The following is a 72,089-nucleotide window of genomic DNA, read 5'->3' on the forward strand; positions in this document are numbered from 1 at the left end:
CACCATCAGTGTTCACATTTGGGAATATTGAGTATTGCGTCCACAGTGCTCTCTGGATGTAGGTGAAGTACAACTCCCAAACTCAAGGTCAATGCCCACCAAACCCTTCCAGGATTTTTTGTTGGTCATGGGAGTTCTGTGTGCCAAGTTTGGTTCAATTCCATTGTTGGTGGAGTTCAGAGTGCTCTTTGATTGTAGGTGAACTATAAATCCCAGTAACTATAAATCCCAAATGATGGAATCAACCCCACCAGCAGTCAAATTTGGGCATGTCAGGTATTTGTGCCAAATTTGGTCCAGTGAATGAAAATACATTCTGCATATCAGATATTTACATTACAATTCATAACAGTAACAAAGTTAAAGTTATGAAGTAGCAACAAAAATAATTCTATGGTTGAGGGTCACCACAACATGAGGAACTGTATTAAGGGGTCGCAGCATTGGGAAGGTTGAGAACCATTGCACTAGTGGAAAGGACAACAATGGAAGCAACTAATATTCTGTTGCTAGTAATTTTTATGCTAGTAATTTTTATAAACAGAACATTTATTGGGTATTTTCAACTGCATTAAGCATTACTCACTGCTTTCCACCATCCTTCAAATAAAGTGACTGCCAGGAAGTTTTCTCCCCATAAAGTACCTAAAAATGCCACTTTGTCACAAAGATCCAGACGTTAAGCAATGTCACAAACTAATTTTTAAGTTTTATAATGCAGTAAATTCAGTGATATTTTTTCCTTTGGGTAAACCAATGTCAGCAGAAAAAAGAAGACGTAAGTCTGCTTCAACAAATAAGCTTTATTTTATGCAGTTGTTGCCTGTGTTCCAGTGATTTGTGTTACATTTACCGGATCATATTTCACAAATAAAAATGAAGTTAATGGTGGCAATTTTAATACATATACAATAAAAGATATTACAGAGCCACACATTATTACAATAGTCCTTGTTTAATTCAAGCTGCTGTCTTCATTTACCAATGAACTCCCGAGATGGCCACCTGACTTCTGAAGTTGATGCAAGTGCTTTATTTTACCCTGAGTATATGGGTTGTTAAGCAGGTATAATATGTGACGCAGCCTGACGTTGTGCAGTATGCAGGTTGGTAGGGAAGCAATTCATGCACGAAGTTGCATTCATACATTGCACTTAACATACGGACACTTCTATCAATATGGCATTCACTTGAGGGGATCCCAAGGCTGAGAAGTGACCCCACAGGAGAAAATCCTGCAAGCTGCAGCTGCAAATACACACTCTACTTCTTGAATGAGTAGATCCACAAACAAGGCAACTCTGTTTAATGCTCTAATACTGAGTGCAGGTGTACACATTTATGCAAAACAATTATTTCAACAAGTTGTGAACCCAGTTTTACATACCGACCACTGTTATCACAGGAGAGAGCTGTCTTTAGCAGTTTGTGAGGAAGTTTTCCTATACTTAAAAAAACTGGATGCAAAAACAAATACCACACAAGTCAGGGTCTGTGCACAGAAAGCTAGCTTTCATAATTTATCAACAATGTAAGTGCTGAAGTTTCAACCACCCTTCTCTAAGACTGGCACCAAACCTAACTCAAGAATGTTATAATAAATAACTCAAGCCATTGTAAATGAGTAATGATCCAGCTGGTAAGACACTTGTGCAAATAATGGTTTAGATCAGTGCATCTCCAGTTATCTGATATGGCAGACTGGCAATCTCATGCCACCACATGGTGCCAGGGATCAGTACCACATTTGTGCCCGTTAGCAACAAATGTCGTCCCCCCCCCCCCCCCAGACATCCACCAGGTAGCAAATGTTGCGTGGACTGGCACTTCTCCACAGACTACCACTTAAAGTACTGCTGTTTTAAAGACATTGGACACACAATAACCGGGTTGTTGTGTTTTCCGGACTTTGTGGCCATATTCCAGAAGCATTCTCTCCTGCATCTATGGCAGGTATCCTCAGAGGCCCAGCTAATCATCTCCAAACAAAGGATTCCTCCAGTTAGTAAGAAGCCAGACCTTGAAACTGCTAGGCCATTAAATGCTAATCAAAGTGGCGAATTGAAACATTCACACCTACCTCTAACACAGCATTACTCAACCTGGGGGTCAGGACCCCGGGGGGGGGGTCATGAGGGGGTGTCACAGGGGTCGCCAAAGACCATCAGAAAACACAGTATTGTCTGTTGGTATTGGGGATCATGTGTGTGAAGTTTGGCCCAATTCTATTGTTGGTGGGACACAGACCGTTCTTTGATTGTAGGAGAACTATAAATCCCAGCAACTAGGACTCCCAAATGTCAAGTTCTATTTCCCCTAAACTCTACCAGTGTTCACATTTGGGCATATTGAGTATTCATGCCAAGCTTGGTCCAGATCCATCATTGTTTGAGTCCACAGTGCTGTCTGGATGTAGGTGAACTACAACTCCCAAACTCAAGGTCAATGCCCACCAAACCCTTCCAGTATTTTCTGTTGGTCATGGGAAAATACATCCTGCATATCAGATATTTACATTACAATTCATAATAGTAGCAAAATTATAGTTATGAAGTAGCAGTGAAAATAATTTTATGGTTGGGGGTCACCTCAACATGAGGAACTGAATTAAGGGGTCGCGGCATTAGGAGGGTTGAGAAACACTGTTCTAACAGATAAGACTACTTTCTCCCATCCTGGCCATTCCACAAATATATAAACTCAATTTTCCTAGTTTCCAACAGACCTTACAACCTCTAAGGATGCCTGCCATAGATGCAGGCGAAATGTCGGGAGAGAATGCTTCTGGAACATGGCCATACAGCACGGAAAACTCACAACAACCTAGTGATTCTGGCCATGAAAGCCTTTGACAATACACAATAAACCTCTAATTATCATGAACATTTAGTTCTTATAGGATCCTCAAAATAATTTAGAAACTGGGGGAAAGGCCTCATTCAGGCAGAGAAGAAAAGGCTTGGTCACATTATTAACAGCATGATATGTAATGTTACACAAAACATTATAGTAGTACTTCTGATGCAGGAAGAACAAATTCCTCTCTTCAGTGCACGAGAACAAATTAAATGTATACAGTATGTGTTCTGAACATGGTACCAGTACATCAAACAATAAATAAAGTAAATTAGATAAAAATGCAAGAGAACAGGCGTAACTTTTCAATATACATAATTCATAATCACTGCCGATATCCTCAGCATAAATAAAAATGGATTCAGTTAGCGGCAAAATAAAAGTCTTGGTGCCACCTAAAGATATTGAGCCCCGGTGGCGTAATGGCGTAATGGGTTAAACCCTTGTGCCAGCAGGATTGCTGACTGAAAGGGCGGTGGTTCAAAACTGGGGAGTGGGTGAGCTCCTGTCTGTCAGCTCCAGCTTCCCATGCAGGGACATGAGAGAAGCTTCCCACAGGATGGTAAAAACATCCAGGCATCCCCTGGGCAACGTCTTTGCAGACGACCAATTCTCTCGCACCAGAAGCAATTTGCAGTTTCTCAAGTTACTCCTGACACAAACCCTATATGCCTGTCCATTACTGCGCATTCAGAAGTAATCCTTGTGTTCTTAACGGAACTTTTTCTCTCGTCAGTTCATTTTGCATGGGTAATAAAAACATCTACTAGATGTATATACTGGCATCAGTGTGCTCCATGGTGCAAAAGTGGGCAGCACAAATGTCAAACATATCCCCAAATTTGTGAAGTTTTTACCAGGATGCATAAGGATTACAGACCAATGCACTTTGCCACTTCTTCAAGTAAATAAAAATACAAAACAAAGCATCTACTCATACATTTTTAAAACCAAAAGCATATCCGACAAGAGAGTATTTTTTTTTATAAAAAAACATTGTTGAGTGTTAACACCAGTAACACAATATGCATACCATGTGTCATTTTTTATCACGTCACATACTGAGGTGCCAAGATAAGGATTTTCATTTTGGGGGAAAAAGAAATAAGAAACCAAAGTAAATGAAACTTGGGTGTGATAATAGATGGAGAAGGAATGGTACTGAAAAACCACCAGTGATTAAGAGGGAGGAGCACACAAAGGTCTCTGGATCTGTCATACATGACAGGGATGGTATTCTATAATCTCTTTCCTTCCAAGTCTCCCAAATCATGAGAGAAAGGGCTGATATTGCAGGAAGATAAGTCCTCGTAAATAGGGACATATTCTGCATTCACATATGAGGTCATTTCACGCAAAAAGAGCCAGTTGGATTATGTATACTGTATATGTTCTACATATACACTTGGGCACTTTGGTTTTTATTTAATATATTTAATCTGTTGAAACCATTATTTTTAAATGTGTTTAATGAATGTTTTTACTGTTTATTGTTTAATTGTTATTTCGTTTTATTAATTTGTCATTTACTCAGTAAATATTGTTTACTGTGTTTTACTCATGTTGTGAGTTGCTCGGAGTCCTTTCGAGGAGATGGGGCAGGATAGAAATAAAGAATCAGATGTGTAGATTTTTTTTGCTCTCAAATCCAAAGTGTTTTTCTCTTATATGTTTATTTAAAATGTTTTCAGGCAGCTAACATCACACAAACGGTAAGTAATCAGCGTGGGGGGAAAATTGGTTTCCTTTTTCCAAACAAATCAAATTATATAAGTTTTTTCCAAAATAGTCGTGTGGTTTACACTCTTCCCAACCTCAATAAATTTGCTAAATCCTCCTGGTAAATGGCCATAGAGCTTGGTGGTATCATTATGAAAGAAAATGGATTGTATATGTTTAATTGAATTAAAGGTTGTATTTTTATCTCTAGCTTCTGAAGAAGGCCAACTTCGAAACGTGAAAATAAACCAGGCTTTTTGAACAAATAAAAACAATAAACAAATGGCCATTCATCAACATATGGATCTATATCTGTTTCGGTTTTGCTTCTTATACATGCTCATCAGTTCACTCTTTTGGATAACTTTGAATGAACCTGATCTTATTGATGTACTGCTGGAACCCTAAGACGTGCCACAGGCCTAGTATTAACTCATAGTCTCAAAAAAAAAAAAAAGAAAGAAAAAAAGAAAGAAAGAAAAGAAAAGAAAAGAAAAAGGCAGCCCTGAGGACAATCTTCTCTAACATGTGCCTAGGAATGATGGCCACTCTATTCTAATTCAGCTTTAGGTCATCAGATGGAGAAAAGTCTATCTTAAGAAATATGGGGTTAATTCCATGCCAGACTTCAATGCTTAAAAATTAACTTCCTGATTTCAGTCTATAGGACTCCAGCTGCTCTGATACAAAGCCAAGTGTGGGACTGCATCTCCTGCCCATTCCACATGTATTCTGTTACCCAGTAATGACTTCAGTCGTCTTGGCATCTCTAGCAACTCATAATTTACCTGGGATATAAAGGATCTGAAATGTGTCAAACACTGTTCCACACATGGGATGACTGGACAAAATAATAATAATAATAATAATAATAATAATAATAATAATAATAATAATAATAATATCCTGCCACCATCTCCCCGAAGCCTGGAAAACATAGTTTAAAATATAACACAGTAAAATTATAAAACAACATCATAGGTCATTCAGTAAAGGCTCTTTGACTTTACACATGAATTATGTGGTCTCTGGTCTTTCAGAAGTTTTGAATTTCAACTCTCCAAAATCCCTGTCAGCATTGCTAGTGGTCAAGGAATTTGGGAGACAGAAATTCAAGTCATCATAAAGGTGAAAGTTTGGGAACCACTGCTGTAAAATGTCCACAATTCCTTCTTTTCCTCTCTATGTTCCATCTTCCTGGGAGACCTCTGCTAAAGTGAATCCCAGAAAAGAAAGTGAGGCTTTAATGATATTTTTATGTTGACAAGAAGAAAATAAAATGTGTGCTTTTTAAAGCACAACTGCTTCTGTGCTGTGAAACAGTCCACTGCTGGTCCAATACCAATGCATTTTAAATCAGAGCTAGCATTCTTGCAAAATCAATGGTAGGAGAGAAAAAAGGATAACCAGAATAAAAAAAAAGTCTACCTCATGCATATTATGTTTTCACATGACAATATGAAAAGGAGAGCTGTAAAGATATGTCAAGTGCCTCCTAGAACAGAACCAGAACTGGTTTTGCATTTTATTTGCTTTCAACACACTATCATGTATGTGAGGTACAAATCAAAAGCTTCCTCCTTCAGTGCTACCTCAGAGTCCTTCAAAGAGGGCACAGTAGCAATTTTCTTAATGGGGGGAGATGCCTTCAACAAGGGTGGCCCTGTGTCAGCTCCTGGGGCTCCATAATGTGTCCCCTCCAAACCCTCCACTCTCCACAGGGGACCCCCTTCAGCTGCCAGAATTTAAAAAGTTAACTTTTCTATAGCATAATATTATAGAGTTGGAAGAGACCTCGTGGGCCATCTAGTCCAACCCCCTGCCAAAAAGCAGGAAAACTGCATTCAAAGCAACCCCGGCAGATGGGCATCCAGCCTCTGTTTCAAAGCTTCCAAAGACGGATCCTCTACCACACTCCGGAGAAGAGAGTTTCACTGCTGAACAGCTCCGACAGTTAGAAAGTTCTTCCTAATCTTCAGGTGGAATCTCCTTTTCTGTAGTTTGAAGCCATTGTTTTGTGTCCTAGTTTCCAGTGAGTAGAAAACAAGCTTGCTCCTTCCTCCTTATGACTTCCCCTCTCATATTTATACATGGCTATCATGTCTCATCTCAGCCTTCTCTTCTGCAGGTTAAACATGCCTGAAGAAGAGAAGGCTGAGAGGAGACATGATGGCCATGTATAAATATGTGAGGGGAAGTTGCTCCCTAATCTTCAATGGACATGTATACTTGCAAATAAATAAATAAATGGCTGAAAAACGATGTGATGTAACTTCCGTCAAACTGGGAGGACTGATACTGGAATGGGTTAGGGACCCCACCACCTACAAAGTTCTCTAGAAGGCAGGTATATGAAACTATGTGCTTTAAGAGGATTTCAAAATAGCAATGGGGAGAAAGAGAAGTACATACAGATACTAATCTTGTCCTACCCTTAATATTGGCTTTCTTCACCCAATGTCCACCCCAAGAAGCTATGCAGATAAACATTTCACCCCACATCTGCACCTTGTTTCTAGTAAAATCCTCTTATAATTTAGCAAGTAAAATCAAGGAATGCCAGAGTGGACATGTTTTCATTATTTCATTTGGCATTAGGTTTAGATGATTCACGAGGAATGGTCCATTATTTTGTTTTTTGTATAGTGTATTTCCTGCTTCCCACAAATTCTTCTTATAGAATCATAGAATCAAAGAGTTGGAAGAGGCCTCGTGGGCCATCCAGTCCAACCCCCTGCCCAGAGGAATATGTGAATCACTTGAAAACCAGCCTTCATGAATTTCTGTGCTCCCCATTTGGACTGTCAAATTTGGGTGGCAAACCAGCAATTACACACTAAGCTTAAAATGAATGCCCATATATAAAAAGCAGGTTTTGGTTATTATTATTTTTACCACAGTTCAAATCTTTGAAACAAGCATTCCTCGTTTGTTAAAACAAAGCAGTTCTTCTAGTTTGGTATCAGCAGTGTAACACATGGCAGGTTCAAGGAGGCAGAACTCACGTATTGAGCTTGTCATATTTGTCTACCTATCTATGCGGGAGGAAATCATACTTTTTCTAGAGAAGAGCTAAACAACTTATGAGGCAACAAAATTGTCTGGATCTGGTTCGCAAATCCTAGTATGCTTTCATGTTTTTACCTTCTTGCTATTCTCTGTGTACTGGGAGACAATGTAAGAATTTTAGAGAAGGTTTGGGGGAAGAATGAAAAGAAAGATGAATTCTCCCCTTTGGCACACAGCCTCTTCAAACTGCACCAGTGAATCTAGGAAGAAAGGTCAACTTCGAAATATTGCTTCTTTCTGAATCATTAAGAGTTGCAACCATCAATGTTGGTCTCTTCAATGTTTAACCTTTTCCTGCCTTTAATAACTCGTAAGCAAATTTATCTCTTCCTACCAATAGTGGTCCTAAATACAAAAATAGGCATGGGGACATGCTCTCTCCTGATTTCTTTAGATCAGTGGTTCTCAACCTTTTTTTACCAGGACCCACTTGACAGGGACCACTTTGACCAGGACCGACTTTGACCAGGACCCACTTGATCGGGGCTCACTTGACCGGGGACCACTTTGACCAGGGACCACTCTCCAACATTAATACCAAAAGGGGCAGGGCTGGTTAGCTCTGTAGAATGGAGCAGAAATAAAATAAAGAGGAAGGAGGTTCGCGGACTGGATCCTCATTCTCATGGGCCACTGCTGGGCCATGGCCAACAGGTTGAGAACCACTGCTTTAGATGTATCATACTGGCAATGAAGATCCACATAGTTAAAGCAATGGTATTAACCTATGGATGCATGAGCTGTACTATAAGGAAGGACAAACGAAGGAAGATAGACACTTTTGAACTGTGGTGTTAGTGGAAAATTCTGAGAGTACCTTGGACCGCGAGAAGATCCAACCAGCCCATACTCCAGGAAATAAAGCCTGACTGCTCACTGGAGGGAAGGATATTAGAGGAAAAGTTGAAGTACTTTGGCCACATAATGAGAAGACAGGAAAGCTTGGAAAAGATAATGATGCTCGGGAAAATTGAAGAAAAAAGGAAGAGTGGCCGAACAAGGGCAAGATGGATGGATGTTACCCTTGAAGTGACTGGTTTGACCTTGAAGGAGCTGGGGGTGGCAACCAAATGCCAAATGCAAGAAAAGAAAAAAATGGATAGGAAAAGAGTTGAAACAACAAAGGGAGGGTAGATAAAACATGGGAAGCTGAATGCAATGTGGCCCACCACATTATCCACAATGTGGCACTGAAGCAATTCAACAATGGAAAAGGAAGTGGCAAAGTGTGTGATCATGTTGGCATGACGGATGCTGGTGTATGAATCTTACTACTAGTCGATTCTAAAGCACTTTTAAAATGCAGACAGTGGTTTTCTATCACTGTTATATTTTACTCTCACACTAACTCTGGGAAGTAGATCATTAGTGTCATTTCCAAGTGGAGAACTGGGACCAAGCAAAGGTACCCCACTCTTCCATGTGGCTCAAGGCCTAAAGACCAGACATGGGCAAACTTGGGCCCTCCAGGTGTTTTGGACATCAACTCCCACAATTCCTAACAACATAAGCGGCTGAGGGGGGAAAGGAAGGGCCTGAGGCTGTTAGGAATTGTGGGAGTTGACATCCAAAACATCTGGAGGGCCCAAGTTTGCCCATGCCTGCTCTATACCCATATGAAGATGAAATCCAAACCTAGATCGTTTTGATTTTTAAGCAATAGAAGATATTGAAAAAATTAGCATGCTGACCATATTTTTACTGGAGAGACATTTTGACCCTGGTTCCTTAGAAATCTAGCTGGCATAAAACATTTCCACTTTTCTAAAAAGTAAGAAATATGAAACAAAGAGAGAGAGAATAATCAATATTAAGCGTTTTCATAGAGAGGTCTTAACAAATGAATTCTGCCAGGCTTGAATGTTATGCAGTTATTTCTTTAAGCTTAATACACAGCTCTGAAAAGTGCAAACAGTAAATCAAGTCAAACAAAGGAGACATAACCCCTCAAGAGACTAAGCTGATGGATTCAATAGTGGATCCAGTATTGAGATAGCTCATTTTGTTTTTGTACAAGTGAGGGTGACACCATTTTGTCATGTTCAGAAGAAGATTTAAGCAACTGGGTCATTCGAGCTATGTTTGAGAGTCGTCTTTGTTTTTCGTGCTTAATTCCACTGGGTTCGCATCCTTACCTACATTGTCCTGTAGACACACTGATGTATTTGTTGAACTGTTTTGACTGTCACTGGAGTCATTTTCTACTGCTTCAGGATGTTTACAGTCCTGAATAAGATTGTCGTCATTTTTGCCTTTAAGTTTTTTGGAATGGGACGTGTTCTCCTTTGAGTTCAAAGGACTACCAGATTCTTCTGATTTGGGGTTGTGGCACTCAACATCATTGTTCTTTTCACCATTGCTCTGTTTCACCCTTTCGGGGCTGCTGCTGGTACACTTGCCACTCGGATCACAGTCTTCGTCGTTTTTAGTGCGCTCTGCCCTTTTCTCATCTGATGTTTTACTGCCTGAGTTGCAAAGTGCTGAGGCATTCTTGCAGTCTTTTGCCTTTTTATGCTTAGGAGCACAGCTGGTGCGAAGAGAAACTGGCGACGACAGCTTTTTACTTGATTTGCTTCCTTCCAGCTTCTCTTTCCTTGGCGGCCCCCATATGAAATGGTCAGCAGGTGTGTAGTGCTGCTGAGCAAAGCGTAGGAGTTTCCTCCTTTCTCTCCGGTCCCTGATGGTATACACAAAATATTCCAAAGCACTCTGCTTAATGTTGGGGATGGTGTCTTCCACAAGGGCTTCGTGAAGAATAAACTTCACCAGGTGGGGTTTGAAACTCTCATAGCCAAGTTCTCCGAGGCTCTTCAGGATACGGGTGATCCGTAAGTAGTTATGTTGGGACCTGCAAAGAAAGATCGACTGAACTCAAAATGATAGGAAGCAAAAGAAAAAGAATCATTCCTGTCAGAGTAGGGGAAAAGGCACAGGAAAAAATTAAATCACCCCTACCTGTCACCTTGACATAATGATGGTCATCATCTCTCAGAGACAAATGAGATGGGATGGGAACCATTACATGAACTATTAAGTTTCTTTGTAAGCTGTAATAACCCTTTCACACTACTAATGCACCACCAGGCAGATACAGTTACAGATTAATGCTCCATTATTTCTCTTAAAAGGTAACTTGAAAGAGACAATACTGAATCCCAGGGAAAGTGCTTGAAATATACACAGCGTTGTGAGGACTACATATTTATATTTTATCACCAACACCTAGTAATGACCTACGAAACCTGATAAAGCTTAGGTCCAAGCTATCTGATAGAGCAGGAGCTTACAATGGCGCAATGGGTTGGACCAGTGGTTCTCAACTTGTGGGTCCCCAGTGTTTTGGCTTACAACTCCCAGCCAGTTTACCCAGCTGTTACGATTTCTGGGAACTGAAGGCCAAAACATCTGGGGATCCACAGGTTGAGAACCACTGGGTTAGACGCTTGTGCTGTGGACAGAAAGGTCAGCAGTTCGAATCTGGAGAGCGGGGTGAGCTCCCATCTGTCAGCTTCCCATGCAGGGGCATGAGAGAAGCCTCCCGCAGGATGGTAAAACTTCAGTGTGTCCCCTGGGCAATGTCCTTGCAGACAGCCAGTTGTCTCACACCAGAAGTGATTTGCAGTTTCTCAAGTTGCTCCTGACACAAAAAAAAATCTGATAGAGCAGGCCTGCACAACCTGTACCCCTCCAGGTGTTTTGGGCCTCGGCTCAAAGAATTTATGACCATTGGACAAGCTTCTGGAAGTTGGAGGACCAAACATCTGGGGGGCTACAAGTTGTACTGGCCTGTGATTGAGTGTATCTCCCATGAGAGCCTGCTCAAGCCCCAAAATTCTCAGAAGGACCATTTCTTATAGTTCCTCCATCTTCACAGTAATATCTGATGGAAGTCCAATGATAGAATCATAGTTGGAAGAGGCCTCATGGGCCATCCAGTCCAACCCGCTGCCAAGAAGCAGGAAAGGTCTTCTTGGTGACCATTCTTAGACTTCTTGGTGAGTGCAGAATAGTAAAGTTAAAGCTTTCCCTTTGACATTGAGTCTAGTCGTGTCCAGTTCATCTCCATGTCTAAGCTGAAGAGCTGGCATTGTCCGTAGACACATCCAAGATCATTTCGCCAGCATGACTGCATGGAGCACCATTACTTTCCCACAGAAGCGGTACCTATTGATCTACTCACATTTGCATGTTTTTGAAATGGCAGGTTGGCAGAAGCTGGGGCCAACAGCGGGAGATCACCCTGCTCTTCGGATTCAAACTGCTGACCTTTCAGTCAGCAAGTCCAATAGTTCAGCAGTTTAACCCACTGCGCCACCAAGGGACCCAAGTAGTGATGGTCTTTTGTTGATAGGCAAAAACTTTTGTATTTTGGCAGACGTTTGAGTGCTGGGTGTTTTTAAAGAAGCAATTTTTAATAGAGCACTGAACTGTTTTCAAACAGATTTTTTATTATTTTTAATTGCATGTTTTAAATTGGATTTAATGTTATTGATTGTTTAATTAAACATTTTTATGCTAACCATTTGCATGTTTTAGCCATATTTGTTTTAATTTGTAAGACATCTTGAATGTTGGCTGTGGGGAAAAGGTGGCTGTAAACAAGTTGATAATAATATGTAAGGAGACTGGCTTCATTCTCCCCTCCTAATCTGATATGTAGTTTCAGTTGAAACATAAGCACATCTCAAATATGCACCAGCACTTATCTTGTGCTGTCACATTTAATGTTTCTCAGCTGCTTCCAAGGACGCAAAGAGGGAATAAGAATTACATGGTTACTCAGGGTAGATGCACAAGCTATGTGCAAACATATATACCCTCCTATATTGTAGAGATGAAAACCAAGGCTCCAAGGTGGCCAGGAAACATTAAAACAAGGTCAAAACAGCAAACGTTATTCATAAGGAAGGACACAAGCTAGAAGAGGCTGAAGCAGTTTGCTTTTGCCTGAGTCCACAGGGAAGGGCATAATTCTTCCTCCTCCTCTTTTTTCTCCCTGCCAAATTAATTAAGTGCAAACAACCTTTTCATTTTGAAGTCAATTTGCATCAAATGAAGTAAGCTGAGGACAAAGAAAGTGAAAAGAGGAGAGAGGAACTGAAACATTTCAAAAACAAATGAAACACCACAATGCCCAAGGATTAAATGAAATAGTTGGACAGTATTAACAGAGTATGTAGAACTTCATGAGTATCTTATTTTTGGCATAAATCCCATGGGTCCAATAATGGATAATCCCATTATCCAACTCATATACGATAAGTAGCACAGTTATATAACATGGTTAGGTTCTATATCCAGTGCCTTTTAAAAACTTGACAAGGTAAATAAAATATAAAGTACTCAGACAAAAGGGTGAAAAGGAAAAACATATTTGAATTGATAATTGGCAGAATTCTATCTGCATGTTTAGTCCCTGACATTCTTCTGGATTCCATTTCTCTCTTGTGTGCAAGTGCACATAAACATTCCCAAAGATTTTCAAACTTGGATCAGAATAATACCAAATACAAGTATCATCCTACCATAGATTATAGGAAAAAATATTGTCTTATTAACAAGCACTGTCATCTTGTCTTTGAAATAATAAGATATCCATATATGTACATAACTTCTGAACCAGTCTAAAACCTCTAATGGTACCAGATCCTGTGTGATCATGGAAGCTAAGCAGAGTTAGCCCTGCTTGGTTCTTCTATGGGAGACTGCCGATTAACACAAAATCACCTTTCAATTAGCAAACCACCTCTGAGTTTTCCTTGCCTGAGAAAACCCTACGAAATTCATGGAGTTGCTGTAAGACAGCTGAAGACTTAGGAGCCCCGAGTGGCACAATAGGTTAAACCTTTGTGCCGGCAGGACTGCTGACCAAGAGGTTGGCGGTTCAAATCCAGGGGGTGGGGTGAGCTCCTGTCTGTCAGCTCCAGCTTCCCATGCAGGGACATGAGAGAAACATCCCACAAGAATGGTAAAATATCCAGGCATCCCCTGGGCAACATCCTTGCAGACAGCCAATTCTCTCACAACAGAAGTGACTTGCAGTTTCTCAAGTTACTCCTGACATGAAAAAAAAGTAGAAGACTCAAATGTGTATGCATACACACACACACACAACATATAAGTGTAAGAGACATCCATAAAATTTTAATGATGGATGCAAAGTGATATTGTGGCTACAGAATGGGCTTGACCATGCAATTTGAGCATACATGTGCTGGATTTTGTGCAATTACAGCCTATATACATCCATGGGAATTGGAGATGAAATAATCATGATAACCAATGAAGGGAGGAACTGAACTGAGAATTGCCTTATACAGTCTTCAGACAGTTCCAAAGTATTTGTTGCTGGAAATTACTTACTCATTCAAGTGCTGGAATCTTTCTTGCCAGTTAGAAGCACGTGCTACGTTTCCATTTTTATCTGTAAGTTTTATCCCAAAAAACTCCAGCATCATTTTGTAAGCCAAAAGGAATCTTCGGATTGCTTCCTTCGTTTTTTTGAACTCCTATAAATATATTTTTAGAAGGAGACAAAAAATTTATATATACCTCTCCCACACAGCAAACCTATCAAATCAACCCTACCATTCAAGTGTTCTACCACTCCCTTCATCATTATGTTCAACATAACCAACATAACCATTATGTTCAACATGACCACTGAACATCATTATGTTCAATGGTCATGTTTGCTCAGTCAGGACTAGCACAGTTCAGCTCGGAAGCCCTTTCATCCTATCAAAACCTGGGATTTGCAGTTTAGTGTATATAGAATACTCTGTCAAAGAGCTGTAGTAACTCCTCAAGCTACAAATCCTAGGATTCCATCGAGTATTGCCATGGCAGCTAACTTGGAATCATAGTGCCCTCATTTAATAGTGTAAAAGGGTTGTGAGGCAGAGATCAATCACACTGTAAGGTTATCTTGGGAACTTAAAGCTTTACCTCGATTTCATATGTTGTTAATTCCTTTGCATAGAAATTCAACCCTTGTTCTCTGAGTGGGAAAAGCCTGAATGAAAAACAAACAAACATAGGTTTGCAATACATGAAGCCAGTTTAGTCAGATTTATTTGAAAAAGAATAGGAAAAGTTAAACATTACCAACCACTGAATATATGTGTGATTATGTTCCAGTTTTTCATAGTCTCCCTTCCACTTATTCAAGACTTCTTCAATGTAAACACCTATAAAATAGTTGCGCAAATGCACGGTGTCAAAGTTTTTAGAGATCCATAACAAGCATTTGTTGGTAAATAAAATACAGTAACACGAAAACTAAGCTATCTTTGCAGATAAGTATACTAAATTATTTGACGGTACTAAATTACCTTCCTCTCAAGACATCCACGAGGGAATATATGAGATGAGCCAGGGTCAAATATAATTGACTAGTGACAAGAACATGTTTTGTTTTGGTGAAAGTACAGAAACAAGAGTGGCCTAATATCCCAAAAGCACCAGACTCCACCTGATCTTGGAAGCTAAGCAGGACCAGACCCGATTAGGACTTGGCTGGAAGACCATCAACAAATACCAGGTGCTGTAGGCTAAACATTCAGAGAAAGGAATTGTCAAACCCATTTCTAAATATTTCTTGCCTTAAAAGGTAAAGGTAAAGGTTTTCCCCTGACATTAAGTCCAGTCGTGTCTGACTCTGGGGGTTGGTACTCATCTCCATTTCTAATCTGAAGAGCTGGCATTGTCCGTAGACACCTCCAAGATCATGTGGCTGGCATGACTGTATGGAGCACCCTTACCTTCCCGCCATAGAGATACTTACTGATCTACTCACATTTGCATACTTTCGAACTGCTAGGTTGGCAGAAACTGGGGCTGAAAGCGGTTTGAGCTGAAAGCTCACGCCACTCCCCGCATTCGAACCTTTTAAAACCTTGCGGAATTCATTGAGTAGCCATAAACTGACAAGCAACTTGAAAGCACACCTACACACATATACAATGTTAACAACAACATCATGAATAACTTACCATCAGGTTTAAAGGGAATTTTGTTCTTGTAAAAGCGGAGGTTGCACAAATCATTCTGATATCTCAGATCTTTAAAGTTCTGCTGAGCAAAGATGAAGAGAAATACAAAGCAGGATCAGCCAATCATGTCATAAGAATCAAGTCTTATGCTAGAGAAGGAAGATCAGCATGTTTTTAGTATTGCCAAAATGAACTCTAGCCAATCCAAATTTGTGTCTAAAATTGCAGCTTGAAAATATGGCAGATAAATAAAATGTCCTGAAATTTCTCCATGCCCTGCATTCCAAGAAAAACTTCTTTTAGCACATTAAAAATGCAATTAAATACAGTAGTTCTGAACCCTTGTTTTTTAACCAGGGACCACTTTGACGAGGGATCACTCTCCAACATTAGTACCAAAAGGGTTACGAATCAGTTTTTGGTCAACTTTAGATTTAGTTTGGTTATTTGGGGTGCTGGTTCAGAAAATTGCATTGGATAGACCACATCAGCTCTAGTTTCTGATACAGAACATATGCCATCCAGTAGTCGCCATCTTCTCGCTCACAGAAAACTATATTTAATAATCTAGAGCTGATGTGGTAAAGGTAATCTTTTGTGGGTACTCAGCCTCTCTCCTCCCAACATCCCTGCTGCCTCAGCACTATAAGAGGGTTTTGCAAGACCAGTCTCTCTCATTGCTGCGTGGTTTCAAGGCAACAGTGTAGCAATGATAAGGCTGTGGACCATATTTTCATTCTTGCAGACCACTAGTGGTCCACAGACAACAGGTTGGGAACCACTGCATTAAAAGGAAAAATGCTACTTTGGCTTCTTGATAAGAACAGATTTCAAATTCCAGAATTTACATTTGAGGAACTAATGAAAATCGAAAGAAGAATCACTACGTGCACTACCCAAAGTAGGAACACTATTTAACAGTTTGTGAATCTGTCCCAGTATGTCTTGCTAAAGCGCTTGCCATTTCTAATGTATAAGATGTGACATTTGTTTTATGATGCTGTGTCATTCCAAGGTTAGTTCTCTAGACGATACGCAGGTTTTTTTTTTCTATCCAAAATAGCCATGGCTGATTGAAAGTTGGGGCGAGGGAGAAGGACTGGTAGAAGGACAATTTAACCCCAACCTTGCAAGCCATCGGATTTACATAATATTATTTCAGGTACAAGGATCCTGGTCTACTGGGAAAGACCATTAACAAAATTAAAGGGTATAGGCAGTTTAAATAAAAATGACAGATAAATAAAATTTCCTGCAATTTATCCATACATCAAGAGAAGCTTGAACATTATAAAATGTAATTAAAGGAGGGAAAATGCCACTTTGTCTGTTTGATGCTTACTCTCTCATCCATACGTACACATATATGAGAGAGTGTGCTATTTTTATACAGTTCTACTCATTTCCTGGTAAATTTCTAATCATACACTCTTTCCTGAGTAGACTAAGGAAGAAATGTAGCAATGTATTCACAAAATTAGCTACAAGTGTTAAGAGATCCTTAGGAAGTTTTGTGTTGCTAAAGTCAGAAGATTGTGAACACTATCTAGTTGGGATCTCCACACAATTGAATAAATCAGTACAAAAATTATATAATTAACCATACTTGTGCTCTAATGGTAACACCAACCAATATTGGCAGCAGGCTGTTCCTCAAAAATTAACAAGACTACCGTTCAAACAGTAGTTTTATAGATTTGAGGGGAACTCCACTAGAACTATTTTCTAAAACATTTCTACACTTCTATCTTAATGACTGCCGAAAAACTTCAAAACAATCTTACTGGATATTGGTGCCGATATTTGTACAAATCTCTTGCAGCATAAAAACTTCTCTTTGGTTTAGCTGTCACTTCGTTTGCATCATCTCCCTGTAAAAGAAAAAGAAAAAAAGATATTGTATATTCAGTGATGAGAGGCAGAATGGGCATAACTAGTTAAACACATTTATACATAATAATAACAATCATCATCTTTATTTATATTCTGCTCTATCTCCCCAAGGGGACTCAGAGCGGATTTCAACATACACAGATAGGCAAACATTCAATGCCTTTAATATAGTGAAATAACAATGGTACACAAATACACAGAACAAAGATAAAGGCTTCCTCTTTCATTTCTGGCTTCTGGAGGCGGTGCTCAACTCTGGCCATTGGGAGGTACTTTTTCTCAATTTCCAAGCCGCGGAGCCTGTTGTCCGTAGACACCTCCTGGTCATGTTGCCGGCATGGCTGTATAGGTGCCTTTTATTACCTTCCCGCTGAAGCGGTATCTATTGATCTACTCACATTTTTATGTTTTCAAACTGCTAGGTTAGCAGGAGCTAGGGCTAACACTGGGAGCTCACCCCGACCCATGGGTTCAAACTGCCAACTTTTAGCTCAGCAGATTCAACAGTTCAACGGTTTAACCTGTTGCACCACTGCGGCCCACACATTCGGCAGTGTGATGCTCCATTGAGAAAGTACAGACTATCTATAGAAGGGGTCCCCAAACTAAAGTCCATGGGCTGAATGCTGCCTTTCAAGGTCATTTCCCTGCCCCCCACCCGAAGCTTTAGACTTAGGGTCATCCTAAGAGTGAAACAACTTGAAGGCCCACATTCTAATTGACTTCTCTCTCTCATCAGCCAAAAGCAGGCCCACATTTCCCATTGAAATACCGGTCAATTTATGATGGTTAAAATTGTTCTTCATCTTAAATATTGTATTGTTCTTTCATGTTGTTGTTGTTGTTGTTGTTTTTGCACTAAAAATAAGATACGGGCAGAATGCATAGGAATTAGTTCATGTTTTTTTCCCCCCAGTCTGAAAGACCTGTGAACCAAGCTTCGGTTTAAAATGTTTGAAGCCTCTTGATGTACATGCATCTTAGTGACTTTGGATTCCCTTTTCACTGCAATTTCTTGCTTCTCACCCCTTAAAAAATGTGCTCCTAAAGCTTGTAGGATCTGCTACACAACAATGCATCTAGAAGAGATGCCACTGAACGAAAACTGTAGATAGGCAATATGCAAGTTTCATCAATGGCAAAACACACAGCCTTTTCATGATGTCTGTTCATAACTTTAGCTGCATGTCAAGAATTAATTCACAGAGAGACTTCACACAATCCCTCTGCTCAACTGCATCTATGTTGTGGCAGGCTGCTCCCATTTGAAAGCACACTCTGTATAAGCCATGCTGTGCACAAAACTACTATGGTTTCTGTTTTGCTGCTGACAAGTTTTCAAAAAGGCTGTTCTTTCAGAAGATTGAAGCATATAGTTCTATTTTGGGAAAACATTGCACACAACACTTCCATATTAAGTGCATTCCTATCACAGGCCTGTGGCAATTGCATCAGATGGGCTATTATGTAAAGTGAGTGCAAAACTTTTGAATAACCAGAGAAAGAGCGTTGAAAACTAATTTGTTGGGCTACAATCCCAGAATTCCCCAAACAGCATCGTTACTATCATGCTAATTCAGGGATTGTGAAAATTGTAGCCCAACAAATTGCTTATCCTTGCTAGGGTTGTTTCAAGAACAGAGTGTAGGCAGTACTTTGTCTGCAGCGTTTTGGATCCACTGAAGTTTCAAAATAGCTTCCAAAGGCAGCCCCACATGCAGTGAATTACAGTAATCCAAATGAGATGTAACCCAAGCATTTTCCATTCCTGCCAGACATGACTTCTCCAGGAATGGGCTATCTGCTATACAATCTTTTAATAGTGAAAATACAATCCTGACCATCACTAAAAGAAGGACATGCAGACTCAGAGCGTTACCCAAGAGGGAGCACAAACGGAATCCCGATTCCCTGATCTATCTTTCATCTGACCAAGAACACTTCTATCTTGTCTGGATTGAGCTTCAATTTGTTCTTCTTTGTTCATTCCAATAATGACAGCAGACACTAGTTTAGACAAACATGGCTTTCCTTAGAGTTAAAAGGAAAAGAAAGAGTTGTGTATATAATAATAATAATAATAATAATAATAATAATAATAATACAGACTACAAGCAGAGGCATAATACTGTTGCTCAGATGATCCAGTGGAACTTGTGCCACAAATACCATCTACCTGCAACAAAAAACTGGTGGGATCACAAACCTGAAAAAGTTACAGAAAATGAACACATCCAACTACTCTGGGACTTGTGAATTCATACTGACAAGAGTTTGGAGCACAATACTCCTGACTTCACGATTGTGGGGGGAAAACGAAGTGTGGATCATCAATGTTGCAATCCCAGGCGACAGCAGAATTGACAGGAAGCAACTGGAAAGCTTACACGATAGGAGGATTTAAAGACAGAACTGCAAAGACTCTGGCAGAAGCCAGTAAAGGGGATCCCAGTGGTGACTGGCACACTGGGTGCAGTGCCTAAAGACCTTGGCTTGCACTTTAAAACAATCAGAGCTGACAAAATTACCATCTGTCAGCTGCAAAAGGCTACCCTGCTTGGATCTGCACACATTATTTGCCGATATATCACATAGTCCTAGACACTTGGGAAGTGTCCGATGTGTAATCAAATACAAAAGCCAGCATAGTGATCTTGTTTGCTGTGTACCAATCTTGTTGTGTATCAAATAATAATAATAATAATAATAATAATAATAATAATAATAATAATAAATAATGCTTTATTTATTTTCCGCCCTCTCTCCCCGAGGGGACTCAGGCCGGATTACAACAAAAGATTGCAAACATTCAATGCCAGTTCCAATACATAAATAAAAACATAAAACAATCAATTAATCCACATCTAAAAGTAAACATAAATTATTTAAAACAGCACATTAACATTCATTTAAAATCATTATTAAAATATAGTACATCCAATGAAGCCAGGAAGGTCAACGAGTTCAACTAAGCTAAAAGCCGACTGAGTCAAAATGTGTGTATCGACAACATATTAGCAGCATTGAACCTGAAAACATAGTTAACTTCTCTCAACAGTTTCATACAGATATTAAATAGCAACGGAGATAAAACCGGATCCTGGGGAACCCCACAAGCCAACAATCAGGGGCTGAACAGAATTCCCCCAGCACTACCACTGCAAAACAGAGCCCTCTAGTCCCATTGCAGAAGGTTACCATGAGGTTCTTGTAGGTTTTTTCGGGCTATAGGGCCATGTTCTAGAAGCATTTCTCCTGACGTCTCGCCTGCATCTATGGCAAGCATCCTCACTACCTCTGAGGATGCTTGCCATAGATGCAGGCGAAACGTCAGGAGAAATGCCTCTAGAACATGGCCCTATAGCCCGAAAAAACCTACAAGAATCTAGTGATTCCAGCCATGAAAGCCTTCGACAATACAAGGTTACCATGGTTGATGCTATTAGATCAGGGGTCCTCAAACATTTTAAGTCAAAGGCCAGTTCATGGTCCCTCAGACTGGGGGGGGGGGGGCGCAAACTATAGTTTTAAAAAATCATGAACTAATTCCGATGCACACTGCACATATCTTATTTGTAGTGCAATTGTTTTTTGAAAGAATGATACGATATTTAAAATGAACACTTTTAACCAACATAAACCTACCAGTATTTCAATGGGAAATATAAAGCCCTAAACAGCTTGGATCCTGCCTATCTTGGTGACTGCATCCCCCCTTGCCCCCTATGAACTGGCATGGGCTCTAAGATGTGCCGGGAGGCCCTCCTCTCGGTTTCTGCCACCATCACAAGCATGGTTAGTGGGGATGAGAGAGAGGGCTTTCTCTATGGTGGTCCCATGGCTTTGGAACTCTCTTCTCAGGGAGATTGGGCAGGCCCCCACACTGTCCTCCTTATGTAGGGACTTGGAGATGTAGCTCTTCTATCAAGCCTTTGAGAATATTTATTCCCTAGTTGTCCTGCGTAGTAGTGGCACATCCTGCACTTTATCCCATATCCTCTCTCCATTACTGCAGCTGGCATTTATGTTATGCCTAATGTTGACATCTTGCCCATGTTTACAGCAATTTACCACCACAGTTAGAGGACCGCAGTTTGATTGAGTCCAAATTGATGTGTGTTTTATTTTATTGTATTTTATATTGTGCTCACTCTTATGTTTTGTTTTTAAGCACTTTGTGCCATCCGTAAGCTGCCCAAGTCCCTTCAGGGAGATCATGGTTGGATATAAGAATAAAGTGGCTATTATTGTTATAATTGTTATTGTTATTGTTATTATTATTATTTATTAATTAAATATGGGCCTGCTTTTGACTAATGAGTCAAGTTAATTAGGACTGTCATTGTTGTGTGCCTTCATGTGGCTTCAGACTGAGGGTGACCCTAAGTGTAAACCTTAGGATGCGGGCTCGGGAAATGACCTTGGGTGGGTTGCATCCAGCCTGTGGGCCTTAGTTTGAGGACCCCTGTATTAGAAGTTCAACAGAATCAACTGGAATAACTCCACCGGCGCATTTCCCAGTGTAGGGCATTCACCAGTGCAAGCAATGTACTTTCTGTGTTATAACCAGGACTGAAGCCAGAAGGAGTGGATCTAGATAATCTGTCTCATTCAGGTATCCCTGGAGCTGGGAGGCCACCATATGCTCCAATATCTTATAAATTCAGTAAGTAAGCAAGCAAAGAAATAAGGGAACTTGGAGATTGGATGGCAGTTCTCTAATATACTAGGACTTTTTTCAGTAACAGCCTCATCATCTCTTCTTTCAGCCAGGCTGGGAAAGTGCCTTATTGTAGTGAAATATTCACTCCTTCTTTTACTAGTGGTGATACATCTTGATTTTCCTGGTTCCCAACAGATGCTGACATCATTCAATCAATCCTTTTTTTCCCTTGCAACTGTCAGGACACTAAAGATCATCCCCGCCTCCCACAATGATGGAAAATGGTGCAGCTTGCCAGTAAACTGCAGCTTTCCAGAAAGCACGAGGCTTCTCTTGAGACTTGTGCAGCTGTCCCTGAAAACTGCAGCTTTCGGCATGGAAAAGAAAGGTGAAAGAAGATTCCTTTGACTGGGCAAAAAGATGCTCAGCTTCATTTTTTTCTGTCTGATGAACACTGAACAACTGTGAAAGTTGTATATTGGCTGACGGTGTTTACCACTGTGCAGTCTCCCCATGAAGTCCACTTGCTTTTCAGTTTTTAATACACAATACAGTCCTTTCCCTGTTCCCCATTTCACTGTATGATTCACGGCCATTCCTCCCACTTGGACCAAAAGTGGTTCAGTTCCTCCTTTCTTTGCATAATATTTGCATAATATCCTGCTTCAAGTCACCACTGACATGGCCACTGGCTCCCATGAGGCTTGGTCACAATATATCTTTATTCTGTTTTCTGTCCCAAATGTGATTACATTGCAGACTTTCCGACGCAGCCCAGGGATCCACCCTTCACCATTAAACTGCACAATATTCAAACTGGCAAAGGCTTCACCTTCAATGGGCCTGAACTTCTTTTCCAACCAGATAATATTTGGACTGTTCAGCTTCTAAATTGGTAAAGAATGAAGGTTGAGTTTCTTTCCCTACTTTGCAGTATTCCTTTTCTTCTAAGTTGCAGGGACTTTGCAGAAGGGTGGCTTCCTTTGGCTGCATTCATAGAGCAAGCCACCTGTCAATTATAGTTAGAATCCCTGGTCCCACCCCTCTCTGGGTTTTTTGGAGGGAAGGGGCCATTTTTCAGTTAGTCTCAGGAAAGGAAGTCAATGCAGAGGATGTATACAGACGTCCTCCTGTACAAAGGCTTCGTCCCTTAAGACTTTCCGGGGGAGAACAGTCTTAAGAGTCTCTAAAGATTCCTAAAGGTTCCGGGGAAACAGCCTTACAGCCCTGAGGAATTCCGGAGGGAATAACAGCTCTAATCGTCAAGATCTCCAGCTAAGTGACTACAGGCCTGCTGGTACGTCTGCTCGGTTCTGAGACGCAGTTCAGCTGGTAGTGGATTCAAGTCAGTCAGGTTTAGGTTCACAGTAGCATGGGAGGAGCTAGAAAGGGGAATTTTCCTTTGAACAAAGTTATTGAAGATAGTGCCTGTCCCCTGTGGACAAGTTTGAGAGAACTGTTTTTTTTTTGCCAAGAAAGCTTTACAATTCCTGTTTGTTCATCAATAAAAGACTCTTATATTTAAGCTCAAGCCTCCTAAAGACTGTTTAATGAGGGAAATGTCTCTAAAGGCTTTTTTCGGGGGCCCTGGCTTCCCACTGGATTCAAGCCATACATCCTCTCTTAAAGGCACTTCATTTCAGGTCCATTGGCGACAGAACAGAGTCCACACTGCAATATATTCCAGTTCAAAGCAGATAATGTGGGATTTTATTCAGTTGTGTGGAAGCAGCCTCTGTTTCCCTTTGGCTACTTTTATAAGCCAAGAAGGGCACAGGTCCAATATGCATGTTGTGGCTCTCACCTCTCCAAGGATCCTGCCAGGCTGTACAAATCCAAATGTATCCAACAACACAGTACAAGCAGGATCCAAGGTTATGTCTGCTGGATCTGTATTAACTACAGCATCCAAGGCAGTGCAGATCCAAACAATTTTGCCTGCCAAGTGTTATGCCAATTCTTTACAGTGGCCTGTGTTCTCTTCTTTTGGGGCAGGTCACAGATGGCTTCTGACTACTGAAAACAGCTCTGCGGAATGGTAATAAACAATAGTGGCAAAAGTGTGACTTCATTTTCTTTAGAAAACATAGGCTTTCTAAAGAGTTTAGCCTGTGTTTAATTAAACTTGTGTGTGCATGTACCTTTATGTCACCTCTCAACTTATGGCAGTTCGATGCATTTTATAGGTTTTCTTAGGTGGGGAATACTCAGAGGAGGCGTTACTAGTTGCTTCCTCTGAAATATAACCTACAGAAGCTGGGATTCATTAGAACAGTGGTTGTCAACCTATGGGCCCCTAAGATGTTTTGGCCTTCAACTCCCAGAAATCCTAACAGCTGGTAAACTGGCTGGCATTTCTGGGAGTTGTAGGCCATAACACCTGGGGGACCCACAAGTTGGGAACCACTGCATTAGAGTCTCCTATCCAAATACTAATTGGGGCTGATCCTGCTTAGCTGCCAAAATCTGGTGCATTTAAGGTATTTAGACCTAGGTGGATTAACTATAAGTTTACTGTCATGAAGGTTCTTCTCTCTGTGTCACTACTTTCAAAACCACATACTTTATAGTAAGCCAGAGATCTCACTTGGCTCTATTTTTTGAGAAACTCAGGGAAAATTATGTCCATTGCCCTGGCTCTTTTTCCCATTCCAGAGATCAGCCAAGGACATCAACAGCCCAAGCAACAGGAAATTCCTCAAGAGTCATCAGTCTCTCCTGGGATAGACTATTTGACTCAATCTTTTCATCCCTGACCTGTGCTTGAAATGGAAATTATGGGACATTCCTCCATGTCCAGATCACCATGGCATGGAAAATCAGGGCTCCATCTACACTAACCATTTAATGTAGTTCAAAGCGAGCTTCAAACTATGGTGGCAAGACAATGAACATCCACGAAAGTGCATGAAAGAAAGCTCTTAATGCACATCTGCACTCTGGCTTGTGTAAACACCATTCTGGCCTCAAACTGGTTTGAGGATTTTCTATGTAATCACCTGCATAGCAAAAATACTTTCTTCAGTAGCAGTTTGAAACGTTAAGTGGTTAATGTAGATTTGCCTTTGGTCAAATTATTCAATTATTCAAATTATTCACTGAAATCCCCTACACTAGGACTTCTTAAACTTTTCCATTATGGACACTTTTGTATCAGAAGGTGAGAGACTTCTACCTTGGTCCATATATCAAACTGACAATGTATTGGGAATCTCACATCACAATAACATATTTTATGTGTGGCCAAGACCCAAACATAACACATAACAGCTCTGTATTTAAGCAAAGCAATACGTTTGAGAACCACATATGTGGGGCTGATTGGGGTAAATTGTAGGGGTGATAAGGAAATAAGATGTATATACTCAAGTTTTATTTGTTTTATCATATCTTATATTTATTTACTGTATTGTTATAAGTGTCTTATTTTAACTTGCTACATAGAGGGCAATCAAGTCTTATCAAGCCTGTTGTTTACTTTGGTATTGTGATATGGCCTAAGGGCTAATCAGTAAAATGATTATTATTATTACAAACATTACAGACCCTTTTGGCTTGAGAAAAGTTTATGTGACCCCAGGAGTATAGGTATATAAAATAAGTACAACAATCAAACACTTACTGATCACAAATCAGCATTTGCAAAATTTGCTAAACAGGCTGATTTTCCCTTTCATTGAGTATAGTTGATGCATATACTGCAGAGTCCACTACAAACACGGCACAACAGATTGATGTCTAAAACAGCCACGAGGTGACATTCAGAAAACTTCTACTCTTGCCAATTTTGGGACCCCGACATTATGCTGAGGGAATCCTATTTGAGGTCAGAAGCCACAGTTTAAGAAGCAATGCCTTATAGCATGATTTTAACAATTTGTTTTTTCCTCCAAATTTTAGTTCCTCGTGTCATTGTGCACACATGATACACTGGCAGATATGGGCAAACTTCGGCCCTCCAGGTATTTTGGACTTCAACTACCAGCTGTTAGGAATTGTAGGTGTTGGTGCAAAACACCTAGAGGGCTGAAGTTTGCCCATACCTGTTATACACAGTATAGAAACCAGGTGCTGCACAGTAAAAAGAACTAAAGCAAGTGCCCATAGGAAGATAGTTCTACAATTCATGTTTGACCAAGACAAACGTTGAGCAACATGTTCTGCTGGAAAAGACACTCCATCCAACACTCCTCTCAAAGGATGAAGTGCCAACAGGTTTCAAATTGATATGTGGGCTATTGAGAGAAAAGGGCTCTCGTGGGCATACAGACAAAATTAATGCTAACTAGCTAAGCACAATTAAAATATCACACAATAAATTACACAGATGGTATGGGGAGGTGGCAGTAACCCCAACTTAAATGATCAAACAAAGAAAAATATAGGCCCATTTCTGATAATACCATATATACTCATGTATAAGACAAAAGGGTCAAAATTAAGGATTTTGATAGTGAAATTTGTGTTGAAACACAGCAAAAACAATTTGATAGGCAATCATGTTGGTGTCTCTCCCACATAGTGTCAAATGTCCGCATCCCCTTTGTGATGCCATTGTCAGAGGCCTTAAGTTTTAGTGCACTATTAGTGAATACAGGGGCGACTCAACCATTACACAAAGTAAGCATTCGCAGTATAGTTGATTTTGCCCAGGGGCACTCTTGAGGCGCTCTTGGGGGAAAATAGACCTTGACATATGTGAGTTGTAGTTACTGGGATGTATAGTTCACCTAAAATCAAAGAGCATTCTGAACTCCACCAATGATGGAATTGAACCAAATATGGCACACAGAACTCCCACGACTAACATAATATATATATCAGTGATTGGTTGGGGGGGCAGGGGGACCAAAATACTGTTTGCTTACCATTGAAAATCTGGGTGAATATGAACTGATCAAGAATAGTTCTAGTAGCATTAACCATTTCTTAGATAATCTCCATGTAGAGAATCTGGGAGGAGAAAGGGCTTGTTACACATAATGATGACAAAGCCATCTTTTCTCCAGCAAGTGATCTAAATTATTCAGCTTTTCAGATGGCTCTAAGAGACTGCTGAACTAAGATTTGCATGGGTTAGTGCAAGTTTGTCTATTTATCTTGAGCTCTGAATTTGGCACTGCAGTCCATAAAATATTTTTTGGGTGAAAAAGTTTTAAATATTAAATCACCTAGTGCAAATTGCCAAAATAACTATTTGTGAAAACGTGATGCCGAAGGCTTTCATGGTCGGAATCACTGGGTTGCTGTGAGTTTCCAGAAGCATTCTCTCCTGACATTTTGCCCACATCTATGGCAGGCTACTTTCATCAAAGGACAAGAGGGGTCCTCTCACCTCTGCAGGAGTGTACGGTATACCATGCAGCTCTAGACAAGTCTGCATAGGGACCACCAAATGCAGCAATGACCAAACACAAATCAAGGAACATGAAAGGCACTGTAGATGAACTCAACCAGAGAAGTCAGCCATTGCAGAGCACCTAATGAACCAAACTGGACACAGCATATTACTTGAAAACACAGAAATGCTGGACCACTCTAACAACCGGAAAAACCACTGAAATCCACAAGCATGTGGACAATTTCAACAGAAAGGAGGAAACTATAAAAATCAACCAAATCTGGCTACCAGTAGTTAAAAAAACTCTAAAATCAGGACAGTATATAAAGAACAACACTTAGAAAACAAGAGAATTCCAGACAGGAATCAATCAGGGCCAGCTAACACCTCCCAACAAAGGATTCCCCCAGGCAGGAAGTGGCCAGGCTTTGAAGCTACAAGGCCATTCCAAGCTAATCAAGCCAATTGCAACATTTACACTTGCCTCAAATAGACAAGAGTTCTTTCTCCCACCCTGGACATTCCACAGATATATAAACCTCACTTGCCTAGTTTCACAACCTCTGAGGATGCCTGCCATTGATGTGGGCAAAACATCAGGAGAGAATATTTGTGAAAAATTAAAGAAGAAGATGCATATGCACCCCATTTTATACTTTTTTGTCCATTTTTGATTTTAGTGAATAATAAAACACACACTGGCTTAAGCTGGTGTTTGCTTAAGTAAAGCACATTAAAGAAACAATAAACATCTTTCATGGGTTCACATGTTGTAATTCCATGTGTCAGTTTTATTCCCAGCAATATCTTAACATAACATGCTTTACAACCGTCCCTCAAAGAATAAACATTCCCGATTTATAGGAATTACAACCTGCCCTAGAAGAAAAGCTTATTGTTCTAAACACTCTTTATGATTGCATCAGTATTAGTGGTACAGCCATGCTTGGGAATATTTCCCCAGCAGAAAAATCCCCATTCATTTTCATCATCATAATAATCCAGTTCTGTGCTTATCAAATCAGCCAAAGTCCCGGGATGAGTTCTCTTGTATGTACAGAAATTTAAAACAAGAACAATACTTTTTCCCATTGCATTGCTAAAGGATGACCACACACTAAGGCCTTCAATGTTTTTAATTTCCTATTTGAGTTGTTGCTATTCTTAAGCACGTGAATAAAAGGATAGGATTCTCCCTTTTTTTCACCAGAGTGAAAAAAAAACCTCACATACACACACACCTGCTATACTTTTTCTTGATATGAGCCCTCTGAGTAGTGTTTACTCACACTGACTATAATAGATTTCCACCCACATACCACCTTTACTAGTAAGTGTGGGGTAAGCGACAAAACTCTTCAGGGATATAACTATGCTGTTTTCACTATGTGAATGCATCAAAAAGGCTGACTGAAACAGGGATGTGGTGGGATAGTGTGTGCCGGGGACTGAGTCAATGTAGGTTGTGCGAGTCTGGTTGGTTTTGGGGTCATTCAGAAAATGCTAGTTGTGTCACTAGCATTTTAGTTGTGACACAACTAGCATTTTTTGAATGACCCCCCAAAACAATCAGACTCACACAATATTAGGTTGCATCTACACTGTAGAATTAATGCAGTTTGATACCATTTTAACTACCATGGATCAATGCGGCTGAGGGGGAAAAGGAAAGGGCCTGAGGCTGTTAGGAATGGTGGGAGTTGAAGTCCAAAACTCCCAAAGGGCCCAAGCTTGCCCATGCCTGCTATAAACCTTGTAAGACTACAACTCTCATGATCCCTGCAGCATTGCACCATGTCAGTTAAAATGGTGTCAAACTGCATTACTGCTACAGTGTTCTTAAGTGCTTTCTGAACCCTGTGACGTAAAACGTTAAATGTGTCAGCTGCAATTTGTAGGTGTGCCACACAAATGTAATGAGAAATCTCTTGAAATAAATCACATATTTTAAATATATATAAATGAAAAATTTTCATGAGATCTGTTTTGTCACCGTACATTTTAGTACTAAAATTGATGTATGTGTCCATATCACTTCCAAGCGGTTGGTCGCACCTCTGTTTTGCTAGGTAAAGGTAAAGGTTTCCCCTTGACATTAAGTCTAGTCGTGCCCAACTCTGGACTCGGGGGGGAGGGGAGTGCTCATCTCCATTTCTGAACTGAAGAGACAAGTCTAGTTGTGTCGGACTCTGGGGATTGGTGCTCATCTCCATTTCTAAGCCGAAGAGCCAGCGCTGTCCGTAGACGCCTCCAAGGTCATGTGGTTGGCATGACTGCATGGAGTGCCATTACCTTCCCGCCAAAGCGGTACCTATTGATCTACTCACATTTACATGTTTTGAAGTGCTAGGTTTGGCAGAAGCTGGGGCTAACAATGGGAGCTCACCCTGTCCCGCAGATTCAAACTGCTGACTTTCCAGTCAGCAAGTTCTGCACCGTACTGGTTTAACCTGCTGTGCCACTGCAGCCCACTCTCTTTTGCTAGTAACCGTGCACATTCATTCAGTTTTACTTTTTCTGTTTTGCTAGTAAAACTGAATTACTGTGCAAAGAATCATAGAATCATAGAGTTGGAAGAGACCTCGTGGGCCATCCAGTCCAACCCCCTGCCAAAAAGCAAGAAAAATGCATTCGAAGCACCCCTGACAGATGGCCATCCAGCCTCTGTTTGAAAGTCTCCAAAGAAGAAATCTCCACCACACTTCAGGGCAGAGAGTTCCACTGCTGATCAACTCTCACAGTCAGGAAGTTCTTTCTAATGTTCAGATGGAAACTCCTTTCTTGTAGTGTAAAGCCAGTATTCTGCGTCCCAGTCTCCAGGGCAGCAGAAAACAAGAATGTTTATGATGCATGTTTAAAAAGGGTCTCACCAACAGGAAATGTTTGGAAAGCTCTGGTATCAATGTATCCTGAGTTCAACATAGCTTTAGCTACCAATCAGTTTACATTTCCTTGCTATTACAGGTGTTCTAGTATATTAGACTACCTTTAAACTGCTATTTCAGTACTGAAAACAGATATAATCCTTTTGGCAGGATTGCAGTCCAGGATGGGATGCATTTGTAGTTCACGTGGATCGCTAATTCAGTGAAGAATGTCACCTCCAGAGCAATAAAACTCACTAAACACAGAGAAAGAAGGAATTAATTTTTGGAGGGAGTTGGCAACATCTGCAGAAGCAAGTTGAGAATCTACATTAGGTTTTCAAAATTGCATACTGTCACTGCCATTTTCAAATTTTTAAAACCCTGCTCTGTCTAGACTGAGTACAGAATTGGGAACACATGAATATTAAATAAAGCACATGAGATTTATTGCAGAATGATGTAGGACCTTTTCTTCTTCAAAATGTATTGGTTAGGCTTAAAGAGAAAACAATGGCCTTTTAATCTGACCCCACACAAGATTTATTTTAAGTATGCATTTCAATCTTGTTATAAATTCAGTTTTTGTTGTTGTTTTTGTTGTATATATACCCCTGCTGTCCTCTCTAAAACAAGACCTCAAGTGGCTCACAACATTAAAAACAATGCAATTTAAATCCTGTGATATGTAAGTATTAAAATAACATTTTGATTAAAATTGAATTATGTTGCAAATATTTTGGTGTCACTGGGTTGTTGTGAGTTTTCTGGGCTGTATGGCCATGTTCCAGAAGCATTCTCTCCTGACTTTTCACCTGCATCTATGGCAGGCATCCTCAGAGGCTGTGAGCTCTGCTGGAAACTAGGAAAATTGGGTTTATATATCTGTGGAATATCCAGGGTGGGAGAAAGAACTCGTCTGTTTGAGGAAAATGTGAATGTTTAAATTGGTCATCTTAATTAGCATTTAATGGCCTTGCAGCTTCAAAGCCTGGGTGGTTGCAGCCTGGGGGGGGGGAATAAACCTCACTTGCTTAGTTTCCAACAGATCCCTCAACCTCTGAGGATGCCTGCCATAGATGTGGGTGAAATGTCAGGAGAGAATGCTTCTGGAACATGGCCATACAGCCTGGAAAACTGACAGCAGCCCATTTATTCTGGCCATGTAAGCCTTTGACAGTATTTTGGTGTCACTTTCTACTGTATATGGCTCTTTTCCATTTACATACAAATAACTGCAATCCTAGACGTTTAGCAACTAAATTAAGTGAAGTTCATTTTTAAGGAAACCAGCACATGATTGCACTTTAGGACATCTGTCAGGAAGACATCAGAAAATGGACCCAGACTTGTATAAGATTTATATAATTTTAATTTAAAAAGAGAAGTATCTGGCAAAGCCCATAACATTTGCCCACTATTCATATGGTCAAAGCGGCTTAAGGTACTATGAAGACAGGGTTTTTAATATTTTTCTCTATCTATAGTGAAGAGCGTGAGTTAAAAATAATGAGAGAAAAGAACACCCAGTTCTCCTTTTATCTAATATTAGTGGGAGGGGAAAGAACTTTTCAAAATAAAACAGTTTCATTTCTGAAAATCATACAAATAACAATGCATTATAATACAAACCTTGATGTTCTATACATCAATATAGATGACTATTTACAGTTTTTGCAACTAAGTTACATGTTCAATCTGTACTTCAATCTAGATCACTCTAGAAAAGAGTGGGAAAAGAGCTTTAAGAATATTATTTGCATCACATTATGAAGAGATTTAGAAGAAGAAGAAAAAGCTCAAGACATGCAACTAATCTAGTAAGGGGGAGGGGGGGGTAAGATAACCTTTTAAAATTATTGATGCATCTCCATAATACTTGGGATTATCCCTAGGCAGTAAAGTCAAGGAATCCAACACAGGTTGAGTATCCCTTACCCAGAATTCTGCAATCCAAAATAGTCCAAATGTGTGGTTGAGATAGTGACACCTTTGCTTCCTGATGGTTCAAAGAACTCTTGCACAGAATTATTAAAACCATTGTATATGAAATGTCCTTCAAGTAACCTGCATAAGTTGTATATGAAACATAAATTAATTTTGTGTTTACATTTGGGTATGTAAATATACTGCTAAGCTGCTGAACTTGCTAACCGAAAGGTTGGTGGTTCAAATCCAGGGAGCAGGGTGAGCTCCCAGCTTCTGCCAAACTAGCAGTTCGAAAACATGCACATGTGAATAGATCAATAAGCACCGCTTCTGCAGGAAGGTAATAACACTCCATGTAGTCATGCTGGCCACATAACCTTGGAGACATCTATGGACAATGGCGGCTCTTCGGCTTAGAAATGGAGATGAGCACCACCACCCAGAGTTGGATTCGACTTGATTTAATATCAAGGGGAAACCTTTACTTTATATGGAAATTGAAGTATTCCAAAATGGGGGGGACGGGGACCACCAAAATCCAAAACACTTCTAGTTCCAAGCATTTTGGATAAGAGACACTCAAGCCATTCTGGTAAAGCCAGCAATAAGAATAAGGGAAAGAGAAGCAAAATAATATCTTTAAAATGACAGTTACACATCTATAGTACTTAGACTTATGAGTAATATTAGTCCCACACAAGAGAGTCATGTCAAGGAGCCCACTATATGTAAATATAGCAACTGGCTATTCAGTCAAAAGGTCAAATGAACCTGGTTGTGAAGCTGCATTCTGTTGCCCTGTGTGTGACTGTAATTTAGATTTCCTGAATTGGAGCCGGATGACAGGAAGACATGATTAAACCAAGAAAACAGAGTGGATTAGAACGACTTCAACTGTCTACAGTTTAAAACGGGTTTAAAAAATGCAAGCTGATCAACCAGGCAAGAGGGAAATAACTACATCCTCGGGCCCCTTCCTTCTTTCACAACCTGCTGCGCAGCAAAACAGGAAGAGCAACAAACACAGGTCACGGCAGCTGCAAGGAAGGGTGCCTCTCTTCCAACCTTAACTAGACTTTGGGGACATCCACACTGTAGAATTGAAGCAGTTTGAACCCATGTTGACTGCCATGGCTCAATGCCATGGAATCCTGAGAGCTGCAGTACAGCAAGCCATTGACACTTTCTGATGGAGAAGGCGAACGAACATGTCAAACTACAACTTCCGTGATTCCATAGCAATGAGCCATAGGAAGTTATCAAGTGGTATCTTGACTGCATTCCTTCTACAGTCCCTTGCTCACGCCCATATTTACTTTATTTCCTAACAAGTTAAAAAACCCCACAGAGACATGTGTTTGGAAGGGAGTGAAGACATGGGGTGTGCCTGCAATGTAGGCTGAATGCAGTTTGACTCCACTTTCACTGCCATGGCCCAATGTTATGGAGTCTTGGGAGTTGTAGTTTGGCGAGGCACCAACACTCTAAAGATCTTGTAAAACTACCAGCCCCACAATATCATAGCATTGAGTTATGGGGTTCTTTGACACTGAGGGATTAATAATTTAAAATATTATTTTGCTAGCTATATTATGATATGTGTATTCTGTAGGATGTTTTTAGATGATTGTGTGTTTTAGTGATATTGTAACCTGCCACGAGGAGAGGGAGGTAAGAAAATGAACAAAGTCTGGCTGCCAGTATTGAAAAACTCTAAAATCAGAACAGTAAGTAAAGAACAATACTCAAAAACTGGGGAATTCCAGACAAGAATCAATCAGGGCCTGCTAACACCTCCCAACAAAGGACCCCCAGGCAGGAAGCAGCCAGGATTTGAAGCTGCAAGGCCATTAAATGCTAATCAAGGTGGCCAATTGCAACATTCACACCTGCCTCAGGCAGGTAAGAGTTCTTTCTCCCACCCTGGACATTCCACAGATACATAACCTCCCTTCTCTAGTTTCCAGCAGACCTCACAACCACTGGGACCACCTTGACTGGCTTGTGCCAGAGTCTTTGCAGTTCGATCTTTAAATCCTCATAATATTATTATTATTATTATTATTATTATTATTAATAATAATAATATAATAAACCGATCCACACATGTTCTTTAGCTCTCACAACTAATGCCTAGCAACCTGGGATGCATCTACACCAGGCATGGGCAAACTTGGTCCAGCTGGGTGTTTTGGACTCTAATTCCCATCATTCCTAACAGCCTCGGGCCCTTTGTTTTTCCCTCCTTCCCTAGGACACGGAACAATGGCTTCAAACTACAAAAAAGGAGATTCCACCTGAACATGAGGAAGAACTTCCTGACTGTGAGAGCCGTTCAGCAATGGAACTCTCTGCCCCGGGGTGTGGTGGAGGCTCCTTCTTTGGAGGCTTTTAAACAGAGGCTGGATGGCCATCTGTCAGGGGTGATTTGAATGCAATATTCCTGCTTTTTGGCAGGGGGTTGGACTGGATGGCCCATGGGTCTCTTCCAACTCTATGATTCTATGATCCTCAGCTGCGTATGCAGCTAGGTTTTGAAGCTGCAAGGCCATTAAATGCTAATCAAGGTGGCCAATTGCAACATTCAAACAGACAAGAGCTTAAGCAACTGAGGGGAGAAAGGGAAGGGGCCTGAGGCTGTTAGGAATGGTGGGAGTGGAAGTCCAAACTCCTGGAGGGCCCAAGTTTGCCCAGGCCTGACCTATACTGTAGACTGAATGCCCTCTTTGGAAGAGAAGACCGTCTGAAGAGATACCTCCCAGGACCCCACAGCATTTAGCCAAGGCAGTGATGCCATTCATTCAGGATGCAGTCAGAGGCAGGCAGACTTTGTGATCTCACACTCACACCCACAATTCTGCCATGGCATGAAGTGGCATCAAACTGCATCCATTCCCCAGTGCAGACGTGGATCTAGAGGCTGGAAGAAGGTGGAGAGAGGCCCCCTGCAGACCCACCCACCCAACCACCTTTCCAGGCTCACCTGTTCGGGCCCCGTGGCTTCAGCTTCCTCCTCCCCAGGCTGATCTGCATCCTCTTCCTCTTCCTCGGCCCCTTCTCCTTCTCCTTCTCCATCAGCCTTGCTTGCCGCAGGGAGCGGCTCCTTCTCCGGCTCTTGCTCCTCTTCCTGAGCCGGGTGCACCTCTTCTCTTCCTCCTCCTCCTCCTCCTCCTCCAGAGCCTTCCTCTCCCTCCTTCTCTTCCTCCTCCTCCTCCTCCTCTTCCTCTTCCTCCTCCTCCCCCATCGGCCCTCCTTGCAGCTCGGGCTCGGAGTCGGTCTCCCAGGTGGAGTCGCAGTCCTCCACGGTGGCGGGCTCCTTGAAGCTGACCCCGCTCAGCAGGCTGCCCATTGGGAGGAGAGGAGGAGGAGGAGGATGGAGGAGGAAGAGGAGGAAGGCAAGCAGGTGGATGCCACCCGGGCATGGGCTCAGCCTCCAGAGGATGGCCAGCAGCAGGAGGAGGAAGAGGAGGAGGAGGAGGAGGAAAGGGAAGCAGGAGCGACAGCTGGCGAGGCTCTTCTGCTCCTCCTCCGTCAGTCAGTCCCCAACCCACAAACACGCAGGAGGAGCAGAAGGAGGAGGAGGAGCCCAGTGCTGTGGGATTTCCACAGGAAAACACGCAACCCTGCAGGAATGAGGAAGCTCAGGACAGGCAGTCCCCAAGTTACGAACAGGAGGGGTTTTGTAGTTGGGTTTGGACCTAAGTCGGCACAGGGACCTTGACTCAATGTAACCAGCCACGTTTTTTTCAAAATCCAATGATCACAGGGAGAGGAAGGGAAATCTTGATGTCTGCACAGACAGCAAAACAAACACCACATGGGGGGTTAACCCTTCCCTATGCTATCCACAGCTACTGTGTGTATACCTACGTACATACATATATACACACATAGTAGCTTTGGAAGGGTTAACCCTCCATGTGGTGTTTGTTTTGCTGTCTGTGCAGACATTAATATTTCCCTTCACTTTCTCTCCCTCTGATCATTGGATTTTGAAAAAATGTGGCTTCTTGTGGAAACAAGGACTGGTGTGGATGCTTCAGTAGAGGCACCTTTAACGTTACTATATTATTATTACATGTACGTAACAACATACTAGCACACATTCGGTCCAAGTGTCTGTGGGCCCAGAATATCAAGGCTGAAAATCCCACAAAATCCGCTTTGTGCTGGGTTATTTGTAGTCCATGCTCAGATAATGTGGGATTTCCTGCCTTGATATTCTGGGATCTAGGGATGTGTGGAAGGGCCCTTCCTGGAGATAGATTTCCTCTCACTTCTTGTTGTCTCTGGGCCCTTCCACACAGCCATATAACTCAGAATATCAAGGCAGAAAATCCCACAATATATGCTTTGAGCTGGGTTATCTGAGTCCACACTGCCATATAACCCAGTTCAAAGCAGATAATGAGGGATTTTATACATCTGTATGGAAGGGGCTTCACCTCCTGCTTGTAACTCTGAGTTTTACAAAAGTCGGATGTTTGTCACTCTGGGACTAGCTGTATATAGACAGGCAGAGATGGCATTTACACTGCAGAATGAATGCAGTTTGCCTACTGCTTTCACTGCCAGGGCTTTTTATAAAATGTGTCAGAAGCGACTTGAAAAACTGCAAGTCACTTCTGGTGTGAGAGAATTGGCAGTCTGCAGTCTGCCCGGATGTGTTACCATCCTGTGGGAGTTTTCTGTCATGTCCCCGCAAGGGAAGCTGGAGTTGACAGACAGGAGCTCACCTCACCTTGCGGATTCGAACCACCTCAATGCAGTCTTGGAAGTTGTAATGTTACGTGGTCTTCTTCGGCCCTCTCTGCCAAAGAATGAGGATGCCTCACCAAAATACAGCTCCCAGGATTGTGCCAAGGCAGTTAAAGTGATGTCAAACTGCATTCATTCTACACTGTAGAAGTTGCCCCAGTTCCAGCAAAAAGGGCTCCCACCACAAAAGATTTTGCAAGTCAAAGAGGGAAAAGAACACTTTTCAAATAAAGTCGGAAGTATACAAAAAAATATCAAACATGATTTTTTCATCTTTCTGTAACTTTTGTTTCATATATATATATATATATATATATACTAGCTGTGCCCTGCCACGTGTTGCTGTGGCCTATAGTAAAACTTATCAAAGTTGAGGTAGATATCTGGACTATTATGAAAGAGAGGTACCTACCTATTCCTTCCCCCTTTTCCTCCCCCTTTCTCTCCTTTCTTCCTTCTCTACCTCTTTCTTTCTTTCCTTCTTTCACTACTTGGTTTCATCCTTCTCTCTTTCCTTCATTCCCTCCCCCTTTCTTCCTTTGCCTTTCTTCCCTTCCTTGTTTGCTTCCTTCTTTCTCTTTTTATTTCCTTTTATTTCACCACCATCATAACAATAACAATAATGCAATGCATTGCCTCCGGGACCTGACACCTCTCCCATTCCCCCTAAAAGGGTCTCATAGGAATAATAATAGCATAATAATAATAATAATAATAATAGAAATAACAACCTTTACCCGCCACATGTTGCTGTGGCCAACCTTCCCTCTTTCTCTCCTTCTTTCCCTCCTTCCTTCCTTCCCTCCCATCTTTCCTTCTCCTCTTCCTTCTCTATCTCTTTCCTTCCTTCCCCCTTTTTCTTTCTCTTCTGGTCTCTTTTCTTCCTTCTCTCTTTCCTTCTTTCCTTCCCTCCCTCTTTCTCTACATCTTCGCCCTTCCTTCACTCCCTCTTTCCTTCCTTCATTCCCTTTTTTCTTTCCTTCTCTCCTTCCTTCCTTCCCCCTTTTTCTTTCCCTCCCTCTGTCTCTCATTTCATCCTTCTCTACCTCTTTCCTTCCTTCCCCCTTTTTCTTTCTCTTCTGCTGTCTCTCTTTTCTTTCCTTCCATCTTTCCTTTCCTTTTCTTCTTCCTTCTTTCTCTAACTTTCCTTCCTTCCCCCTTTTTCTTTACCTCCCTTTCTCTTTCTTCCTTCTTTCCTTCCTTCCTGTCTTTCCTGGATTTTGACAGGGCGGGAAGGGGCGGGGTGGGGTTTGGAGGTGGCGTGAAGTAAAAGAAGGTAAGATTGCGGCAGGGGAGTGATGGAGCATGGGGTTGCGTGTGTGTGCGCGGCGGCAGGGGGAGTGATGGAGCGTGGGGTTGTGTGTGTGTGTGCGGGAAGCGGCGCAGCGGGGCTTGGAGTGGGCATGGCTTCCACAGAGGGAACGTTGGCCGGAAGGCTGTGTGCGTGCGCCAGGGAACTTGCGGCTGGGCGCCAATGCGCATGCTCAGTTGTTTTGCCGTTTTGTGAGTGTGTTGTTGTGTTGTTTTTCATTTTGAGTAGATATGTTTGTACCTTGTGGGATGTGTTATGGGCATGGGAATTTTAGTTAAGTTTCGTTGGGGGGTTTTGAGTTTTGTTGTTTTGCCATTTTGTGAGTGTGTTGTTGTGTTGTTTTTCATTTTGAGTAGATATGTTTGTACCTTGTGGGTTGTGTTATGGGCATGGGAATTTTGGTTAAGTTTCGTTGGGGGTTTTTGAGTTTTGTTGTTTTGCCATTTTGTGAGTGTGTTGTTGTGTTGTTTTTCATTTTGAGTAGATATGTTTGTACCTTGTGGGTTGTGTTATGAGCATGGGAATTTTGGTTAAGTTTCGTTGGGGGGGGGGGTTGAGTTTTGTTGATTTGCCATTTTGTGAGTGTGTTGTTGTGTTGTTTTTCATTTTGAGTAGATATGTTTGTACCTTGTGGGTTGTGTTATGGGCATGGGGATTTTGGTTAAGTTTCGTTGGGGGTTTTTGAGTTTTGTTGTTTTGCCATTTTGTGAGTGTGTTGTTGTGTTGTTTTTCATTTTGAGTAGATATGTTTGTACCTTGTGGGTTGTGTTATGAGCATGGGAATTTTGGTTAAGTTTCGTTGGGGGGGGTTGAGTTTTGTTGATTTGCCATTTTGTGAGTGTGTTGTTGTGTTGTTTTTCATTTTGAGTAGATATGTTTGTACCTTGTGGGTTGTGTTATGAGCATGGGAATTTTGGTTAAGTTTCTTTGGGGGGGGGTTGAGTTTTGTTGATTTGCCATTTTGTGAGTGTGTTGTTGTGTTGTTTTTCATTTTGAGTAGATATGTTTGTACCTTGTGGGTTGTGTTATGGGCATGGGGATTTAGGTTAAGTTTCGTTGGGGGTTTTTGAGTTTTGTTGTTTTGCCGTTTTGTGAGTGTGTTGTTGTGTTGTTTTTCATTTTGAGTAGATATGTTTGTACCTTGTGGGTTGTGTTATGGGCATGGGAATTTTGGTTAAGTTTCGTTGGGGGGTTGTGGAGTTTTGCTGTCCCGTTGAACCAACCTAACAGATTTAGATAGATAGATAGATAGATAGATAGATAGATAGATAGATAGATAGATAGATGCTTTGATCCAGTTGAGATCCAGCTACATAACTGCAAACTGGTCCCTGGTTTGCTGTCCTCTGTGAATTTCAAAACTATACAAGGAGAGAGAAAAGAGTAGAAGACAGATCAATACAAATGTGGAAAAAGAAAGAGAAAAGTGACTTCTGGGGTGCATCTTTACTGTAGAATTAATGCAGGCTGACACCACTTTACTTGCCATGGCTCAACTGTATGGCACCATGGGAGCTGTAGTTTTAGCTTTAGCCCTCTCTACCAAAGGCTACCAGTGCATCACCTGATGAAACAGCTTGATCCCTGGCATTTTTACTCATTTACACAATACCAAAAATGTTGATGAGAATGAAAATGTGAGAAGATGCAGGGTCTGACTGATGAAAAAAATATTCTTTCCCTTTAAGGCCTCTCTGCCATTAGTTTATGACAGATCTGGAATAATTGCACCTGGATTATCCAGCCCAGAGAAAGATTACCCCTGCTGAATTTCTCTCCTCATGTGGCTGGTAAAAACAAAGAAGGGAGAGAGCATTAGTCTTACATTTCCTGGGTAGTTGTGGATGTTGGCTGTCTCCCACAATGATGACAAAAAACACTGAATTGGATAATAAAAGGCCACAACTTTATATGGTTACAGCTTATCAGGGTTGATCCCAGATGAGTCAAGATCCCCACCCATTGGCAATACAGTGTTACCTCGCTACTTTGCGGTTTGCTTTTAGCGGACTCACTGTTTTGTGGGTTTTTGAAAATACTGATAAAAATATAAAGTATTAAATATTTATGTCTGGTGGAGGCCAGGGAGGTCAGAGACCCCGGAAGGCCTGCCTCCCTGGCCTGCTGCTGCCTGTGTGGCTCCGGAGACTCTGCAGAGGCCAGGGAGGCAGGCAGGCGCCCTTGGGATGGGATGGGAGGCAGGTAAGGAAGCGTGGGTAAAAAAGTAATATATAAAATATAAAATAATATTAAAATTAATATGGCGTCCCTACTTCGCAGATTTTCACTTATTGTGGGTGGTCCTGGAACGGAACTCCTGCGACAAGTGAGGGAACACTATAATACATTTTATCTCAGAATTGGCATAGACCACTTCAGATCTTGGAGATAATTCCTTACATTTATGTGTCACTTGTAATTTATTAATTTTCTAAATGATTTGAAATTGTTTATAAATTAAAAATTAAATGTTATTTAAGGTTGGTTACTTTAAAAATTAACTACTAATGCACAGTGACTCATGCTTTAGTTATATCCCAATTTGAATTGCACTCTACATGGGATTCCCTTTGAAGATATTCAGAAACTTGAACTGATGTAGAGACCTATATCCAGATTGCTAACTGGGGCTGGCGAATGGGATCAAATGACCCCCATGTTGCAACAACTCCCCTGGCTGCAAGTACATTGCTGGGCACAATTTAATGTGTAGGGTTTGACTGATACATACATATTTATAGTTTTTTTTATTGTGTCAGGAGCAACTTGAGAAATTGCAAGTCGCTTCTGGTATGAGAGAATTGGCCGTCTGCAAGGACGTTGCCCAGGGGACGCCCGGCTGATTTGATGTTTTTATCATCCTTGTGGGAGGCTTCTCTCATGTCCCTGCATGAGGAGCTGGAGCTGATAGAGGGAGCTCATCCACCTCTCCCCGGATTTGAACTTGCGACCTGTCAGTCTTCAGTCTTGCCGGCACAGGAGTGCTGGCACTGCATCACCGGGGGCTCCTTTATTTATTTATAGTATTTTGTCAGCTATTCAAAATGAAGAGACTTTGTTGCATCGGTCATTAATTGCTTCAGGTCAGTGCCGGCTAGTATCCACTCTTTGGTAGATGAAGTAGCACCGTCCATCACTGTTGCTGATTGGTTCTGGATGTGACACCAGGATCATTGCCTGGTGTAAAGTTTAGCAGATGTTCTTGGTCTGCCTAGGGAAGCAGTGTGGGAGGAAAGTACTACGGTTGATCTGTAGCTCTGTTCCTGCTTGGCTGGATCAGGACAATGGGTTTCATCTGGTCACACAATGGGTGTTTGGGGGTTGGCACAATTTCAATGCAGCTCCCAGGGAGGAGGGCAGAGCTGGCAATTAAGCTAAGGAACCATTCCCGGGAATAAAGTGAGTTAGAATCTGGAAAAAGAGGCACTTCCTAAGCCTATTATGTGTCTCCCAGGACATTGGGACTTTTCCCATACTAAATGTTGAGACACACCCTTAGGTGTGGGGTGCATAAGTAGTACTTGTGCAACTCTTGGTGAGTTCATTGAGAAGTTGCTGGAAATTGGGAAAAGGTCATCACTGATTCCCTTGCAGGGCCCCTATGGAGATGCAGGTTTTGGGGTGTGTTTTGGATCTTGGTTTTTGACAACAATTCCATAGCATTGAGCCATGACAGTTATAGTGGTATCAAAAGGCCGGGCATTAGCACTGCTGGTAAATCATCAGCATTGATTAGATCTACCAACCGAAAGGTTGCTGGTTCAAAGCCCCCAGTCGGCGTGAGTACCCAACTGTCAGCCCAGCTCACTGTTTACCTAAGCAGTTAGAAAACAGTTTGAGCTGTAAGTAGAGAAATTAGGTATTGTTAAAAAAGCGGGGGAGGTATTTTACGACATCATAAAGAAAAATATCATAAAATGCCCAGCGACCAAAAGGAAGGAGAAAGTCCTGATGGCTCTTCGTCATAGAGGAGCGATAGTACCCCCCCCCCCCCCCCGTGGCTGGATTTGAGCACAACCTCTATGGCGCCAAAAAGCTGGATGTCAACACAACATATCTCCTTTCTGTTCTGTCTGTCCAAAACAGCATTGAATGTTTGCTGTGTATGCGTACTATGATCTGCCCTGAGTCCCCTTGGGGAGTTAGGGTGGAATATAAATAGTTATTATAATCTGAATTCATTCTAAACGGAGGCTGCTGTATAAAATCCAGGTTATCTGCTTTGAACTGGATTACATTTGTCTACACTGCTGGCATATAATCCATTTCAAAGAAGATAATCTGGATTTTATATGGCCATGTAGAAGGGGTCTGAGAGATGCTTGCAAACATTTCTGGTAGTGATAACTGTGAGTAATGGAAATCTTGTGGCTAAAGGGGTTGGACTTTATATACAGACCTTTACTATATGGTCTGTTCATGATTTCCTAAAGGAGCGCGGATAATAGAAGAATAGGCCTCAATGATCAATTATATAGGTCTCAATTAATATTTTGTTCTCTTGTAAAGGTATATCGCACAAAGGGCATGCAATGTAGTTAATGTTGGATATAACGTTTCTCTCGGGAAAGCTAATGAAATTCATATTTGATGGAACTGCTGTCAAATGGATACAAAATGGGATTAAAATTAAACAGTGTAATTATGCATTGTGCAATAACTAGTTGAGAGGAGGTGTCAAATAGATTTCTGAAAGGAATACCAAGGATCACTGATTCATTAGTAACTTGGAAGTTGAGATGGAGAGTCATGCCAATTCAATATTAAAGTAATAAAAAGCTAGCAAAGGTTACAGATCTCATGGAGAGCAGGGACTGAATTCGTTATGTTCTGAACAAATGGAAGAAATTCAATATATAAGAGTCTTATTAGAATGAGATTTAATCAAGATCATGTAAATTACTTCTTGTAAGATACCGAAATGGGCAAATGTAGGACTGCGACATGCTTGATAAACTTTAAAATTTGATAGAGAAAATGTGCGACAACTCTAGTAACGTAATTTGGTTTCATTTACTATATGAGGTCTGACCGAGAATAAAAGATTTGAAAAGTTCCCACATGAGAAGGCATAGTTCTGACTCTTCAACAGACATTCAAGAAGATCATATTTGTCCCTTGACCAATTCCTGGAAACTATAGATAGATCCTTAGACCAAATTTATTAATAAAATATATTTTAAAAAGTTATGTATCTGAATACTAAATATAACATTTTTATGTTACAATGTTTTCTGTTCTAGTTGTTGACTTTTGTCATTCTCCAGCAAACAACCTCTGAGGATGCCTGCCATAGATGCAGGCAAAATGTCAGGAGAAAATGCTTCTAGAACATGGCCATATAGCCTAAAAAACCTACAACAACCCAAACATGGACACTTCAAGACAATCAACATTTAATGGGACTGGAAGAAATAATTTAAAATATTTGATTACTTTTTTCCTAATGGATTCAGAAATTAAGGCCAGCAGGTTTAGGCAAATAGCAATTGTATAGTTTATATCTTCAATTTCAATGAATTCCAAAACTAATTTGGCCACTTTATCCCCTGGTGGGAACTTCATCAACACTATATTAAAGCATTAAACAGGTGGCATTTTAATTCCTCGCAATGGGAAAATGACAATGAAATCCAACAGTACAGATAGATTTGGTTATCTTAATGTATAACTGCATTGTGTCCAAACATCAAGAGCCATCTTCTGTAAGGTTATTGAGAAGCTCCGCCTGAACAAAAGGCATATGAATAAATCACTATCATGCAATAACACTTCCAATTACCATTGTCAAACATTTCCTTTTCAGCATTGAGATATAAAAGTATTCCTAATCTCTCATTTTTTTAAAAGGTAAAGGTTTCCCCTTCACATTAAGTTTAGTCATATTCCACTCTGGGGGGTGGTGCTCATCTTAATTTCTAAGCTGAAGAGCCAGAATTGTCCGTAGACATCTCCAAGGTCATGTGGCTGGCATGACTGCATGGAGCGCCATTACCTTCCTGCAGAATGGGTACCTACCTATTGATATACTCACACTTGCATGTTTTCAAACTGCTAGGTTGGCAGAAGCTGGGCCTAACTTTGGGAGCTCACCTTGCTCCCCGGATTCAAACCACCAGCCTTTCTGTCAGCAAGTTCAGCAGCTCAGTGGTTTAACCTGCTGCGCCATCAGGGGGTTTAACTATATGAATATTTGCTGCATGAGGGTGCTGTTCCTTTGCCTCTTACAGTGTCGAGATTCAGCTAAATAGCCGATTAAGTGAAATGCTTAAGACTAAAATTTGCTATGTTAATTGTTCACTTGACAAAGGAACACTCTTTATCAATGGGCTGAGTTTTTCCTTTCCCTGATGTCACTTGTAGGAACATTTTCCTATGACATGGAATCATGGGGCCTTCTGGATGTTTTTGGACAACACTTTCCACAATTGTTCCCTATTGTTTTTGTTGTACTGAACTGATGAGTGCTATAGGAAGCAGGAGGAAGATCCGGAGAGCCAAAGTTGCCCATCTCCTAAAGCCAATGCTCCATATTAAGGGACAGGATGGTCATTAGACAGAGTAAGGCTATTGCTTCAAGTGACAAATCAGGGGAAGGGTCAAGCAGTAGTTGCCACTTTATCTTTCTTCAAAGACAAAGCTACGTGTTCTGTATAGCCCATTCTATATGAAGGTTAAGGTTTCCCCATGACAATAAGTCGAGTCCTACTCTGGGGGGTGGTGCTTATCTCCATTTCTAAGCCGAAGAGCCGGCATTGTTTGTATCACATACAAGGGGTGGGTTAAACCTCTGTTTTGCTAGGTAAAAGTAAAGGTTTCACCTTGACATTAATTCTAGTTGTATCTGACTCTGAGAGGGGAGTGCTCATCTCCATTTCTAAGCCGAAGAGCTAGCATTGTCCATAGACACCTCCTAGGTCATGTAGCCAGCATAACTGCATGGAGTGCCATTACCTTCCCACCAAAGCTGTACTTATTGATTTACTCAATGTTTGCATGTTTTTGAACTGCTAGGTTAGCAGAAGTTGGGGCTAGCAACAAGAGCAAGTTCTGCATGTTAGCAATTTAATCTGCTGCGCCACCACAGCCCTGATAGTCTGCTCTACATCCCCTCAAATTCATTCACTCTCTTCCAATGTGGTGAAGGGCCTACCTCAATCATTATTCTGAAGTATGATTGAACTGCCATACTTCTGTATGTGGCATAGAGTAAGGTTCATTTGACTCTTTGCCTCAGGCATCTAAGCATCATACAGTAGACTTGTTCATGTGGAGAATTGTTCTCCTTTTCATTACAATTGGGAAGAAAAGCTGTAGTGTAATGAACATTTTGCAGACGGCCTCAGCTAGTCAGAACTTTCAAACAAGCATTTCTATGCCTAAATAAATGTATAATGTTATGTCAGCTTTTCCAACAACAGATGCTATTTTGGTTCATTTAAAAAAATCTAATTAATTTATATAAAAGTGGGCCCTCTAAATAATCCCTCACAAATAGCAACCCATCTTGATTATTCCTTGGTGTATAGAAATGTGCTGATCTTATCACAAATAACTAAAGTGCAATTGAACTTATGGGTTAAGGAACGTACCTTTCCCTCCACTAAAACTGGCTTTTCTGCCCTTTAGTTCCTTCAAGTTAATCACTATAATGTTGTGTTTTCTCCAGATGCAAAGCGGTTGAAAATAGGATTGCCTCTTGATAATCTCATGTTCAGCCAAGGAAGGGAAAAGGCATGCTTCTAAGCTTTAAAATAAATAACTCAAATTTGATTTGAGCCTCATTGAAAAATAATTCAATTAACGTGATACAGCATCTGAATATCAACGAGAGATGGGACATGTATGTCAATTATCATGAAGTTATTTATGATGTTCTTTTGCAATCTTGTCTTTTATTTTCAGACAGAAAGCTTGAATGTAGCACTTCCTGTTCTCTAAAGCAGGGCTTCTTAAACCTTTCCACTCGTGACCTCCTTTGGCCCAAGAAATGTTTATGTGACCCTGAATATATAGGACTATAAAATAGGTATAAACATCAAACATTTACTGATAAGAAATCAGCATTTGCAAGCCTTGCTAAACAGCTTGATTTTCCTTTTCATGAAGTACAGCAGAAGCATGTTCTGCAGAGTCCACTGCCCAGCAGATACGTTCAGAAAGCTTCTACTGTTGCCAATTTTTCAGGACCCCAGCATTAAGCTAAGGGGACCCCATTTGGGGTCAGGACCCACAGTTTAAGAAGCAGTGCTCTAGAACACTAAACATCTGAAGTAGGACAATTCAGCTTTTCTTCCAGGACAGGAATAGGAATCTTACAGTCTTCCAGGTATTGTTGGACTGCAGTTCCTATCAGTTCTGGCAAGTATAACCAATGGTGAGGAGTCATGGAAGCTGAAGTCCTACAAGTTCTAGAGAACCAAGTGGGTCACAACTGTAAATGTGATTGTAGTCTGCCAAATTAACTATCTTCTTTTTATTTCTGTATTGCCTTAAAGGTGCAATATTTATTTCATGAGCAGAGTTTGAAACACATGATTCTCCAGACACTGGCTGGAATGTGCTTGGACTTAGTCATAGCTGGACTTAGAATTGGGAAGTAGAAGTGGGAATAGATTTGAACAGTTTCACTATGTCCATGTTCAATAAAAGGTTGCTGTCACATTACAATGAAGAGAAGTTAGCAAAGTGACCATTCAACATTGAGACCAAACCACAATGGGATCTGACATATAATGGGACCAATCCACAATGGGAAGGATGGTTGTTTATTTGTTGAGTTGTTTCCGACTCTTCATGACCTCATGGACCAGCCCATGCCAGAGCTCCCTCTTGGTTGTCACCACGGGCTCCTTCAAAGTCAAGGTCAATGGGACTGATACATACTGTATAAGGAATGCTGCTGCACATTGTTAGAACCATGCATTGATAAGTATCTTCACAATTCACTAGGAGGGTTCCTTAGCACCGCTCCTAAGTAACTAAGTACACATAAAGCTATGCAATGTAGACCTTGATATGTAATTTTGGCCATTGTTGATCTGCCATTCTAGTACAGCTATCCAGCATAGCCAGCCGTATAGCCAGATCCTGGTTAAGAACCTGTAATGGATAATTATTTCCACATTCTGGGTCAGATGGAAGTATAGACAGATCACTGTTTTTTCTCACTTTACCACTTGGCTCATTTAATAGTGTCACAACCTATCATTTAGTTTCAGAGGAAACAGAGAACTCTATACTGGTACTTCAGCTGCTATGGGAGCTCTAAAGTCACATAGTTGAAACATTTATTCTGCCTCCATTTGCTGTCTACAGCAAAGCTTGGTGGTTAGATTAAACCAATTTGACCAATTTGGGTAAAATGGACTTACCAAATTTGATCAAGATAGGATGAAAAGCTTGCTGACAGATTTCTTCAGGAGTATATAGGTGGTGAAGTAAGATTTGAAGTTAGCATAAATAGGAGAGCACGATTTAAGATTTTATTTCGCTTAAGGCATGTGCATGTGCATTGCCAAAATTATGGTCAAATATATCATAACTGTGTGTCTGTTAATGTTAGATATCACCCATTTTATTACACAGCCTGGACATCCATGAGCAATGCAAAAACCAAGAATGGGCAACTTGGAAGTCCCTGAACAGAATCAAGTGGAGTGGGCAGATCAAAAAACAACCTGACAAAATGGCACTACCTAGAACAGTGCTTTTCAACCTTCCTAATGCCATGACCCCTTAATACAGTTGTCATGTTATGGTGACCCCCCAACCATAAAATAATTTTTGTTGCTACTTCATAATTATAATTTTGTTACTGTTATGAATCATAATGTAAATATTGGCTATGAAGGATATATTTTCATTCACTGGACCAAATTTGGCACAAATGCCCAATACGCCCAAATCTGAACACTAGTGGGGTTGGGTGCAGGGTTGGTTTTGTCATTTGGGAGTTGTTGTAGAGATTTATAGATAACCTACAACCAAAGAACATTCTGAACTCCATCAATGATGGAATTGAACCAATCTTGATACACAGAATTGTACCAACAGAAAATACTGGAAAGGTTTGGAGGGCATTGACCTTGAGTTTTGGAGCTGTAGTTCACCTACATCCAGAGAGCACTGTGGACTCAAATAACGATGGATCTGGACCAAACTTGGCACAAATAGTCAATATGCCCAAATATGAATACTGGTGAAGTTTGGGGAAAGTGGGAGTTGTATTTGCTGGGATTTATAATTCACCTACAATCAAAGAGCATTCTGAACCTCACCAAAGACAGTATTGGGCCAAACGTCCCACACAGAACCTTCATGACCAACAGAAAATACTGTGTTTTCTGATGGTCTTTGGTGATCCCTCTGACACTCCCTTGTGACCCCCCCAGGGGTCCCGACTCCCAGGTTGAGAAAAACTGACCTAGAAGAATCCTCCACCTTGTGTGATTGTGGACCAGAACAAACAACTCTGCATCTGTATCTTGCCCACAATGCCCTGCCTTATGCACAGAGGAAGAATTGTTTAAAGCTACAGACAATACGGTCACTGTTGCCCATTTTTGGTCTAAAATTATTTAGCCATTTGTGTTCCCTCTGTTTTATAAGTTTTATACTTGTTTACTTATACAATGCTTTTGAAATGAAATAAAAACCATCCATTGGACAGTGTGTGAAACAAAATACTTTTCTGGACTCTGCACGACTGTCTGGACCACAGTGTCCTTGTGAGTATTAATAGTATGTCGCCCTAAGCCTTCACAGGAAGTCCAACAATTCTGTCTGGATGTCCAAGTGTGCAGGCACAAACACAACCTTTCTGAACTGACAGACAGTGGCTGTGGGGGGAAGATCCCATTAGTGCTGCATTTCTAAGTAGTAATGCCATTTAAAAGTGCCAATAAGATTTACAGATAGTGTCAAAACTAATGATAAAGAAAGCTGTTCAAACAGTTTGTCAGTCAGAGCTCATTAAGGAGCAAAATGTCACTCAGGAAACATGGGTGATTTCCTGGGTCACCTCGCAGAGTTGGAGGGGGAGAAGAATGGAAAATATTCCAGTAAATGACAGCAAGTAACAAGTAGTTAAAAGAGCAGATGCTGTGTTGTAGCTACAATTGCTATCACAGCCAGGGAAACATTTGTTCACTAAAGAATGCGGGAGATGCACATTGAAGTGACATATTGTATAAAATAATGTAAGCAATAGTGTGTAATGGCAGGAAGCCATGAGTATTGCTTTTTGAGCTGAAGCACATCGTAAGAATCAATGAGCCTGTTGCATTACTGCTGAGCGCTAAAAGAAAGGTCATATATTATTGGACAAACCAGGGACGTAGAAACCGGCTGCCCATTTTCATAAAAGTATCAGATATTATGCATGATTCCAAGAAAGGGTCAGTCACCAGAATCCTTGCTGGATCCAAGTCTTTTCCATGCACAGAAGGGCAACTCAGGATCCAAGCTCAGGAAGGAAGCTATTAAGCAACTGCTCATTTTTCAGCACAACTAGGAAAATTACTTTTTCAAAAATCCAATTTAATTCCCATTAATTATTACAGTCTTTGAAAAGTAACTCATGTTATTTATTACAGTGCTGAGAAAATAATTCATCCCATGCATTGTTTTGCATTGTTTATTTAACGCAGAAAACCCCCTTAAAATAATAAAAATATGCCATAAAATTTGAAGAAACATGTCAAAATGCCCTCGAAAAGTGAGTTTTGAAAGAGATTGAAAACAGTTATTTATTGCACCCATAAACTTACATAGCTTCTTGTTGAATTCTTTTCAAACACGACGTGTTTACATATCCAACACCCCAAAAGTAGTTAATTACAGATAACTATATTTCGAGTAGGTGGAAAGCAAGAAAGTAGCTACAAGGAGCTGTGTGACTTGCCTATTTTCAAGCTCTGTTTTTCAGAATACTTTACTGATCTACTTCATGTTTTAGGACTTTGAAGATATAATTGCAGTAACGAGGAAATGGGCCTTTACAACATAGTAAGGAACATGGAAATACAAACAAATAGAAAAGAATTTGGTGTCAAGCTGAGAGGTAAAATGAGATTCTGAAACTATATGAGTTCAATGCATTTTCCCATTCAGCCTTGGAGACAGGGCAGTCTGTGTACTTTGCTGCTGCTCATTAGTACCAGTGAAAGTACCAATCTATATCTATTTCTGCAACCTTTCTTTCTGACTTTCAACTTCCAATTATTTTGCCTTTTGTGTTCCTCACCTTTACTTCTCACTGTCCAAATCCTCTTCGCTTGCTACTTGAAGTTATTACCGCCTCAGTTTGCAGCCTTTATATGGGAATTTGCAACCATGCATAATCATGGAGTGAATGAAGTCCTGTCACTGGCTTTGATGTTTCTCTTATGTTGGATGCCTATAGGATGAATATAGTGAAGACCTACATCTTGGATGTTTTTTGCAAGCTTATTAAGCTATACAATGTTTAAAACCCCATCGACATTGCGCCCTTAGATTGGTGTAGATAAGGATCAATCCCACAGCAGCTAGTTGCTACATGGGACTGATTTGTGACAACACAAGTCAAGGCCACCTTAATGTGGCCTTGCCATGCATTACTCAAAACTGAGGGAAAATTTGAATTCTCCAAAATCGGGCTTTCACATAGCTTAGAGTCAGTGAGGACAGTCAGAACAGTTTCCAAACAGAATTAACTGTAATTGTCCCCACTGCTATCCTGCATTCTCCAGGCTTGGGCAACTGAAGATGCAGGTCTCTTTTCACTCTGCATCATCCATGTCACAAGAGGTCTTCATCAATGACATGAGACCTACAATATCTCCATCACTTCCCCTGACATCCGCTGGAGTGATGGGGAGCACTGGGAAGGAAAAGGGAGAGGAGAGAAGGGGGATTTTCTCCTCTTATCCTTTCCCTCAGCACCCCATTGTTTTGGCTGACATCTGGACAAGGGATGGGAATATGTAGGTTCTGTGTTCTGGCCAAAGACTGCTATGGCATGGGAGGGGGGAGAGTTATGGTGGCTATCCAGTGACATCTAATAGAGGTGGCACAATGGGTTACCCTTATGCCGGCTGAACTGCTGACCTGAAGGTTGGTGGTTCCAATCTGTGAGACAGAGTGAGCTCCCATCTGTCAGCCCCAGCTTTCCATGCAGGCATATGAGATGAGTTATAGTGGAAGTTATGGTAATATCTAAGTGTCATATTATATTACTATAAGATATTACTGAAACTTCCTCCCACAGGATGGTAACACATCCAGGCATCCCCTGGTCAATATCTCTGCGGATGGCTGATTCTCTCACACCAGAAGCAACTTGCAGTTTCTCAAGTTGCTTCTGACACAATTTTTAAAAAGTGGTATCTAATTGTATTCGGCTTTGCTAGGGATTCCCTCCCGCCTCCGCAGCTATTGGGGAAATCCCTGTGGGGACACTTATTGGGATCCATCCAGCATCTAATATGGTGAATTAGCCCCCAAATAAGTCTCCGTGTAGATGTGCCCATAAATATGCACCTAGGCCCCTTCAGCATAACCTAGGTGCACAAGGCAACTGGCTGCCTTGGATAGGATCTATCTGTTGGTCTAAAGTCTCTTTAAAAAAACATAGTTATGACACTTGGATATTATTATAACTTCCATTATATGGAATTGTGAGTTTATAGAGCAGTGCTTCTCAACCTGTGGGTCCCCAGGTGTTTTGGCTTACAACTCCCAGAAATCCCAACCAGTTTACCAGCTGTTAGGATTTCTGGGAGCTGAAGGGCAAAACATCTGGGGACTCACAGGTTGAGAACCACTGTTATAGAGGAATATTTAGAATAATCAATTATGGCTGTAATGGCTCACCAAACTACACATCCCAATATTCCATGGCTGTTAACATGGCATCAAACTTCTCCAACTGCATGTCTAGATCTGCCCCTTTGCCTATCTATTCACTCAACCACCCAAACGCCACCCATCAATTTATCTTTCCTTAAGAGTAACAGTGGTCCTCTTTCAACTTCTCAAAGCAATCAAGGCAAGTACTTTGAGTAGACTTTTCGGACATGAGACGTATCTATTATTAAAATATTTTATCTGAATTTGACACATATGATAAACTCTTAATGACAAGTATGCTCTATATTAAATTATCTAGCAACAAAATATGATGTATGTGTTGTTTAGTCATCATCTGAGGGCAATGAAACCCCACTAACACTTTTTTTTAGAGAGACTAAAAAGACTAGAGACTAGAAATCCCTCCCCCATGAATGTGCAAGTATATGGGCTTTAGTATCTATTTTGTTTTGGGGTTTTTTGACATTTCATAAAAACATTGTGAAAATGGGGAGCAGCTGCATTGTGTAGCTGCTTTGTGGACTCTAGACACAACAGAAAATAATGGTATAAGTTCTGTTCTGTTTTTAACTCTATAGGATTGCATCAGTTGATATCTTTGTTATAATCCAGACAAACCAGATTTTATTTCTTTCAGTAAGGAAAAGGCAGATTGTGAACTCTCAGAAACTGCTAATCTATAGAGGCAAACCAAGAGCAGTTATATAAAGGGAGCAAAGGCTTGATTTTGCATTCACAGGTAAAGCAAGAAGAGAATGGACATCATTTTCAGTAAATAAAATATCAGATTAATTTTATCATTTTTCGGTTTGGAATAATTGTGTCTAATAACTCTGCACATGGGAACTTCTGAGTTGAAAGCTAATGCAAACAATAGCGCAGTATCTATGGTAACAGGCCAGTCACGGCCGTGCCAAAAGAAGGCTTAAGGAGCCATTAAAATTCCTGTATCGCACAGTTTGAAGACGGTGTCAGAATTACACTTCAAGAATAATTATTTCACCACTTGTTACAAGCCAAATGCATACAATATAAACAATATAAACAGGAAGCAATATAAAGCTGGGATTCTATACAGCCACGCAGAACTTGCGCCTATGAGGTTGTTTATACGGATGAAGCAAATCCAGTTTGGCAGTTGATTTTCCTGGTCCACATGGGCCCTGCAATGACCCTGTTAATGTCACACACATCAGAGATCACCATAACTAGTCATACATTTCCCTCTGCCAAATTCACATGGCCTCTTCCAATTCTATGATTCTATGAACCTATCTATACATGGAAGAGCTCATGTGGAACAAAGTTTCTGGGTCACGACCAGCTGCATTAAATCACTACTGACCGAGAGGTCATGAGTTCGATGCCAACCCAGGTCAGAATGAGCTTCTGGCCGTTAGTCTAGCTTGCTGTCGACCTTTGCAGCCCAAAAGACAGTTACATCTGTCAAGTAGGAAATTTAGGTATCGCTTTATGCAGGGAGGCTAATTTAACTAATTTATAACACCAAAAAACCCCCAAAAACCAAACCTTCCAGCAGTGTGCAGAAAAATGGTGAAGTACTCCATCAAAGGACTCGGTGTCACAAATGGACTGTGAAGCAGCAGCTCCCCCTGTGGCTGGAATCGAGCATACTCTCATGAAGCCAGAAAGCTGGAATGTTACATTGCCTCTGTATCTGTCTATATATATTTTATGTCTAATTGGCATTGAATATTTGCCATGTATATGTGCATTGTAATCCACTCTGAATCCCCTGTGGGGTGAGAAGGGTAGAATATGAATACTATAAATAAATAAATAAATATTACTTGACCAAACTAGTGGAATTCAATTACACATTCATTCCCCTGCAGTCCACAATTGCTCCGTGTGACTGGTCTGAAAACAAAGACCAGCCCAACTTTTCTTTGATGCAGGTTCAATCACCACATTCTTTGTAATATTACATTAGAGGGGAAATGGAGTTTCTCTACATTGTAGCCAAGGTCCATTACAAGTTATGGCTGTACAACGTTTTGGAAAATGAGAACAAGATGTCTCAGAAACTAAACTCCTCCATAATCTTCAAATGATTCTACTGTTTCCACAGATTTGCAGATCCAATTAGATTAAGTGCTTTCTTCTCAATATTCCACTATCTCTTCGTTGCCGAAATGCATTAAATGTATTCCTGATACATCATGCATGTATGTGTATTTTTCATCTTGAAATGGGGAATTATTCTATCTTTGTCTTTTCAGCCTACTAACAGAGTGCAGCTCTTTTCACAAATACACTGTTGTTGAGTGATTTCAGCTACCATAAGAACTGCGGATTTGGAAGACTGGAGTATCTAGTTTTTCAGAAGGCCAAATCAGACACAGACGGGTAGAAGTCAAAACCAGATAACTAGGTTTCTCAAATTCTGCTCCTCCAGGTGTTTGGACTTCAGCTCCCAGAAGTCCCATCCAATTTACCAGCTGTTAAGAATTGTGGGAGCTGAAGTCCAAAACACTTGGGAGAGCAGAGTTTGTGAAACACTATTTTAGGGCAGTGGTTCTCAACCTTCCTAATGCCGCGACCTCTTAATACAGTTCCTCATGTTGTGGTGACCCCGAAACCATAAAATTATTTTCACCGCTACTTCATAACTGAAATTTTGCTACTGTTATGAATCGTAATGTAAATATCTTGTATGTACGATATATTTTCATTCACTGGATGAAATTTGACACAAATACCTAATATGCTCAAATTTGAATGCTGGTGGGTTTGTGGGGGATTGATTTTGTCATTTGGGAGTTGTAGTTGCTGGGATTTATAGTTAACTTACAATCAAAGGGCATTCTGAAATCCACCAACAATGGAATTGAACGAAACTTGGCACACAGACCTTCCATGACCAACAGAAAATACTGGAAGGGTTTGGTGGGTATTGACCTTAAGTTTTGTAGCTGTAGTTCACCTGTACCAAAAGAGCACTGTGGACTCTAACAATGATGGATCTGGACCAAACTAGGCACAAATACTCAATATGCCCAAATGTGAACACTGGTGGAGTTTGGGGAAAATAGACCTTGACATTTGGGAGTTGTAGTTGCTGGGATTTATTGTTCACCTACAATCAAAGAGCATTCTGAACCTCACCAACATAGAATTGGGCCAAACTTCCCATACTTCCCTCAATGACCACTGTGGAAGCAATGTGTTTTCTGATGGTCTTTGATGACCCCTCTGACATCCCCCTCATGACTCCCCAGGGGTCCCAATCCCCAGGTTGAGAAATGCTGTTTTAGAGGAAGGAACTGGCAAAACCACCTCTGAGTATTCTTTGTCTGAGGAGGAAACCCTGTGAAACCTATGGGGTTGCTTTAGGTTGATAGACTACTTGAAGCACACACACACACACACAAAGAATCCCCAATACCTCACAAAACTACAAATCCCATGGGCTGTAGTCATGCAGTTAAACTGCTATGGATGTGCACTACCACTATAACTTAAAATCACTGATGTATTAATATATCTTAATTGAAGGCATGTGCATATACATAAAGAAATTGTGGTGTATGTGAAGTACTTGTCTTTTGTGCACACTTGCTTCATTGCATGAGAGAACCACGAGAAAGGAGCCTAACTGTATATGAGAATTATAAGCATATCTGACAGACAATTTGGCTTTTTGTGTTTATTGCTGCAAACATTTTGTTTTGATTAGCACTCTTTTAAAGAAATGGGTACTTTCAAAGTTCCCATGGAAACTGGGTATGTATTTGTCCTTCAGGGAGTAGTGTTTTAAATTCTTTTTTAAAAAAATCCATATTTGCCATGCAAGTTCCTCTCATCATTAGAACCGTCATTTTCAGTGACCACATCGGAGAGTGAACTGACCTGAAGTTGTGGGGATAATTATACCACCAGCAGCTCAACGGCTGCCATACATTGGAAACTACTTGGAGGCACACAACAACTCTGCTTTTTAGCTTTATTTTGTTTGTCACCACTCTGTGGTCACTGATGAGTCTCCGTCTCCTCCTCCTCCTCCTCCTCCCCTCCCCCCCCCTGCATGTGTGTGTGTGCATTCATGTTGATAAGAGAAATAATCCATTCATTACAGTGTTATTACTCTAAAAGAAGTCCACAAATGGGGCACAGCAGAGGCTGTTTTTAAAAAACTGAAATGAACAATAATGGCTTTCCCTAGGCATAAAATGACCCAGAAGACCTGGAGATTTGTTAAGAGTACAGTTTAAATAAAATTCAGGAAAAATCAAATCTGCAACATTCAAAACCACAAATGTGGATGGACAACTACAACTCCATCTGGGGCCCCATCTACACTTCTACACTATCATGTAATGTAGTTTGAAAATCGTATTGTATGGGTGTAGACTCATATAATGTAGTTCAATGCAATTAAACCGCATTATATGAGTCTGCACTGACCACTATATGCATTACATGACCGTGTAGATGGGAAAAGCAGTCAGTTGTAATGGAATTCTGTGTTCACAAATAAATATGCTACTTGCAGATTCTTCTTCTCCATAAAGTTAACTCAAAATGTTATCCTGATATGACTGGCTAAACTGCTTTTAATGTACACATGATCAATTAACTACCATTGAGTTTTATTACGAACACTCAAATGAATCCTTTGCAAGACCTGTGGTTGTATCAGATACATGCTTATTCCATTATCTGGTTTCTAATTTGGTTCTGGGAGGCTACCAGGTCCAGTTATTCTTTAGTCACTCATATATTAAATATTCACTATTGTTGTAACAGTATGGTCACCTTAGACTTAGGCCCCATCTACACTGCCATATAAAATCCACAGTGTCTGCTTTGAACTGAATTATATGGCAGTGTAGACTCATATAATCCAGATCCAAGCGTATAATGTGGATCATCTGCTTGGATAATCTGGATTATATGTACATGCAACCTTAATGCAATTTCAGAACAAGTTCATAACTTGTGACAGATTTCCCCCCACTTTCAAAATTTGACTTGCACTTGCAGTTTACTGACTCCTCTTATTCCTTCTATATGCTTAAATAGGCAGCTATTTCTGGCCTCATGAAAAAAATGTAAGGCACATTATCATATTGGTATAAGAGATATAAAAGAGCAGGGATGAATAATGTCCCATACACATTCTTGAAGTCATAGAGTTTAGTAATGACTAGAACATGTCCAAAACTTTAGATCTTGGGGCAAAAATGATGGACGGCAGAAGTATGAGCAGCCCTCCTCTAGCAGATTTTGAATGAGACTTACCAGCTGTAGTAAAAGATGTGGTATGCTGCCATCCCAATGGATTGGTGCCAAAACTAGTATTGGATTGAGCAGGACACAGCTCTTTTTATACTATGTACAGAGCTTGCCTAAGAAAATGCTGTGAAATTAATGGGGTCACCATAAAGTCAGCAAATGATTTGAAGGCACATACAAAGAGAATGAGCTGGGGAAAATGCCTTTTTTGAATTACAACTCCCAGAATCCCTTAGACAGCAAGGCTTCTGTTCTGATCTTCTGCATAAGGTGCTGCACATTTTGAACGTATTTCAAATTTGGAACATCTGGCAACCACAACATAGGTTTTAAAAGAAGAAAGGCTCGCTTTGAAATATAGCAACTGTTTTGTTTCAACAGGATAGACTTGTGCATTGCAGCCAATACAATCCATTCCCTCAGTGTACCTTTTATAAGTTGGAAGAAAAGAACAAGAACACAAATTGTAGGGAATCTGGCACCAGCAACTGGTGCCATCTGGAACTTTGTGATTTGATATTCATTGCCACTAAACTCAAAGAGGAACGTTTGAACAAAGTTGGCTGGAAGTGGAAATCCATTGGCTTTTCAGACGTGAAAAGCCGGTGAGGAACCTTGGCAGGAACTTGGCATAAATACTAGCATGCCAGCTGTCCAAATGCAACACTGAAGGGTCACTCCATTGTCCTGGACATCCTCATGGGACAACTGTCAGTACTTCAGTAAAGGAAGGAAAAGGAACAACTAACATTTCGGGTGCTGCGAGTCTGCTCATCTTAGGACCCTTCTACACATGGCCAAAAATCCCAGAAGTAACTGGGTTAAAAGGTGGGAAGGGGTAAACAACATTTAGCCAAAGTGTGGGCAGAACTGAGTTAACAGCTGAAAAGCACGTGTTAAAAACATGTGCTTAAAACCTGATTCCACCCAGAAAATGCACACCTTCGCATGACTGTATATCCCTGCAGTCATGCAAAACATGTGCTTTCCTTCCTTTTCCTTGTGTGGACTGCTTCAGTGTACATTTGTTTTTTAAAATACTTAAACTGCTGATCAGATGATTGGGATGTCAAAACATGGAGCCACGGACACATAGTTGTCTGAAGGGAAGCAGAATGGGAAAGCAATTAGAACTCCCTGAAACTCATTCTTTTAAACTTTATAATATTAAAGAGAGCTTGAATTAACAACTGGGTAAAACAGAGATATCACTTAAGTTTTTTTATGTGCCTTTGCGAATCTGCTTGTGTTTACATTAAGATACGTGCACATGTGAGGTCCAGCATATAATGGAGTGATTAAAAAAAAAGTCCGCTGGATATCTGCCCTCTATCTTGATCCACTATAAAGGAAGGCTGTGAAGACAACAAAGGACTATATCCTGAAACTGACAGATCTGTGTGTGGACCTGTTGTCAAGTCCTGGGATTTTTTGCCTCAGTTATAGAACACAGATTTTGGCGTTGGCTGGAAGCGCGCTTGGTTACCACTATAAATTGTGATCAGTACAGTTCTCTGTAAAGTATTACAGTAGTCCCTCAATTAACCAGAACTCAAGCATCCAGAACTCTCAAGCAACCAGCAAAAGCTTATTGATTGCCATTTAACTAAAATTACATACTGCATTTGTAAATCTATTTCTATAATATAATAAACATGTTATACTAGTGCCTTATCACACTAGAGAAAAAAATCCACTTAAAATCTGGTTTCTGCCTCCTGCTGAATTCTGGGGTTTGTAGTTTAGAGACGAGCCTTTAACAACCTCATTACAAACCCCAGAATTATGCAGGAGGCTGAAACTGGATTTTAAGGGGCTTTTTTCTCTAGTGTGATGAAGTTATAAAAGTTAAATGTGTCCTTATTTGTCTTAATTTGCTTTTAATTATTGCCTTTCAAATATTAATACGTAGTAAATATAGAGTTTGTGATATGGAATAGTATGGGGTATGGTTAGTACTATTTTAAATAGTAACCTTCAAGTAACCAGAAACTATATTTATTCGACACCTACCAATCCCCATGAGTGCCAGTTAACAGAGTCTACTGTACATGGTGGAAGATTTGGCCATAGCAAAATACACACACACACACACACACACACACACACACACACACACCACATTTATATTGAGAAAAAGTGACCCTGAGAGAGAAAGGTAAAATGTCTGGGTTGTGTTGAAAACATAATGTAGGATTGGCAGACTCCCAGGATTCTGTCAGATTACCCATTTGCTTTTCTTGCCATGTATATTTGTTTTATATCCAACATATTAGTTACATGCCAGAATGGACAGCTCTACAAGATTGATAAGTATGTTGTTTTTCCATGCCTTCAAGCCATGTATCACTTATCATGACCCTAAGGCAGGTTTCTTTTGGCAGAAATCATTGGGGGGGGGGGGGGGGGGTTGCCTTTCCTTCATCTGAGGCTGAGTGACTTTCCTAAAGTTACCCAATGTGTTTCCATGGCTAAATGGGGATTTGATCCCTGGTCTCCAGAGTTGTAGTCCAACATTGCATTGCACTGCTGGCTCTATTGATAGTACAAAAATGTACCTGTTCAGACTTACATACACATTCAGCTTAAGAACAAACCTACAGAACCTATCTTGCTCTTAATTTGGGGACTGCCTGTATAACCCTATACTCGCAACAAAAACTGGATTCAATGGGTTTACTCTCAGGTAACTGCAGCTTATAAGATCTACCAATAAGGTCTTGAACACATCATGGTAAAGTTTAACGGGGGCAGTACAATCCTCCCCTGGAGGGTTTTGAGGCTGAATCCCATTTTATAGCAAGGTATCCTAACCAAAATTTAACAAAATATGAACACGTATTTGTCTTGATTCATGATACTGCTCTCTTTTCTGAAAAGAGATATAGCTGCTTTGGCTATCACTCATAAATGTATTTGATTAGGGCCCCCTGGTGGTGCAGTGGGTTAAACTGCTGAGCTGCTGAACTTACTGACCAAAAGGTTGGCAGTTCGAATCCAGGGAGTGGGGTGAGCCCCCGCTGTTAACCCCAGCTTTTGTCAACAGTTTGAAAACATGCAAGTGTGAGTAGATGAATAGGTACCACCTTGGTAGGAAGGCAATGGTGCTCCATGCTGTCATGCTGGCCACATGACCTGGGAGGTATCTATGGACAACGCTGGCTCTTTGGCTTAGTAATGGAAATGAGCACCACCCCCCCATAGTCGGACATGACTGAACAATATAAGTATGTTATTTGTCAATATACGATCAGTTCATTGAACAGAATTATTATTATTATTATTATTATTATTATTATTATTATTATGTTTATTATGTTTATTATGTTTATTTATTAGAATTAGTTTGACTAATTTAATTTCCAGACTTGCGATTTTCTGTATTGTTGAAGGCTTTCATGGCTGGAATCACTGGGTTGTTGTAGGTTTTTCGGGCTGTATGGCCATATTCTAGAAGCATTCTTTCCTGACATTTCACCTGCATCTATGGCAGGCATCTTTTCAACCTCTGAGGATGCCTGCCATAAATGCAGGTGAAACATCAGGAGAGAATGCTTCTAGAACATGGCCATATAGCCCAAAAAACACACACCAACCCTTGTGATTTTCTTCTCCAGATCCTGCCCCTCGGTAGACTGTTTTCCTCAACTCATACAATACTTCTGTCATTAAGAAATGTGAAAGTTTGGAAGCAGTAACTTTGCTTAAAGTGCTAGGAGAAAGTTCACTTCACACTTTCATAGATCTATTAAGATACAGAAATACTAGGAGACCCATCAGCTCTACCAAGCATTGCCACTAAGCTAAATGTTAACCAAGTTGAAATCTAGAGAATTTAGCATTTCTTTCTGGCAGTAACTCAGAGTTTACTTTGGACATGAAGTGCAGTCAGAAGACAGCAGCCAAGACATAAAAGGTTAGCAAAACTGCAAATGGAAGTACTAGTAACATCTCTGACAAAATGATAAGAGACAAAGCATAATGCAAGGAGGATTATTTAAACAAAGGTATCCTTATAAGGGGAAACCCAGAAAGTTCTGGAGGCAATGTGCCCAAAAAGATTCTCAGAGAACCATATGCAGACTGTAAAAACAACTTTGTCCATCCATGGTTTAGATGATTTTATGCACAGATCCACAAAATCAGGTTTTAATCATATAATGCTTTTTTCATGGTAAAGCCTCACTTTGCATTACTCAGGCAAGGGTTATCTTAAGCTAAAGTGAGTCCTATTTGAGGAAAATACCTTTTCAAATATCATGGCTGTTCAATTTCATTTCAGTAGAACTGACTGCAAAATTAGACACAGCGCCTGTTTCATCTAGAGGGGACTGTGTCTTTAAACATTTCTTGAATTCTGAGAAACCAAAATGATAAGCTGAGTGAGCAATAAACCCGAAAGAATCAACTTTTAGTGGGGTGCACTTCAGGGTTCTTTTTCTAGGTTCAATTGAGAAACTCTACTGCAATAAAAAAAGCTTTCTGGGTGAACTTGGGGCTTGGAGAGTATGTAAATATTATGCACTGTTCTCTGGAACCTGACAAAGAACTCTAGAGAAGGAGGGGTTATTTTTATTTCCAACTAACTGTTTCCATTTTGGCAAGTGATTAGGGTGATGACCGAAGAGGATATAGGCACAAATCCCAATATTTCAAGCAAATATAGGAAATAAACATATTAGAGGGCTATCTAGTCCAGCATTCTGTGACTATGCTGGTCAATCAGGTATCCATGAGGAAACCCATAAATAAGCACAAGGAGAAGGACATCCCCTACTCCCTTGCAAGTGATATAGGAAGACAAGTAGGGAGAGACCACTCTTGAAAACTGTAGGTGTTTATCTAGCCATCCATCCAGCATTCATAGGGAATAGTTAATACCCCTGTCATGTTTGTTTCTCTGCCTGTGCCCTGTTCAGAAGATTTCACCTCATTTTCTTTCCTTGTGACAATTGGATTTTGGATTTTGAGAATTTTGGCTTGTTGTGGAAACAAGGATTGGTCATAAAGCTTCAATGGAGACCCCTTTTCCCATGATAGCTTTTTCAGGAGTGCATTTCCCTTCCTAGGAGTCGATTTCCTCTCACATTCTGTTGTCTCACCCCGTTTGTAACTAGGAGTCACATGTAAGTCAGATGTTTATAACTTGGGAACTGCCTGTAGTTAAATCTGATTAAGAAAATATGAGGAATGCAGATTAAAAACTCACTATTCTTAATCTCTACATCTTCCAGCATAACTCTATGGTCAATGCCCACTGGAAGTTGTCCATAGAGTTGCACCAGAAGGTCTAGAGTTGTCATTGTAATCAAATCTATTGATAATCAAATCCGCAAATGTTAAATCCATAAATGTGGAATGGCTGAAAGAGTTATAGTGGGAAGTGTTATATGAATGATGTGAGATGAGGGTGTCAAATAGAACCAGAATTAGAGTAAGGAGACGTAAGAAGGGAAGGGAGTACCAATTCTAAAGGAAAAGAGACTACATGAAGCAGTGGTTCTCAACCTGGGGTCCCCAGATGTTTTGGCCTACAACTCCCAGAAATCCCAGCCAGTTTGCCAGCTGTTAGGATTTCTGGGAGTTGTAGGCCAAAAACATCTGGGGACTCCAGGTTGAGAACCACTGATAAAGGAAGATTTGTCAGGTACTCAAGAATGGTTCATTACTAGTCTTTTAAAAGCAAACTGCAATTCAGGCCATGTATCAAACTTAAGACAGGTGTCCTGCTTTGGGTCACCCTAGGGGTGAAAAAAGCGGTATATAAATACTGTAAATAAATAATAATATAAAAAGAAAGTTCAAAAATGGCATGGGCATGTGAATAGCTGGGTCTTTATACATTAATATCTGAGCCACAATAACTGGGCAGGTAAGGATGTAAGGAAGGGTAAGAGTGACATATTTATTTCTTATTTATTTAAAGCATTTATATTCTGCCCTTCTCACCCCAAGGGGGACTCAGGGCAGAGCACAACATACATACGGCAAACATTCAAAGCAGAGACATAAAACCATAAATATATACAAACATTAAAATCACTTATATCCACTTTACAATCAGTTGCTTAAAAACCATATCAGGACATCATTCTATTATTCCCACATTGCACTGCCCTAAAGGCTTGGTCCCACAGCCAGGTCTTCACCATCCTTCTGAAGGACAGGAGGGAGGGGGCCAATCTAATATTGCCAGGAAGGGAGTTCCATAACCGAGGAGCAATCGCTAAGAAGGCCCTGTCTCTCATCCCCACCAAACATGCTTGTGATGGTGGTGGGACTGAGAACAGGGCCTCCCCATAAGATCTTAGTTTTCACAGTGGTTCGTAAAGGGAGATGTGTTCAGACAGGTAAACTGGGCCTGGGATTCAGTTTACTCATATGCTGGTAACAGACAATAGAAAAGAGAGTTGACAGCTGTGTTCACTGTGTTCTGAGCTTTTTAATATTGCATCAGTCCTCTGCTTCATTTGTGTATTTACTCCAGATGCCTGCCCAATACATGCATCTGAATGTATTACTAGCACGTACACCCACACAGAGAGGTTGAAACTGTTGTTTTATTGTTTTGTTTTTGGTTTTGCTATAGCCAAGGCGAGGAACAACATCCATCAGGAATTTTATCAGGTGGAAAATAACAAATAAATGGATTATCAGTTATGCCCAGGAATGAAAACAACCATTACAAGTTTATCAGAAACCATGGAGATGCAGCTTCGTTGGTGTAAATCAGCACACCAGAGGAGCTGCTGTTACTTAGCTATGTGAGATTGTCTAGCAGAAGCCAGAGAAAAGAAGACAGGTATGGGACACATGAAATCAGGGATGTGCAAGAAAAATTCCAAACAGCAAACAAAGAATTGCCACCACAGTAGATCACAGGCAAAACTAGATTTCGTTGACCAGATTAAGGTAGGTTACCGCTACACTCTGACGAAGTCCTGAATTAATTCTAAAATTTTGCTTACAAAGAGATAGTTGTGGCAATTATGGAAAACTAGAAGATGAATTTTCTGATAGGAAAGATATCTTCCATTGACTTTAAGACAACAGCCGGAATTATCTTCTTAGTCTTGAGATTTGAACTGATGATCAGTATACTTATTATACTTACATGTGTAACTAGCAACCTTACAGTTTGAGGAATTTTCCAAACAACTTAGATCCTTTAAACTAAAAAAGTTTGAAAGGGATGAAAATGATTACAAGAACAACAAAATTTACCAGTGGCTATACTCCAAACACTACCACTCTAGAAAACAAGTAAGATTCAGTGAATTCACTTCTGAAGAAGACACAGGCTCTATGTCAGATAGTTCAGGACATAGTGTGGCCTCATACAGGAGGGACAACAGCCACACACCTAGACGTACGGGTCGTATCAGAAACAAACCTAATCGTTTTTTTCAAGAGGCTCCAAATGTGAAACGGAAAACTTAATAGTAAATCTATCCAACAGAGTTTTAACCCCTCAGGAAAAGCACGTTATTAATAAAGGGCTAACATTTGTTCCCAAACCCAAATATAATCCATTTAAGATGCGTATAGAATTAGCTAGGCTATTCCGTACCATCAGATTAAGACAACATTTTGGGACCACGAAAAACATCACTACTTCTACCTTCAAACCTCGTAGTAACTTTTTTCCTAGCACAGACCATATAGGACTTAGGGTTTTTGAAAAAACAGTATGTGAGGAACTATGTCACACATTCACAAAAAACAAAGGGACACACAGTACAAACTTTTCTAACAGTGAGTGGAACACGCTTCGTAGTTTAGCCAATGACAGAAACCTCATTTGGAAGCCGGCTGACAAGGGTGGAGCCATAGTGTTAATGAACCATACTGATTATATGAATGAGATCCACAGACAATTATCAATAAGAGAACACTATCTTAGTATAGAACGGGATCCCACACATCACATCCAATCTATTATAAAAACAGTGACAATGGAAGGACTGTCGCTTGGATATATATCAGAGGATGTATATAAGTATCTACACACTCCATGGCCCAGAACCCCTGTCCTGTATATTCTGCCAAAAATACATAAGAACATCAGGCCAGTTCCGGGCCGTCCTATCATATCAGGATCAGGCTCCATTTTAGAACCACTAGCAAAATTTGTGGACCACCATTTACAACCCTTTGTAAAACAGACTTCATCTTATGTTAGGGACACTAAACATTTTATTAATATCATTGAACCCTTGGTGATTCCAACAGATGCTGTTCTGATGTCTATAGATGTAACTTCATTGTACACTAGCATTCCAATAGAAGAGGCACGCACTGTATGTGAGTCTACTCTGAACAGGAGATCAAACTGTCACCCTCCCACTTTCTTTTTGTTGGACCTCCTTGATATCATTCTCGAAAAAAATTTCTTTAAATTCGACCAAAAAATTATTTTCAAATACAAGGAGTGGCCATGGGCAGCCCTGTTGCACCTTCAATAGCAAATTTATTTATGGATAATTTGGAAAACAATATAATTTTGAATCGTGCATATAACCCTGTAGCGGGTAGCATAATCAAATATTGCAGATTTATTGATGACATTTTCATCATTATAAACTCACATCATGAGGCAGAAACATTATTATCCTGGATCAATACAGTACACCACAATATCAAATTTACAGGGAACATCAGTGCCACATCCTTGGTTTTCCTGGATGTTATGATTATAAAAGAAAACGACCGATTGAGGGTGAGAAACCACCGTAAAACCACGGATAGAAACTCTCTGTTACACTACAATAGCTACCATCATTGGGCATTAAAAAATAATCTACCGTTTACACAGATGCTCAGGATTAAACGTAATTCCTCGACCCAACAGGATTTCACTCACGAGATTGAGGTAACGAAACGACAGTTTAGAAACCGGGGATATCCTGAACATATAATACAATCATCTTATCTAAAAGTAGCCAACATTCCCAGGTCTAAATTACTAGAGAACAAGACTAGACCTAGAGTAGAAAGATTAATATGGCCACTTACTCTCACTAACATGTCCAATTTAGCCATCAGAACAATTAAAAAATACTGGAACTTAATAAGGGACATCCCGGGCTGTGAAAGACTCCCACTAATAGCATATAAAAGAACCAAGAGCATTGGGGATTTTTTGGTACATTCAGATTTAACACATAATGTTCGGACCATGAAATCAAATCTAATTGGCAATTATCGGTGCCATCATTGCTCAGTGTGTAACCAATTGGTGGAGACTAAAATCTTTACACACCAACACCCACCATTTACAATTAAATTCTCCCATTTTGCCACATGCATAACCAAGGGGGTTATTTACGGGATTATTTGTGAATGCAAACTGATGTACGTGGGCCAAACTCGTCGAGAAGTGAAGTCTAGGATTATAGAACACCGGAGCAAAATTAGAACTAATTCCAGAGATTCCATACTGTATAAACATTTTGATGATCTACGGCACAACCCTGAATCTTTTAAATACCACATATTAGAAGTAGTCACACAATCCAAACACATGGACTTTAACACTAAACTCCTACAAAGGGAAACATATTGGATCTTCAGATTACGGACGGAACACCCATATGGTCTCAATGAACATAATTCATACAGTTGCTATATATAACTTTGAGGTTTTTTGCATTATCCCTTGTATACTACACATCCCTGGGAAGTACATTACTCACAACGCCATCTAGTGTTGACATTTTCCACACCTGTAACTTTAAATGAACCTTAAATCAACTTCTCTGTCTCCTCTACATCTGATGTTCATTTTCCTCTTTAAATAGAGGAAACCCCCAGAGCCTGTCCATACTCGCAATTAGAATCAAACTCAGAAGCAGAGTATCTTGTGAGTATACACCTAATTGGTGAAATATATTGGGAAAACATTTATTTGGATATATGTATTTTGTAAATGTTAATAGCCACAATTTGTTCCTTTTACCTAGATCCCATTGCATAAAACTTAAGTATCTCTTATGAGAACATATGTAAAAGACTGAACTTTGTGAGTATTTCTAAATGCATTCTATCATATTATGTTCAACCTATACAATTGTAAAATGTATTGATGTATGTAAAATTGGTGAAATATATTGGGAAAATATTTATTTTGATATATGTAATTTTCAAATGTTAATAGCCACAATTTGTTCCTTTCACCTAGATCCCATTACAAAAAACTTAAGTATCTCTTATGAGAACATATGTAAAAGACTGAACTTTGTAAGTATTACTAAATGCATTCTATTACATTATGTTCAACCTATACAACTGTAAAATGTATTTATGTATGTAAAATTACAGACCACCCGAAGAAGGCCTGAAGCTAAGGCCGAAACCGGTCGTGGGAGGCTGATTTATGAACATACAACGACATCACTAAAAGACTGTACAGAACTTATTTCATATTGCTTTATACAGAACTTATTGCATATTGCTTAATTTTGTGATCACTGTGAATTGAACAGTCTAAGTTTCACAATTTACCTATCTGTTGTACTTATTCATTATCTTATCCTTATAAGTGGATTATTTGGATTTAACCTAACTAGCAACCTTATCATACAGGCCAGGTGCCCGTATGATAAGGTTCGCCACGCTGCTCCCTTTATGTGATGTTTTCCCCATCACATGGGGAAAGTGTCGCCCTCACTGGAGCCTCCCATGTTGGGGGAAAAGCATTAGGTGATGCTTTCACCTCGGTTGTGGACAGGGCCTCAGTCGGATGTCACACAACATTGTGTGATGTTCGGCGTCGGGCTCAGTTCATTAGGCAGGGTGAAAGCATCCTAGGACACTTTCTTTATCCCACCTGATGAGGTTGTTGGAGTCATACACGTTCATGATCCCTCATCCCTATGCAGCTGTTTTTAGGGGGCTACAGGGGGATGTGAAAGTCTCCAGTCTGCACTTGCCTACCTAGTCTTCAAGAGAGAGAGAGAGAGAGAAATGTTGCTAATCTAACATGCCAGATTATATGCCAGGTGACAATGGCATTTGATAGGTTACAAATTGTGTAGACATGATCTAGGACCACATGTTATCCTACCTCTTATATGTGCACAAGCTATATTTGTTGTAGTTACTTCTTTCTTTCTATACATTTCAAATTTACTCTTTTATCTGTAAGCACTAGAGATGTGTGTGTGTGTGTCAATAATAATGTATGTGCATATTCCTAGTATTTAATGTAAAGGTAAGTTTTGTATTCTAAAGAATAAATACTATAACAAAGACGAGGCACAAACACAGTTTTAGAAAGTGTATCACACAACACAGTATACAGGCTGCTGCTGGTTTTGGTAATATATGCAGAGTGACTATTGATCAGTCTCATTTGCTTTCACCTCTCCACTGTCACTGTGAACATCTCAAACCTCACCTCCATACCCCTCAAGGGTTGATACACTACTAACTCACTGATGAGTCAACTGCATTTTAATCCGCACATTCTGGTTCTAATCAGACAATAAAAGATGTTAGCTCCCTTTTCTACAGAGCCTTAAATAGCTGTTCTCCTCTCCTCTCCAACAGTGGTACTTCTGGTAATTAGCCAATAAAGAGATGAAAATTGGAAGGATCAGCATGCTACTGGATCTTTTCAGATGGGGTATAGTCAGTCCTCAGCATCCTGTGACATCTTGCACAGAGCTCTTGGAATGGATAAGAATGGAAGCCTAAATTATTTATGATTTAAATGTACTGTAGACATTATTTATGTTGCACATATACATGTGCACAGCAGTTAATCAGAGAAATGGGTATGCATGTAGCCTGTACGTATAGATATATTGACTGATATTATTCAGGGGAGGAAACTTGCCAAAATACAGCACTTTTTAGATATTTGCCTACATTAGTATTGTTAAAATTGGACACACATTTTACCCACATCCACGAAATTTTGAGAAATGAGAAAGAGCTTAGGAAAGATAAATTTTCAGACTACAGCTCCCAGAAGCACCCAACCATCATGCCCAGTACTGAAGGCAATCTGGACATTGTAATCTTAATAACTAACTTTTCTAGGCCATAGCAGCTGGTGTCTCCAATTTCAGTAGATCAATGAAGACTCTTAAGAACTCTAGTTCCAGCTCTATAGGAACAGTCCAAGGTTTGATGCTACTTGGGATGGCAGTAGTCAGATTCAGCACCTTGGATAGCAGCTTTAAATTCCAGCCTACTGCTCAGTTTGACCCTATAAGCACTAGATGTTTGAAGAGAAAAGAACTGAAACTCGGTGCAAACTGAATAAAATAACGCTGCTGTGGTAAATGTTGAAATTCAGGCATACATCATAGCAGTCCCCATAGCCACCTCTCTAAAGAGAGTCACCAGATGTCTCTAGCTGTGATGGAGTAATTTCAGCAGACCAGTAGTAAAACAAAATAAAGGATCTTAATTGCCCATTTGGAACCAAGCCATCACAACATGTTTTGTATTAATGGGGAAATCCTTTCATTCCTACCCTGGATTCCAGTCAAGTTGAGACGGTACTGGAAAGGGGTTACAAATGACTTTGTCCTCTGCCAGTCAAAGACCGCCAGGGTTCCAACTTTACAGAAAGTGCCTCTGCAACACTGCTGACATAGGGCAACTATCAGACACAGTGAAACAAGATATATGTTTGGTGGTTAAGTAGACCATATGAAAGAATAATACTGTTCTACTATGGAGGAGGCACTGGAAATAAATATCTTAAACATGGGGTGTTAGTCTGGAAAACAGGGCAATGCTCAATGGATTTGTCTGAATGGAGTCCCTTCAGTCATATTTAAACTTTGGAGTGTTCCAAACAGCAAAAAATAAGACCAGATCTAGACTAGTAATAGGAAAAGTTGCTTTTTTGGACTATGGTACCAGCTACTTTTTGTGCTCTAATTTGGACATAAAGATCCACATCAACAGAGGAAAACACAATTATCCTAAATTTACATGTAAACAGGTGCTTGAACAATTGAGTTCTCTTTTGTAATCTGTTTAGTATATATTTTTTCTTCATCCAACTCTATGTATCATGTTGTTTTGCTAATAGCATTTGAATATTACCACCAGGAAAGGTCATCCACCCCATTCTGTTGATTCCCTGATGCATGACATCCATTACATCTCCCAGGAAGTGAGCATGTTGGGTTTTAAATGGATTTGCCTGCTGTGCATGAAGGCACTTGTGATTGCTGGGTAACAAACAAACACCCACTTCATTAAAATACTCTTAACAGCACATGACTGTTTACTGAATCGATATGAGAGTTTAATCAGCCACATAAAGCTTTGCTCAGCAAATGACCATAAAGTGATAAATAGGAAGTAGAAAAAAAGAGGGATATCATGGCAGAAATCGTTCTTTTGAAAAGTTGCTTTTTTTGGACTGCAACTTGCAGATTCTCTATGTCCAGGCTGGCTAGTGGATTCAGAGACTTTTAGTCAAAACAAGGTTTTTTTTAAAAAAAATGGTGAAAACACCTATTCCCTTATTTAAGATTGTGGCTATTGTCCTTCAATGACCGCAAAACGTACCAATGTAGAAAGAAGTGATCAAGAAAAAAGAAACTCTGTAAGAGATGAGATGGTGAACTACAAAGGAGAATAAAGATAATGGGGTGACAGTGAAATAGAGTCAGAACAGTTCTTGAAGAGTGGTTTAGTTTGTTTGTAGCTTTAGCAAAGAGAAATGCCTGTCTGCAAACATTTCATTCATTTGTTCATGCATGCGTGCTTTCATTTTAAAAAGTGTCCGTATCCATGGCATCTTTTCCTTAAATGTTAACTTCAGACCACATGAAAGTATTGTGCTAAGTGTCTTAATGTATAAGCTGAGGTTCTTTGAGGTTATGACTGGTTACTATATCAGATTTTGGTTCACAGTGGAACTGGGAGGGAGTGAAAGGACTATTTGACCACCTTATCCCAAGCCCAGTCAACTTATGATAACACAGATGGAACTGGAGTGGACCACTTTTGCCTGGCTTTGGAACCTAGTAGATTCCTTTATTTAAATCCCTCCTTCCATTCAACTGGAAGGAATGGAAATGAAATCATATGCCCATTCCAGGCTAGCACTATTTGTGGTACCAAATCCAGCTCTACCTTGATTGAATGCATGGGTTGGGGATCCCTTGATTGAGAGATCCTAAGCCATATCTGCCCCGTGATTCACAAACAGACCAACTTCTGAGCTTCATACTTGCAAATACCAGTAGAAACAGCTTCTTTCCTAAGGAGGTTTTTGTGGGTGAAACAGGGTTGTGGAGCCTGCCCTATTATTCTCCATTAGGCTTGTGCAGTTTAGCTGGAGGGAAATCCATTTTTGGTGACTGAATTTAATTGAGTACCTAGATCTGTTTTTCAGGAGCCTCCCAAAAATTGGCTAATGGCAAAATTTGTTTTCAGCTAGGCAACTGAAAGATACGGTTAGATCCAGCCCATTGGTGGGAATGGGGAACTGATGAGACTTACCTTTCTGTTCCTGGTAACCTTACCTTTCTTTTTTTCAAGAGAGTCTGGGATTGAGCAATGTGATTAAAGAAACACCCCTCCTGGGACCGTTTCCTTCTTTTCA

At 40.4% G+C, this 72,089-nt stretch overlaps 1 protein-coding gene and 1 long non-coding RNA gene across 3 annotated transcripts; one reads left to right on the plus strand and one right to left on the minus strand.

Annotated features, from left to right (window-relative positions):
• Positions 1-783: 783 nt before the first annotated feature.
• OGFRL1 (opioid growth factor receptor like 1) lies at positions 784-35,864 on the minus strand. Of its 2 annotated transcripts, none has more exons than XM_067467932.1 (7): positions 35,312-35,864; positions 17,423-17,509; positions 15,639-15,717; positions 14,756-14,834; positions 14,593-14,659; positions 14,008-14,153; positions 784-10,492 (listed from the first exon to the last, which is right to left on the minus strand). In XM_067467932.1, exons 1-7 carry the CDS (start codon positions 35,675-35,677, stop codon positions 9,721-9,723), a joined length of 1,596 nt encoding a protein of 531 aa, XP_067324033.1. In that variant the 5' UTR covers positions 35,678-35,864; the 3' UTR covers positions 784-9,720. The 2 variants fall into 2 exon arrangements, with proteins under 2 accessions (XP_067324033.1, XP_060608829.2); XM_060752846.2 differs by having other exon boundaries at positions 15,639-15,720.
• A 31,590-nt stretch (positions 35,865-67,454) lies between these two features.
• LOC137095902 (uncharacterized) lies at positions 67,455-68,047 on the plus strand. The gene is made up of 3 exons (XR_010909049.1): positions 67,455-67,532; positions 67,692-67,750; positions 67,832-68,047. It is a non-coding gene; the product is annotated as an uncharacterized lncRNA (long non-coding RNA).
• Positions 68,048-72,089: the final 4,042 nt, after the last annotated feature.

Source organism: Anolis sagrei, chromosome 1 (genome assembly GCF_037176765.1).
Source record: "Anolis sagrei isolate rAnoSag1 chromosome 1, rAnoSag1.mat, whole genome shotgun sequence".
Lineage (NCBI taxonomy): Eukaryota > Metazoa > Chordata > Lepidosauria > Squamata > Dactyloidae > Anolis > Anolis sagrei.

Excerpts from the sequence above, each read along its gene's own strand:
- OGFRL1 (XM_060752846.2), bottom strand. The coding sequence starts at position 35,677 with ATGGGCAGCCTGCTGAGCGGGGTCAGCTTCAAGGAGCCCGCCACCGTG. Across the intron at positions 14,660-14,755 it reads AATCACACATATATTCAGTG|GCTTTTCCCACTCAGAGAAC; the intron begins GTTGGTAATGTT and ends TTTTTCATTCAG. Across the intron at positions 10,493-14,007 it reads AGATTCCAGCACTTGAATGA|GTCCCAACATAACTACTTAC; the intron begins GTAAGTAATTTC and ends CTTTCTTTGCAG.